Source organism: Phocoena sinus, chromosome 13, assembly GCF_008692025.1.
Source record: "Phocoena sinus isolate mPhoSin1 chromosome 13, mPhoSin1.pri, whole genome shotgun sequence".
Taxonomy (NCBI): Eukaryota; Metazoa; Chordata; class Mammalia; order Artiodactyla; family Phocoenidae; genus Phocoena; species Phocoena sinus.
In genome coordinates, this window is record NC_045775.1 from 63,855,981 (window position 1) to 63,916,928 (window position 60,948).

Below are 60,948 nucleotides of genomic sequence, written 5' to 3' on the forward strand. Positions count from 1 at the left end.
GCTGGGCCCGGGAGCCATGGCCGCTGAGCCTGTGCGTCTGGAGCCTGTGCTCCACAAGGGGAGAGGCCCCAACAGTGAGAGGCCCGCGTACGGCAAAAAAAAAAAAAAAAAAAAAAAATCTCAAACACATATGTGATGAGGAAGCCACTCTTCTGGTCCACTCTGTTTTGTTTTGCTTCTAGGGATGTCTCACTCCGAACCTTTGCTTTTTGTTTTCTCTTTTATGTACGCTAAGAACCCGAGAGTCTAAACCTTTTCTTCCACCTCTCAACCACTAAATAGGACAAAAGAACATTTTTATGTTTTTATGTATTTTCCATTCAAATTTTTAAAAAAGAGGTAAGTAAGCTAGCTCCGTTCATATTTCTCACAAAGATCACTTTCCAAACTAAACTAAATTGTTTGTGACCATAAACAGGAAAAACACCGTACTCTATTAGCACCATCTGACATTTCCACCTTAATGTTACCAAACACAACTTGACACTAATGTCAGAACTATTAAAAATGTTAAAAATCCCCAACCCCACTCAAAATGCATACCAAAGTTCAGGTAAAGGAAAAACAAAAACAAAAGCAACTCACCGTTATCTTTATGTTCTTTCAGAAACCCATTCACAGCACACTGGAATTTCAAACTAGTGTCGTCATCTGACACCTGATGCCCAATTGTACAAATTTTTAAATAAGGAATAGTTTCTGGTTAAGTCCTATAAGGCAAAACCATGAAAATATGTATTATTTCCTTTGTAGGGAAAGAATAAAAAATTAATTAGAGAAGGCAGAATGTAAACCAGGAGAGTACATTAAACTTTGTATGTCAGTCATTCTGATGAGAGCCATTTTTTCCAAAGCTGCTTTAACCAGTAATTATCACTTGATTTTCATTAAAACTGCAGAACGGACAGTTACCAGGCATGCAAAAGGAAAAGCAAATCGATGTGAGTGAATGCACATGTAACTCAAAATGATATAAACAGTTCTACCTACATTTACGTTCTATCTTACATTTCAAGGGCCATAAAGCGGCTGTGATTTAAGGAGAGTCGTAGAATAGAGTCAGAAGAACTTGGATTCCAATTAGGAAACAGAGGCAATTTCAGGCATTGTTGAGACCTGGTATTCTTGAGGTGGGAGAAAGTAGACTATCAATAGAAGACAGAAAAGGATAAGTGAAAATTCTCTAGTTCTGAATTTACATGGAAAGTAGCAGTAGCAACCTATGACATATTTTTAAAATATTAAAAACAAACATACATATTTTTCCTAGCTCTGACCACTGAAAAAGTCTAGAAACAAATGATGTCATGTCAAAAGGACTCAGGAGTCACCGAGAAGCTCCAACTGGCCAAAGATAGGGCCTCAGTTAGAATAATAACTGTAACGGAGTCCACGGTGATAGGAAGAAATAAAGTTTTACAAAACTGGTCAACACTGGAGGATATTTGTGAATCAACTCATTATTTTGAAAACTGTTAAATAAAAGAAGAGAATCATGCCTCTACAACTGAGCAACCAAACAGTTGATGAGGGGAATCTTCTCCTCGTACAAATACACCCAGCTAATAAGTGAAAAAAAAGAACAACAGAATTCACCATTCTTTGAAGCCTCAACTGAATTAATGGATGTAGGTATGAATCATCAGTGACTGCTAATACCACAGAAAGACACAACTATATACGTCTCCATGGAAGAACACATCATCACCCATGAAACTGTCTTGCCAAAACAAAACGTGCAAGCTTCATTCAGATCAACTACCAATTTACAGGAAATAAAAGGACTGAAGAATATGTTACCAACACATGGAATGTAATCATCGACATCTAGATGGGACAAATTACCTGGTTTCTTTAAAAACAAAATTCAAGGAGGAAAAAAAAAGTGAGAGAGACATGGAGGGAGAACCTATAGATTAAACAAGACTTCAGAGACCTAACAATCCACGGCAAAGTGTGGACCTTATTTGGATCTAATTCAAAATTCTTATATAGACAATTTTCTATGACGTTTAGGAGACAACTGCAAATTTGAGCACTCCCTGGGTATTTAATATTAAAAAATGATATTAAGGAATAAAAGTCCTATATTTTAAATGCACGTACCAAAAACGTACAGGTGTAATTACATGTTGTCTCGGAGCTGCTTCAAGATAATATGGAATGGGGTGAAACAGGTGGGGGTATAGATAAAACATGACAGCCATCAGTTGGTAAATAAGAAAGCTGGATGAGTTCATGGGTATACAAGGAACACTCACAGTATCTTTATACTTTTGTACATGCTTAAAATCTGTGATCATTGTTTAAAAACAAGACGACACTGTAGAAAACAGTTTGGCACTTTCTCAAAGGTTAAGCACAGAGCTACCGTACGATCCAACAACTCTGCTACTACCTACGCTGCACATCTAACAGAACTGAAAGCAGGGATTTGAACAAATATCTGTACACCAATGATCACAGCAGCGTGATTCACAATACCTACAAGGTGGAAAACAACCAAGTGTCAATCAACCGTCGAATAACAAACTACGGTCTATGTACACACAATGAGATTTTCTAAGCCAAAAAAGAAATGGCATTTCGTTACGTGCTATATAACATGGATGAACCTTGAAAACACGATGTTTAGGGCAATAAGCCAGACACAGAAGGACAAATACTGCAGATTCCACTTACACGAGGTACCTAGAATAGGCCAATCCACAGAGACAGAAAACAGAATAGAGGTTACCAAGGGTTGGTGGGAGGGAAAAGGGGTTGTTACTGTTTGATGGTTACAGAGTTTTTGTTGAGGATGATGAAAAAGTTTTGGTTATAGACAGCGGTGATGGTTACACAACACTGTGACTGTACTTAATGCCACTGAACTGCATATTTATAAATGGTTAAAATAAATATGATTTCTCTATATTTTACCACAATAAGAAAAAAGGAATAACAGAGCTGAAATTTCAATTCTTCCTTTTCCGAGAGTCAGTTTCATCGTCTGTAAAATTAGTAATTGTAGTTGTCTATCCTCTGAGCTTAGTGCAGGGTAAGCACTCAGTAGGAGATATCAGTACTACTTCCACTTCAAGAGCAAAGGATTGCTGTGAAGATTAACTAAGTCAATGGATATGAAAGAACTTTCTAAATGGCAAACTGCTCTACAAATATTAAAAGACATTAGGTGTTACTGTCTCCCAAGGCCATGGAACAGGTCAGAAGAAGGAGAATTCTTTTGCACTGGAATGTCCTACATGGGCCAAGAGAATAGATGGGTTTCTGTACTATATCAGAAGGCATTAGGAAAAGGAAGCATAAAACTTAGAGAACAATTGTCTTTTACAGTGATGCTTAAACATGCTCAGGCAACTGCTTAAAATAAGTGCTAAAGACATAATGGACATACCTTTCTCTCTTTTTAGGATACTACTGTAACTACTAAAAGTTTACTTCATTTTCAAAATATACAACATGGAAGCTTATAGAATTTCTTGAGCATATCTAGAGCCTACTGCCAAATACTATAGTTCAATTCATATCTTTAATCTCATTCCGAAACAGCAATTACAAATGTGTATTTAAGGAAACCACTAGCTTCCCTTTTTGAACCCACGAGAGAAGGCCAGGATTCACCTTAGCGTAAGATGATAACTACTGAACTACTATGAATTATTACAGTATCAGAAAGAAGGTCATTTTCAATTACGGTTTCCATCTACCTCTGGCTTGTAATAGCGGCGAGTATTTGGTCAAAGTCAATCATCAGGCCCAAGTTCTTCATTCTGTCCTTGGATTTTGTTAAAAGATCCAAGGGGGAGAAACGTTCTTCTGGAGCAAGATTCTTTTCAAAACTCTGTCAGAAAGAATAAAATAAGGAAGAACATATGTTTAAAATCCTTTACTATACTATCCATTTATTCAAACCCTGTGATGCTAACATATGAGATTCAAAGTAAAGTTTCCTCCTCTGCAGTTTACAAGCGATATTACAATCCTTTCTTCCAGAGAGATTAGACGGAAGAAAATAAGCTCACTTCTATATAGTTATTTCTATGTTTGTTTATTTCATGTTGGTCTCCTAACCTGACTCTAAACTCCCAGAAGGCAGGGACCACATCAATTTTGCCTACCACGGTACTGCCAGCTCCAAGCAGAGTGCCTGAAAATAGACACAGAAATAAATACTTCTGGAATATCTACATATAGGAAGGATGGCTTTCACTGCTAAATATTCTTTCATGTATTTGGCTTATACCTGTACCCTGTTCCATTGATCTCTTTGGTTATTCAAGTGTCAGCAACACACACTTTTTTTCTTAATTAGTAGACTAGTTTTAGAGCAGTTTGAGATCCACAGCAAAACTGAGCAAAATGTACACAGTTCCCACTTATACCCTCTCTCCTTCATCCCACACAGCCTTCCCCATTACCAACATGCCATACCAGTGTGCTTCATTCGTTAGAATTCATGAACCAACACTGACACATCGTTATCAATCAAAGTCCATAGTTTATTGCATTCATGGTACAAGTAACCGCCTATTTCTTTATTTCTAGTAGAGTCATCCCCAAACATTTACATACTGAGATACATATTACTTTCTTATAAATTACTTCATTCTTTATTTATAGTTAGGGCATTGCATTGGGTTTTATTGTGTTTTAATTAAGTACAAAAGTTGGTTGTATTTGTCTATGAATCCCATTTCTGGATAGTAAAAGAGGTATTAAAAAGTATTTGCTATCAAAAGGGAAAATGGAGTACGACGGGGTTGAGAGCCAGGGCTCTATATGGTGAATTCAGATTTCTGGAAGAATACGGTATTAACTTTTGCTCACTTTTTTTTTTTTAAAACATCTTTATTGGGGTACAACTGCTTTACAATGGTGTGTTCGTTTCTGCTTTATAACAAAGTGAATCAGCTATACATATACATATGTTCCCATATGTCTTCCCTCTTGCGTCTCCCTCCCTCCCACTCTCCCAATCCCACCCCTCCAGGCTGTCACAAAGCACCGAGCTAATATCCCTGTGCCTTGCGGCTGCTTCCCCCTAGCTATCTACCTTACTACGTTTGTTAGTGTGTATATGTCCGTGACTCTCTCTCGCCCTGTCAAAACTCACCCTTCCCCCTTGCTCACCTTTTTTAAAGGAACTTTGAAAGCAATGAAACGAGTCCCAGGCATCCGCTGTTCAACTGGGAGATAGTCTTTCCACCTGTTAATATATTTTTTGTTAGGCAAATTTTATGTTAGGCTGTCTCCCTGCATAGGATGAATGCGCCTTGAAAATGGAAATCATATCCCTCTACATCGGCTCCCAGGTGGTCCCAGCGTCCCGACCCCGACCCCGGCCGCGACACACTTTCCACAAACTGACACACACGGAGCCCGCGCGAGGGCCGGCTAACACGGGCTTCCCCGCCGGGTCGCCTGGAGGCCGGTGCCCCGCAAGCCGAGCGCACGAAAGGGCGCCCCAAAGGCGCCGGCCCAAGGCGCCCGCTGCGCTTTCCCTCCAGAAGGTGGGCTGCGGGGCCCAAGCGTAAACCCTGAGACTTCAAGGAACACGCGCACCACGCCGCCACGGGGGACGAGAGGCCGGGCGCCCACCTAGCCGGACACCCTGCATTTCTGGAATCACCGGACGCCTGTGTCAATTTCCGTCTGGCCTGTCATTTTCCAAAGGCCACTCAAGATCAGGGGACAGAACGCCTCCTCTCCAAGTGTCCTGCCAGCCCACCCACTCAAGATCAGAGGGACAAAGTGCCTAACTAAAACAAAACAAAACAGAAACACAAAAAAACTGGAGAGACGGAGGAAAGGGTGCCCTGAAAAATTAAAAAAAAATTTTAAAAACTAAGCACGTGGACAGCGCTAAGAATAAACTACCAGGAAAAAGAAACCCTACAGGTCAAATCCTAAAGTACAGAAGGGCAAGCCCGCCGACATTCCAGGCCCGGGGGGACCGGGGTCCCCAGCCCTGCAGAGCCAACCGCAGACCGGCTCGGGCGCCCCTCGGAAGCGCGGGGTCCCCGCGGCCGAGTCTGTGACCGCCGGCCGGCGCCGGCTCCCCTCTGCCCACCCTGCGCGCGGGGGCTGGAAACTGCCGCGGGGAACCACGGCGGGGCGGGAAGGGGGGCTCCAAAGAGGGTCTGGCGACTCGAGTCGCTCCGTTTCTCAGTGGGCTCAGCGCGCGCCGTGGGGGAACTGGAGCGGGGGTCCGGAAGGAGGGGACGGACGGCACTTACGTAGACCGGCAGCGGCCACGGGTAGACGGCGGGCTCGGTCCCCAAGAGCGACTCCAGCCTCAGCGGCAGCTTCTCCCCCAGGTCTTCGCGCGCGCGCGCGGCCCACGCGCCGCGCTCGTCTGGCGGTTGGGGGAGGGGCGCGGCGCCGCCGGCGGGGGCGGGGCAGACGGGCAGGCGGGAGGCTGCGGGGAGGGGGCCTGGCCTGGGCCTCAGCTGCCGCCGCCGCGCTCCCGTCCGGCCCCCGGCTCCCTCTTTGTGGTCACAGGCCCGGGGCCTCCAGCGCTGCTGCGGACTCGGGCCGGCCTGAGGCGACCACAATGAGCCGGGGGCCGGGCTGAAACACGCCCGGCACGCGTGATCCGCCCAGTGGACACGCACGCTCCCACGCACGCACGTACGCACGCACGTACGCACGCCATCGGCTGCCCCTGGCCACACCCACCGGCCCGAAGTGGGGACCCGGCAAAACCTCTCAGGGCCAGTGGTGGCGGGTTCGACTCCCGACCTTGACGTAGCGTGACACACCCCCCTCCCCCCCCAACAAAGGAAAAGGAGCTTAGGAGGCAATCTCATACATTATTGATAAACACATACAAAGACACTATTGGTACAAAACTATTTCTCCATAGAGCAACTTTGAATTTTAATAATAAATACATATATGTATCAAACATTAATAAAAGAATAAAATTATCCAATATGAGTACATTTGCTCTTGTTTTGCAATTAGTTCCAGGATTCTATTTTAGATGACTACTTCATATCTGCGAGAGTTGGGTGTGTGTTTGTGTGTTTGGTTTTGTGGAAGCTGCATTGTGCTAAATTTTACATTTCTTTCTTGAATTAAATGGCTTTTGTTATCCCTTGGGAATACTGAAGACAGCAACAGCAGATTACTACCTACCAGTGGAAAAGCATAACTAGCAATTTTAGCCGCTAGTGATTCTGAAATCGCCCTTAACTTTGTCCTTATAAAAATGCTCCAAGAATTACGTTTTGCAAATCAACAGATTTACGATCCATATTCAAGTCATTTATGTGGAGAAAGAATGTAGCCAGCCTTAACAGTAACACAGGATGTTACAGCCATCAAGCCATCAGCCACTGAAGCCACACCCAAAGCCGCACCCTGAGGGGATTCGGGATGGAGAAAACAGGATACTGGCCCTAGATAATTAAAGTGCAAATCAAGGGAATGATTTCCAGGAGACCAGATTCTTGCATCTCACCAGATATAGAAAAGTGCTACATTTATTAACTTAAGATGTCTAGTTTCTTTAATTAACAGTAATCTTTTGATGTTCCAACTACCTCTTTGTTTGTTTTTTTGCAAGAACCTCTAAATACCCTGTGCCCTCCCTTAGCTCTTCAGAACAGTCCCTCAGAGCTATCTGAGGGGCTGTCTCCTGATTTCAGTATGTCCCTCAGTATGTCCTCCACGTAAAACATAATTCTCAACTTCTAGGTTGTGCGTTGTTTTTCAGTCAACATTTAATTGTATGGCTCATGTAGGTACTATGCCTAAATGTAATGGGATGAGCTGTAAATTATTCAAACTAGATCAATTCTGTCAGCTCTACCACTAGCTGAGATCCAGGCTTTCACCTCTGGATACCTCTGGCAGATATGGGGTCTGTGCTGGTCTTAAAATTATTCTTAGAATAGTGGGGACTCATTCATTCTTTCAACAAATTTTATTGCTTATATTCTATGTGTCAGTCACAGTGCTGGGTCTTGAAATACAGAAGTCAACACACGAAAATACAAGGATAAAACACATTTTCTACCATATTCACTTTTTTCATTCATTAATTCATCCCTAAGTCATTCAACACGCATCTTCTTATTGAATACTGATGAAGGGTCAAATGCTATGCTAAACACTCAGTATATAACTGCAAACGAGATGGATAGGCCCTGATTTTGATGTCACTACTATCTTTTGTCCTGCCATATAATGGGACAGCTTCATTATTCCCTTTACCCTAAGTTTTTATCACAAATTGCTAATGAAAATAAAGCTGTTAGTGGAGTTTCAACATGCATAGGTAAATGAGAACACAGAACTCCCCTTTCGCATGCCCCATTCTCCTCCTTCTAAGTCCCTATGTGAACTCACTTTGTGCCAAGGCCAAGAAGCTGTGCCCCAATAAGAACCAAGCTGATTTCCTCACACTGACTGGGGCTATTGCTCACTTAGAAGACTTGATGCTTAATTTTGATAAGCAACTAGAAGACCATGGAGACAACCTATAAAAATGATTTGTCTTGGGAGAAAATACTAAAGAGGGTTAATGTGCTGTTCCACATGTCTAACCTCCTGGGATTAAACCACAGGCACCAAGGTCACCAAGTGTACTTGGCAACAATGAGCTAAAAATTAAAAAAAAAAAAAAAAAAAAAAACATCATACTGTTATTGTATTCATTTTCCCCCAAGGCACTCTCTGATAAACACCACAACCTCTAAGAGAATTGAGAACAGCTTCCTTGTGGGGTAGGTTATATAATATACATGCATCTTTTTCCAAGCAGTTAAATCATATCCAGCTATCAGCACAGCTTACTTAAGGTGATCGTAATGTATGAGATTAAATGTTCCTACCTGATCGGAAACCTTCTTGTCCTCAATTCATTGGCTGTACTGGATTTTTTTTCTTGCGTCAGACCTTCAGACTTCTACCAGAAATCGTTCCTTTGGGGAAACCAGGCCTTCCCAGAAACTCAGGAAACTGAAATGGAGACAGCAAGAGAGAAGGAAATTATTTGGACATATAGACCTCAATTGTTTGGTTTTAAGTAAACGTCCAAGCAAACATCTTCTAAATGGCATAATAACTTTAGGGAAATTCACGGTTTATAAGTTTGTGTACTCATAAACTGAACATATTAGGATAAGAGTACACGTTGCATTTTGTGTCTTCAACTCAAGCAAAGGCTTCAAAAAAGGCCCAGTTATCCTTTGTTCATCAAGACACAAAGAGAGGGCAAAAAGGGCAAGTTTCGAAGTCTTTTTCTTTACAATTCACTTCCTTTCTTCAGTCTTCAACAAGATCTTCAGGAAATTAACTTTACTAAAGTTAATTATTCATAAAATAAACATAGGAACCTGCAGAAGACTATTTCACAGAGACCTGTAATGTACAATATCCATTGCATACATGCACCATGAGCTTATCTTTTCTAGCACTGGCATACACAAAACTCTGTGTGTGTGTGTGTGTGTGTGTGTGTGTGTGTGTGTGTGTGTATGTGCACATGTGTGTCTCTTTCTGTGATGGAGCCATAGGGAGAAAATAAATCTATTGGCTGCAACTCAGTGATGTAGAAAGATTTAAAGGTAAAGAGAAGGTTACATCAAGTGAAACAATAAAGTCATGAGGTTGTGGTTCCATAATAAGAACAATAGCAGTCTTCTGTAACCAAGGGAGCAGGCTCCTCAAATTATTGTCACACCTGTTAGACCACCTGCCCATACATTTCACACTATCATTAATGGAAAACAAATGGCACTGTCTCTCCTTCCCTTTATCCATTGGCCATCCTCATATAAACTCTTTTTCTCTTCAAGGTCATGCTCTTTCCTATCTGTTTAAAAATATTAGGATTTAGGAGGAGTGATACGTAATGTGCCGTGCCTTGGTACTTGTACCAGTGACGGCTCTGTAAGGAGAACTGGGTTGTTAGGAGGCTATCAATTGGGTTCCCCTAGAAGCAGAACCTGAGGCAATAATTTGAATGCCAACTGCTCATCTGGGAGGTGCTTCCAGAAAACTCAGAAGTGGAGTGGGAATTGAGAATGGAGGCATGGAAGGAAGCCAACAGAGGTGCATTACCGAATAAAAATTACTCCTGCAGGGAACTGCTGCCAGTACTTCAGGCGAGTTCTGTGAAACTCTACAGAACATGTCTCAGAGTTATCCCAAGAATCGGTGAGAAACTTGAAGTACTTATCTTCCGGTCCCCTCTGTCCTTGGTTGAAAGCTACACCCAGATACATTAACTCCTGTACACTTCTGGCCTGCCCTAAGGTGGATAATTGCAGGTGGCAGCATGATTCCATCAGCATATACTGGATGATGAGTGCTGGGGAGATATGAGTGGAGCATCGAAACCATCTAATACAGTCGGGGCAGGAGACCTTAATTATTGGCTTGAAAGTCCAAATGGACAACCTTAAATTCCTGGGTTTATGGTTTTACTTTGAGGTATTTAAGCATGATGTATGAGTAAAAATTTCCTCTGTTAAATCAAGTTTAAGGTCCTAACTCCCTAATCTTCTGGAAAACCGTGGTATCTTTTAACAGATTTTTGAAAAGTTAACATGATTAAGATTTCAAATTGACCATTCATTCATTCACTCATTCAACACACATTTATTGAACACCTAAAGTATGTCATGGGTGAAACTAGGCACCAGTGTTACTGTTACTAAAATCATTATAGTGCCACCTAGAATTCAATGTATTGTGACACTCAAATAAGAAAATCCATAGTTACCGTAACAGATATTACAGAGTGCTATAGGAAGACACGGTAAGACCTTAATTCATGCTGTGGACAGTAGTATATGGGCGATATCAGTAGGGCTTCCTGTAGAAGGCAACTGAAATGGATATGTAACATGAAGGAAGGGTGAAGTTTTGAGGAAAAGAGAAGATAAATTCACAGTTGCCAGAAAACGTATGGTGAAGGATCAGTCCAGAAAGGAGTTCCATTCATAATCAGTATAAGAAATGCTCACTGGGGCTTCCCTGGTGGCGCAGTGGTTGAGAGTCCGCCTGCCGATGCAGGGGACACGGGTTCGTGTCCCGGTCCGGGAAGATCCCACATGCCGCGGAGCGGCTAGGACCCGTGAGCCATGGACACTGAGCCTGCGCGTCCGGAGCCTGTGCTCCGCAACGGGAGAGGCCACAACAGTGAGAGACCCGCGTACCGCAAAAAAAAACAAAAAACAAACAAAAAAAAAACCCAGAAATGCTCACTGGCGTGTAGGAAAAGAAGACAATGGAGAACGTGGTAGAAACCAGATCATGCATGGTCCATGTATGTATAGTAGGTGCTATGGTCTAGTCTTTGTGTTCCCCTCCAAATTCATACGTCGAAATCTGAATTTCCGTAGCTGATAGTATTAGTAGGTGGGGCCTTCGGGAAATGATTATGTTATTAGTGCTCTTATAAAAGAGACCCCACAGAGCTCCCTAAGCTCTCCTGCCATGTGAGGATACAATGAGATGTCTGTCATTCAGAAGAGGGTGCTCATCTGACCATACTGGCACCCTATTCTTGAACTTGCAGCCTCTGGAACCGTGAGGAAAAAAAATTCCTGTTGTTTATGAGCTACCCAACCCGCAGTATAATCTTACAGCAGCCCAAAAGGACAAAGAGAGTTTGGATGTGAGATTTTACTCCAAGGAAGATGGGAATCCGTTGAAGGATTTTACCTGGTAACTTAGAAGAGAGAAAAGTTTCATAACACAATCAGGTATTTTTATAAGAAAAATTTGTTTCTTTTTCAGAAAGATCACTCTGGAAATACTGTGACTAGATTTTTGGAGAAGTGTGATGGCAGGCCCGGATATAGAAAGATGAGTTAGTAGTCCATTAATATAAGCCAAACAAGAAAGTGGATATAAAAAGTGTGAATTTGTGGCTGAGAGTTCTTTTCTCTTCCTACTTGAAAAATGTTATGTCAATGCTTCTGACTCCATAATTTTAGACAAGAAATATGCTGTCATTGGAATTGGTTTCTCAATAAGTGACGCATCGTTTCTGCCTGTCCACATGCGAGATTTGTTTTGTCTCTACTTTTCAGAAGTTTAATTATGACGCGTCTTGACAAGGATACCTTTGTGCTTTTCCTCTTTGGATTTGCTCAGATTCTTGAATGTGTGCTTATGTCTTCTAAAAAATTGGGAACGTTTTAGTCATTATTTCTCTGAATACTTTGTCAGTCCTACGTGCTCTCTGTTTTCATTCTGGAACTTTGATGATATGAATGTTAGTGCTTGTGTTACTGTTTACAGGTTCTTGAGATCCTGTTCTTTCTCCCATCTCTACCCCTCAGCCTATTTTTCTCTGTACATTTGGTACACTGTATTGATCTCTTCTAAGTTCATGATTCTGTGCTTTGTAATCTCCACTCTACTCTTGAGCAAAGTTTTTTGATTGTTGTATTTTTCAGTTCTACTGTTCTCATTTGTTTTTATTTGTATAACTTCTAGTTCTTTGTTCACATGTTCTATTTTTCCCCTTTCCGTCAAGGAACACATAATTGCTAATTGAAGCATTTATGTGACAGCTTATTTAAAACCCCTGTCTGATAATTTCATTTGATGTTTTATCTCAGTGCTGGTGTAGGTTTATTGTCTTTTCTCATTTATTCTGTGATTTCCTGGTTCTTGTGTTGGGTCTTCACTGCTGCACACGGGCTTTCTCTAGTTGCGGCGAGCAGGGGCTCTAGATGTGCGGGCTTCTGTAGTTGTGGTATGGGGGCTCAGTAGTTGTGGCTCCCAGGATCTAGAGCGCAGGCTCAATAGTTGTGGCCCACGGGCTTAGTGGATCTGCGGCACATGGGATCTTCCCGGACCAGGGCTCAAACCCGTGTCCCCTGCATTGGCAGGTGGATCCTTTTTCTTTTGCTTTGTTCCTTTTGGAACCAGAACTTTAATCCCAAGGAGTCTCACAAAACATTACAAATGACAGCATGAAAAAAAGAATTGCACAGTACCTCAAAGCTCAGCTCCACAATACACTCTTAATCTGGCAGGACACTGGTATCTTGATAATCTCAACTTCCAAAAAACATTACAAAGAGCTATGTATTCAGGTACAGCAATCACAGAGGGGACTTATGACCTAACTCAAAGGTAAACTAACTTCCTTGAAACTTCTTAGATTCTAAACTCACTGGACAACCTCTTGTCCAGTGTGAAGACTAGTGGAATTCTTAAACCTCTAATCTAGGGTAAGGGTGCGGCTTTCATTTCTACCTGCTGGCTTGTGTTCACAGCACCTTTTAAAGACTGCTTGCTTAACTACAGCTGCATACCATATCCCAGCTACAGAAAGTCTTTTCAATGTTTGCCAGTGTTGTTTCCATGATAATAAACATCACACTTTAGGTGGGCAGGAGTTAGAGTTTTATTATCAGTCTAGGCAAGACCAAAAATTCAAAGCAAATTCAATTCTGCTTAAGAGAACATTGTAAAGAAACAATTCTTCATATTACATGCCTCGTATGACCCATTTCAAACCACAGAGAAGGACACCTTTATGTGTCACTGTCCCAAGAAACAGACAAACGGGAACAGCTAAAACATTTAAAAAGTGCATCAAGCTTCGGAAGTCTCAAACGAAACTTGACTTTTCTGTACATACTCCTGTCAAATGAAGGTATTTCCTGTGCACCACTCCTCTTGCAAAGTGGTCTGCTATTTCCTTTCATTTGACCTGGATCGTCTAGGAGACCTAGAGAAAGATCGGGACGGCTTGCGGTTTCTCTCCTGGGACAGTGATCTCTCTCTTCTCCTATATCTACTAAAGGGACCTGCTCCGGCTGCGGGAGAAGCTTCTCCGTCTTGGAGATCTGTGGCGAGGGGGAGGACTCCTCCTCCGATAATCATCTCGAGGGCGACGACCCCAAGAAGAAGGCAGCCACGATTTCGACTTCTCCTTTCCCCATTCGACAGGTCCACTCTTACTCGGCAGCCACAGAGTGTTCGCCCGTCTACTTCTCAGACAGCAACCGCTGCATCTCGGGGAATCTTCATTTTCAACAAGAGCGAAGCCGGGAGGGTTTTTAGCAACCCACACACTTCGGAGTGGTCCATAATATCCTAAAGCTCGTTCGAATTCAGTCTTGTTACCACTGTTTCCAAGATTCCTTACATAAACGTTACAGTCCAACAGACAGGAATCTCGATGCAAGACCCTCCTGGCTCCTGGGTTTCATGGGCCACAGGGTGATCCCGGGCCTCTAGAAGCTGGCAGCTCAATCGGCTCGCACAAGCTGGCCTGCGGGGATGCTTTTCCCGCTATGTGTCCAGCCCGGGGCCATGCTGTCTAGGCCCGACCTCCAGGGTGACAGGGTGAACCCCAGGTCCCTGGAGCAAACACTCAGAGCCCTGGTGACCAGACTCAGGGGGCTGGGGCGGCAGCTGGACATGTGTGGCCACCCTGGTGGTGTTTGGCCCCATCTGCAGTTCCAGTTCCAGCTGGACGTCTGGACGTCTCTCCCTCTCTCCCTCTCCACCCTCTCTCTCCCTCCCCCCCCTTCCTCTTCATCTCTCTCTCTCCCTCTCCCTCCACCTCCTTCCCTCTCCAGAGAGGGAAGGAGGTGGAGGGAGAGGGAGAGGGAAAGAGGTAGAGCCAGAGCATGCGGAACAGGGAAACAGGGACAGGGAGAGAGGAAGGGAGAGAGGGAGAAGGGGAGAGGGAGAGGGAAAGGGGGAGAGGGAGAGGGGGAGGGAAAGAGGGAGAGAGAGAGAGGGACAAGGAAAGAGGGACAGGGAGAGAGGGAGCGAGAGAGGCAGAGGGAGAGATAGAGGGAGAGATGGAGGGAGAGGGAGAGGGAGAGGCAGCGAGGTAGAGGGAGAGAGGGAGAAAGGGAGAGAGAGAGGGAGAGCGGTAGAAGTGCTGAGGAGGGGGGCTCCCTCCCCCTCCCACTCCCACTCCCATCCTCTCCCTACTGCTTTCTCTTTTTTCTGCTTCAACAAACACCAGGCGCCTTTTAGATCAGCCCTGAAGTCAACGTCGATGCTTGGACAGCCTGACCTCCCCGCTGCCTTCCAGCCCAGGACCACCGCTGGGAGATGAAGTCTGCGGGGCCCTGGGCGCAGGCTGCACAGGCACCTCCTCTGATGCCCAATCTCTCCTCGTTTACGAGGCAGCCGACACTCCTCTCCCTGACTCCCCAAGATTTGGGGCCTTTTTAGTATGTGTCGATAATGCCATGAGCGACTATTTAACTCTTCCACGAGGACCCATCTCCCAAAATGCAGTGGTTTTCAGCCTTGGCTGCACTAGAGAACCCCCAGGGAAGGGAGAGACGTCTCTCCCTCCCTCTCTCTTTCTCTCCCTCTGTACTTCTGTCTACCTCTCTCCCTCTCCCTCTCCCTCTCCCTCTGGGGTGATGCCCGAGGAGCTCAGAATCGCAGATGGCCCCCCCATCCCCTCTCTGTGGCTTGCATGGGGGATGCACCTTCTCACTGTGGCCCGGGCATGGCCTTGACATTCAGACATCGGGTCCTGCACGGACACTTGTGTTTGTTCCACAGCGCACGTGGCTGCAGTCTGTGCTTCTGTAGATGGGGGCTGTGCGTGAGCCCTTCATCTTCCCCGCAGACACCACTGGTGCTCGCTCGGCCTCGCGGGTGATGCGGGGGGCCCGGGGGACGGTCGTGTGTCCCCACCTTCTTGGGCTACAGACAGGCCACGCTGGTCCTGTGGTGACTGGGGGCTCCCAGGAGAACCCCACTGCAGACCGGAGAGGTGGCCCCCGAGAAGGTGGCATACGCCTGGGGCCGGGCCTCATCCGTGAGCCACGGGCCACCTGCAGCAACAGGTGTCTCACCGTCCAGGGGCTGGGTGTTCGGGCGCCGTGGGGTTGAGCTACTGTCTGCACGGCAGCCGTGTTGGTCTTGTTGAGCCCGGGGAGGCCCCTTGGTGGCTCCTGGAGAGCCTGGCCGCATTTCTTCCTGCCCTTGGCCTTAGAGCCCATCACGTTCATGCCGTTTCTGCTTCCAAAAGGACCTGTGTTAAGAAAGACCACGTGTTAGGACAGCACCAAAGTGTCTAGAAATCCGGGCCAGGAGGAGGAGGGAGGGGGGGGATTGGCTGTGCCCGCCAGTGGCCTGGGAGCCCTGCCCGCCTGCAGAGACCTGGCCCGGGGCCCGTGGGGAGGGCGTGGCCCTCGGTCCCCAGCGCCTTCCGTCTCTGGGTTCCAGGAGAACTGCGTGATCCTCAGGGAGCTGGTGAGGCTGCAGGCCCTGAAGTCCCGCCTGCTGGGGTTCCGCACGCATGCCGACTCCGTGCTGGAGCTGAACACGGACAAGACCAGCCAGGTGGTGGCCGCTGTCCTAGGTAACACCGCCTCCCCCTGAGTCCCAGTGGGGACGGGGTCGGGCGGACCTTGACCGGACGTGGTGCTGCCTGAGACCCCACTGTGTCAGCCCTTGGGGGTCCCCTTCGCAGACCCTTCATTCTGCCTCGAGGGGCGCGGGGTCGGGGGTGGCTGGGGGGCCGCCCCAGGGACGTAGCCGAGCCTCTCCCCTCCGCCCGCAGGTGAGCTGGCCCAGAAGCTGAAGCCCCTCGGGGAGCAGGAGCGGCCGTGATCCTGGAGCTAAAGCAGGCCGAGTGCCAGAGGCGGGGCCTGCACTTTGACGGCCCCATCAACGCCTGGGACCTGCGCTACTACATGAACCAGGGGGAGGAGACGCGCTACCACGTGGACCAGTACCTGCTCAATGAGTCTTTCCCCACGCAGGCGGTCACACACACGCGGGCTGCTGGGCATCTCCCAGGAGCTGCTGGGGCTGACCTTCGACCTGGAGGAGGGCACCAGCACGTGTCACGAAGAAGACGTGAGGCTCTGAACGGTCTGGGACGCGGCCTCGGGCAAGGTCATCCATCGGCAAGTTCTACCTGACCTCTATCCTCGGTGCGTGCGTGGGGGAACCTGTCGGCCGTGGGCCGGGGCTCCTCTGTGGAAGCGGGGCCCCATCCACGTCCCTCCGCAGGGTGGGGAAGTCCGGGCACGCGGCCTGCTTCGGCCTGCAGCCGGGCTGCCTACAGCACGATGGGAGCTGCCAGATCGCCATCGCGGCCATGGTGGCCAACTTCACCAAGCCTACGCCCAACCTGCCCGCACTGCTGTGGCACGATGAGCGGGAGACCAACTTCCACGACGTCGGGCACGCGATGCACCAGCTCCGCTCCCAGGCGCAGGGCTGCAGGCAGGGGGCGGGGAGGGCCCGGGCATGCGTGGTCCTCAGGCAGGCCCTCGCCACGGGATTCTTTCACTGACATCACCCCGCACGTGGTGACGCCCTCGGTGTCAGCTTCCATCATCAAACCCCAGGCACTGGGCGCGTAAATAACGGAAATGGATGTCCTCGAGGCTCTAGAGGCTGGAAGACCCAGATCAAGGAGTCAGGGCTGGTTCCCTGCATGTTCAATACACGTACTCAAGAGTTGCCTTTAAAAAAAGACAAAAGAAAAGAAAGGAACGTTGCCTGCAAGTCTGCCGACAGCCGGTGATGAGAACCAGAGGGAAGGCTCTGGGGCCGGGGGCGCAGTGCCCTGTGAGCTCGGGGGCTGCTGCCAGTCTCCGTGGAGGCTCAGCGAGTCCCAGTGACTTCCCCACGTGGGGGGCGCCAGCTGAGCGTCTGGGCCCAGGACCCACCGCTCGTTCAGTCTTCCTGTGGTCAGCCCTTCATCCTGAGAGCGATCCTCTCACAGGCTGCACCGGGGCGTGTGGGGACAGTTTACTGAGCTGTACAGACGTCACTACTGCTTCGGACCATTTCCATCAGCCCGAAAATGTCCCTCACGCCCTTAGCTATCACTCCGTCCCCTCGCCAGCCCCTGACAACCAGGAACCCACTCGCTGACTCTGTGGATCTACCTGCTTGGACGTTTCTCCTCAGTGGGGTCACGCCCTGTGTGTCCTTCTGTGTATGACTTCTCTCGCTGAGCATCGTGTTCTCAGGGTGTATCGACGTGGCAGCGAGCGTCAGGGCTTCACCGCATTGCGTGGCTGAGGGACGTAAAGAAGACGAGAGAAGAGAAAAGAACGTTGCGTGCAAGTCTGGTGACAGCCGGTGATGAGAACCAGAGGGAAGGCTCTGGGGCCGGGGGCGCCGTGCCCTGTGAGGCCCTGGCGCTGCTGCCAGTCTTGGTGGGGCACGGGCAGCACCGTCCCTCAGGAGCTGCTGGACAATCTCATCAAGTCCCGGGAGGCCAACCCAGATGCGGCCGGACCGAGGGAAGGGAAGGGGGCTTCCGGTCTGCCCGGCTGGAAAGCGCGGCCTGGACACGGTGCCAGCCCCCCGTCTCCTTCCTCCCGCCCCCCAGGCCTCTTCAACCTGTGCCAGATCGTCCTGGCCAAGGTGGTTCAGGCCCTGCACACGCAGACGCCCGCGGACCCGGCCCAGGAGAATGCCCGCCTCTGCCGGGAGATCCTGGGGTTCCCAGCCATGCCAGGTAGCCAAGCGCGCGCCGGGCTCACCTTAGCGGTCGGTCGGCGGCTACTGCCCAGGTCAAGAGGATCGTCTGGTGGTGGTTGAATGGGGACCGACTGACGGGCTCCGGCCGAGGCCCGCTGCCCTCTGGCCTCTTCCTGCCACGGTTCCTTGGCTGGTCCCTCCAGCTGTGGCCCACGGAGTCCGAGGGTGGAGTGGGAGGCTCTGCACATGCTTTCTAGAGAGCCTGGAAGAGGCAGGAGAGGGCTTCATACCCCGGACAGAAGGCATCGACGAGGTCTGCCCACGCGTGTCGGTGCGGACACGCGGTCCACTCCCTCGTGAGCGCTTTAACCAGCGATCTCCCCGTGGTGGAGGGAGAGCCCTGACTCATCTCTCGCAGCCTCGGCAGCTGACCTTGTAAGAGGCTTAGGAGTGAACCCTCGTGAGCTTCAGCAGAAAGTCGGCAAAGATTTATTTGTGTCCCTCCACTGAACTGCCAGCAAGGTCCCCGTTTTCTACAAGTGTTGGGCCAATACTCTCTCTAGTGGCAGGGGACTCAGACAAGGCTGCTTTGAGGCCCCCACCCCCGCTCTGGGGCAGGGGCACTGAGCGGCCAGGGGGGCGGGCAGGAGCCCCTCCGCCTGTGTCCCAGTGACCCACCTGCCTGCGACCTTCGGCCGCCTGGCAGGAAGCTACGACGCCCAGTCCTATGGCCAGTCATTCCTGCAAGAAACACTGGAACCAGTTTCTGCCAACCCACAAAAAAAAAAAACGACTTCAAAGGCAACGTGGTGTCACAGGAAGGGCTTGTTTCTGTGTCTGTTTGTTTTTAGTTCATTAGGCCTCACTTAAAATTCTGATTCCACAATGCACTTGCTTTGGGATCTTGAACAACACTCATAACCTCTGCAAGTTTCAGTATAGTAAGTTTATGTGATTACCTTCATCTGTAATATCCCTGTGTTGCAATCTTAATTAATTCAGATTAATTCATCTTAATCTTAATCTCAAGTTCAGATCAAATGACTAGTTCCTCTGTGACTTCTCCTCTGAACTGATTCAAAAGCCGCCTCTCCCCGTCCTCATTTGGCTTCTCTTCTCTTCTGGAATCTCATAAGAACTTCTATGACCTCTTTGGTTTTTTGTTGTTGCTGTTGTCTGTTTGTTAATTGAAATAGAGTTGATTTACAATGTCGTGTCCGTTTCAGGTGTACGGCACAGTGATTCCGTTTTCAGATTCTTTTCCCTTGTAAGTTACTACAAAATATTGAGTACAGTTCCCTGTGCCATAGAGGAGATCCTTGTTGTATCAATTCTATGCCTTCTTTGAATGACCGTAGCACTTGTTGTCTGTATCATTTTTATGTCTGTTGTGGCTCTGTGACTGAAAATGAAAATTTTCTATTTGTTCATGTCCTGGCCCTTCCTTAAAAATGTGTTCATTTACCTATTTCATATTGATTGACTACATCTTAGACACCGTGTTAGCTGCTTGTTCTAGATGTTAGTGAAACATAGACCTTCCTGCTCAAAGGGTCACAGTATTTGTGGGAAAACAAAAAAAAGAACAACTTACGTCTCAAACAGCTTTGTACTTCCCAAAGAGAGCACACCTCGTAGGTACAATAAATATATGTATTATACATAAATGTATAAATAGTTAATGGCATTAAAAACTTGAGATAACTGCTTTTCTATTCTGAGGAAAGGAGGATTATATTTCACCAGGAGCTCAATACCACTCTGAGAATGAGGGCTTAACCCCCGACCTGGCTCACTGCATCGCTTTCTTATATGAAAATAGACAAGTCTGTACACGCCCTCTACAAAAAGGCTTATCTGGCATGAATTTCAGATAGCAAGAAGAAAAATTCAAGAGGTTCAGAGAAGCATCCAGAAGCTCAGATGATTGCCTGGCACTGATACAACTTGCTCGACAGGAAAATAGAGCTGTAAATCTCACAAAATGCGATGATCTTCTAAGAATTTCAAAACCGCCTGCTATTCATTAGAAATCCTAGAAGAACCGCTTCTTTTAAAGCATACTGATAATATGCTTTACAGCTTAGTATTCAGAAGCCTATGTTTCGGCTAAGTGAGCTTCAGGAATGAAGGAAACTTGTGGTTCAGTTCCATCTACTCTGGAACCTCTGGTCAAAACACCTACTTCTGTGCTCAGCCATCTCATCATCTGAAAAATGGAGGCACCTCTAAGAAAACACAGTTACAGAGATGTTGCACAGTTTCCTGTGTCACTGTCTTCATTTGTTTCAGAAAACCAATAACGTCTAAGCTACTACTGCAAAGAGCGCAGTGTTACTTGGGGTCATCTAGTGCAGCTCTGTCAAAGTAAAGAAAAGGAAAGGGGCCTAGAATAACTATAATTTTCCCAAGAGGACACTATTATTTTACGGTAAACCTGAGTCAAGAACCCTGATCTCTTTGATGCCATTCCACTGTTCTTTCGTTGGGTTCTCCACAACCCGGAGAAAGAAAGAGAAATAAAACTCCTATGTGCTGTGTCACTGGTACAGGACGTGGCAAGATTGGAATTGGAGAACTACATATTAACAGGTTATTTGGGAAATTCTTCAAACTAATTAAGATATATACCAGGTACATAGAAAACAGTACGTTTTCCCAAGATGATTCTGTGGAATGAACAGAACTGGTAACTGAAGGTGCGTGTGTGCTGCAGTTCCAAACAGGATGGGTGAATGCTTGTTTTCTGGCACCTTTAAGACTCCACCCCAATATACACATTAAAATAAAATTAACATTTCAACTGGGTCATATTTAATTCTGCATGCTCTTGTAAGTCAGCAAAATATTCCATATATCATTTAAGTTGTCACTCACTTTCTTTTCTTTTCTTTTCTTTTCTTTTCTTTTCTTTCTTTTTTTTTTTTTTTGCGGTACACGGGCCTCTCACTGCTGTGGCCTCTCCCGTCGTGGAGCGCAGGCTCAGCGGCCATGGCTCACGGGCCTAGCCGCTCCGCGGCATGTGGGATCTTCCCGGACCGGAGCACGAACCCGTGTCCCCTGCATCGCCAGGCGGACTCTCAACCACTGAGCCACCAGGGAAGCCCGTCACTCACTTTTTAACTTGAGTTTGAATTTCTAAAAGTCTTTCCAAACACAAAACAGAGGTGGGAAAATGGTATATGGGAAGCTGCAGAGATGAAATAAGCTTACTTCATTCGGCATAAAGATGAATACCCAAACAACTTCTGCAGAGCTGCAAGTGTCCAAATCTACTATCTTCGTTTTGTAGTCAAGGCTTCCGGAAAAATATGCTAACGGATTCCTAATTACCCAAATGCCCCACATCCGTTTCAGTAAGCATCATTATATATTATGGAAAGTTTTCTCAGTCACACGGAAAGACATCCTGGCCGAGCATCCCCCTTCCCATCACACAGAGATGATGGCTCTCAAGCTACCTTGAAGGCGTTGGAGCCCACTTTATCCATTACTAATATTAATGGAGGACAAAACTTCATTCTGTTTGTTTGCTCTGTGTTTGTTAAATCACTTCTTCCCTTCATTAAAATGGATGACACATAATTGAGTCTGTAGTGTGTGTATCACTGGAAGCTGAACACATTTCTGTTGGTTTCATTAACGTCATAGGTTTCTAGGGAGGGTCTACTAAATAACTACGTCTAGTTTCACAGTTACAAATAAATTAGGATGTAATTTTGAATAAACTAAGCTCATCATAAAGGAAGGATACTGATAGTTGCTACTACCCCTTCCTTGAGGGGCTCTTGTAAAGCACTAAATAAAGTAACAGAGGTTTATATGCATGCATATATTTTCAATGATATTTGAACACACTTGAAAAGAACTCTACAGAATGCATTATAAAACCTCGATGCTGTGTGTCCCTAGTTCCCAGCTCTCTCGTTAAAACTACTTAAATGAACAAAATGTTATCTATTAGGACAGCTATCAGAGTACTCCAAATACTACTTCTTGCAGTACCCTGTCCCAACCATTTGCCTTCCTCTTCCCATTCATTAGTCCTTAATTCAGAAACCCCAGAGATGTGTTCATTAATTTATGAACGTATTTCTTCATTCAGCCAAGAAAATTGATGGCTCCCTTACCAAATTTCAGGCACCCTTCTTCAGTATGTTTTCTAGGCATGTTCAGGAAACACAGCAGTGATTAACACAGATGAATATAGCCTCTCTCGAGCTGAGGGGAGAGACAAAAGTAAAGAAGCAAATATAAAATCGTAAGTGTAAGTACGTAAATAAAAATTGAATAAATGGGTAGAATAACTAGTATATCAGGTAAGTGCTGGAGAAAAACAGCAAGCAGGGAAGGGGGATGGAGATTGTTAGCTGGTAGGAGGGGGCTGCGATCTGAAACTAAGTGATCACTGAGGGCTTTCTGGGGAAGATAAAATTTAAGAGGGAACCTAAGGTTGTGAGAGGGAGCAAGGTGCATATCTGGGAAGTGAATAGTACAAGCAGAGGGAACAGTCAGATGGAAAGGCAATGAGGCAAGAGTGGGCTTGGAGTATCCAAGGAGCAGAAAGGATGTCAGTGTGTGGAAAACAGAGGGAGCAAAGTGGAGAGGAGAAGGAAACAGTCAGAGAGGAAGCAGAGGCCCAGATCTCTAGGGCTGTGGAGGCACTTTGAGGACTTTGCTTTTCCTGTGAAGAAGCCATTGAAGAGACTGGAGTGACATGATCTGACTTATGTTTTAACAGGATCTCTCTGGATGCCATGTTGATTAGAGACTGCAGGAGAATAAGGACAAGCCCCAGAAGACCAACAGTTGATTCAAATGTCAAGAAACATTTATGCCTTCACCCTTCAACTTCACAAATGATGCCATTTCCATTGAGCTATTGAAAAATATAATCTGGCTTACAAAACAATAAACCAGAAGGCATTTTCTCACATAAGCAAGGTCACAAACAACTGTCAACTAAAGCTGAAATAGCAACAAATCAAATAATAACAAAAAACATTTTTTATAGATTTTAAAACCTTACAAAGCATTTTCTTGTCCATTATCTAAGTTAATCCTCAAATCAACGCCATGAGATAGTTACTATTTTCCCATTAGAAGTGACCGCATATTAAACCCTTAGTGATTGCTCGAGAAAAGCTGAAATCGTGTGTGTACATCTATTAATGCCAAGGTTGGGTTTTTTACCCAAGGGAACATTGGATGCTAAAATCCACAGGGATTTTCAGCTCAAGATGGCAGACTAGGAAATATATTTACTTTCTGGTCCCCCTGAAACCATGTTTAAATAAAACTGTAGAAATACCAAAATCAATCAACCAATAAAAGCCAAGACATTGTGGAAGTCAGCAACCACAGAAAGATTTCAACACATTTCGAGAAGGCAAACAATGAAATGGAGGGGCCATGAATAAAATAATGAAGAAAAGACTACCCTAAGTAGGGTCTGCACAAAGCCAGTCAGCTTTTGCTGAGCCCTGCTTATAGTAAAGGACAGAGGAAAGAAGAGGGGCTGAAAACAAGGAGACAAAAGTCATTTTAGGAAAAAACGTTCATTTAATGAGCTCCAGGGAACACTCAGCCTGCTGCCATACTCACTCATGTATTACAGTGGATTGTTGGTACGCAAGACAAGAACACAGGGAACCAACAAACAAAAATCAAGACACTGTTTCTTACTGAACTCTTCTCAAATGAGATCAAGAAATTATGGTTCAATGCCATAGCTGTAAATCATTTCTGCTCCTGGAGAGGTTAGAAAGGGCTTATTAATAGTTACCCTTTTTTTTCAGACAGAATTTAGGTCTGAGCAAAAGCTTTTGTGTCCTCCAACCTCAAAGTTTATTGGGGATGGAAGTCCAAATTTGCTTCGACATACCGTAAAAAGAATCTCATGAGCAGAGGGTCAAACTACTTTTGGAATATATGAATTATGCCCAGTGTGATTTTAAATAGATTTTAAACAAAAATATATAAATTTTTACTGATCTATATGATCCTGGGTTCTGAAACTTCTACATGTTACATGCCTGATATATAACACACAATGTCAGTCCCAGGAGAGAGAAAATGCTCCAATGAAGCAAGCCAAAGAAACAAGATTCGAACAAGGTAAAGTGACGTGTAGACCAAGACCAGGATTTTTCAATTCTTTCCTGTCATGCTGTAGCTTCCAGCTCCTGAATAACAACACACGTTTCCCTTGTCCTAGACACACAAGAGTATGTCTCCTCTATGGGGCATAAGAAGCTCTAGAGTTACATATGTGTAGTAAAGAGTGGACCCAGCCGGCATACTCACAATGACCAAACTGTGTTGCTCGTACTTTATTTTAAACCAATACATCGCTCCATGCTGAAGTTGCAATAAACGATATATTTGCTTTCTAGACATGAATGAGATGCCTTACTGGATATACTCCAGGAAGGCCAGAGAAACTGGCTTCTAATCCATACAGAATAATTCACTGATGAACTCCTTTCAGGATAGCCCCTGATTTATCTAGAATATAAGCTTTACATACCTGGATCCTTCAAACTAGACCAAAGGGAAAAATCTAGGCTGCAAGCCTCAATTAGAAATGTGGGATGGTGCTATGCTGACGACTGGTGGTCCCTGACCTATCTTCTGAGATTAGAACCCAGTGTGGTGGATGACCAATTCACGCGTTGAACAAAAGAACACCTCCTACAGGGCAGTGTACGTGTTCATTACAGGTATGGCACTTAGGGCTAAGTATCATAAGGACTTCAAGAAACAAAAGAAAAAGTAACACACGAAGCATATATGATAAGGAGGCACCAGAGTCCACAGCACGAGCTCTGGAATCACACAGGCTTGCTTCGAATCCCGGCTAAGCCACTACCATCTGCACACCCTGAAGAACAGTCGAAGGTTTAAATGTTCTTTTACCAAATTTCGAAAAACAAGTGAAGACAGAACCTACCTGCCAGGAAGGGACATCGTGGGGTGCAGCATCCAGTCGGGTCAGGGCTCTGCATCCCCTGCTCAGAAACCCTTCACCGCCTGGCTCATGGTGATGCTGGCAGCTCAGCAGCCCTGGAGAAGGCGCTCCTGCTCCTGTCTCCAGGGCTCGCGGACGAGCTGGGGAGGTCCACGGAGGAGGCGGGCCACAGCCTGGCAAGCTCTGGGTGCCTCCTGCCCTCAGCTCTGGGCAGGCTCTGGCCTCTGGGCCCCGTTGCGGGGAAGGGCTGGCCGATACATACCCAGGGCTGAGGGGTCTGCAGAGCCGGTGCCCAGGCAGGGTGAGCTCTGGAGGAGAAGGCTTCCACAGTCCCCAACAGTCTCCGCATGGTGGCCCATCCGGTGCCAAACACCTGCCACCCACAGCGACAAGTCCCAGCCGCTAGAAAGTCCAGAAGGGCTCGGGCTCTTTGCCCTCGGGCCGGGTTTCTCCAGGGGCTGGGCCTGGGTGGGGCCCCCAGCCCACCCCCTGACCCGCCCGCCCTTGCTCTGTGACACGTACAATGCAATGGCAAGACCCAGGCTGAGCCGGCCAGTGTTCAGTGCGTGCTAGACCTTGAGAAGAGTTAGCAGCTAGGGAGAAGCTCTCCCACTTTCGCTCGCTTTTCTCAGATCAGCCAGGCAGCCCATCTCACCCCAAAGCGATGGACACCACACCTTCTTCCCGGTCTTTCGTTTTCCGTTCTGCCCCTGTTTTCCCTTTCCATTCTGCCCCTCTTTCCCCCAGCACCCCGTCTACGGCTTCGGGTGTCACTGGTGCTGCAGCAGGCAGCACCTCTGACCCCGAACCCATGGACACCACACCTCCTTCCAGGGCTTTCGTTTTCCGTTCTGCCCCCGTTTTCCCTTTCCATTCTGCCCCTCTTTTCCCCAGCACCCCGTCTACGGCTTCGGGTGTCACTGGTGCTGCAGCAGGCAGCACCTCTGACCCCGAACCCATGGACACCACACCTCCTTCCCGGGCTTTCGTTTTCCGCTCTGCCCCCGTTTTCCCTTTCCATTCTGCCCCTCTTTTCCCCAGCCCCCCGTCTATGGCTTCGGGTGGCATCGGTGCTGCAGCAGGCAGCACCTCTGACCCCGAAGCTATGGACACCACACCTCCTCCCTAGGCTATCTTTTTCCGTTCTTCCCCTGTTTTCCCTTTCCATTCTGCCCCTGTTTTCCCCCCCCCCCCCCCCCCCCCCATTTACGGCTTAGGCCGGCATCAGTGCTTCAGCAGGCAGCAGCTCTGACAGCAAACCTATGGACACACCTCCAGGGCTGTCATTTTCCAGTCTGCCCCGTCTCCAAGTAGAACCACTACCTATTTCACACGGCTGTTCCTAGTTCTGGGAACACACCACGCACTGGTAGCAATGCCTCAGCCCATGCCTCGACTCATTTACCTGCAACGCTGGCCAACAGAGAGACCAACACTTCAAAGTTATGACAGAAAGTTGAGTAAGTTATACGCTTGGAATTGCATTTATTATTATTAACAAGCACAACTGTAGTGCTTAGACTGTAACAAGTAATATTCTAAGTGCTTAGCAAATATTAACTCACTTAATCCTCATAATGGCAACCCTATAGGTAGGTAATGTTCATAATATTCACCTTTTTGGGGGGAAACTGAGGCCCAGAGGGGTTGAATAGCTTGTCTAATGCCGCACAGTAAGTAGCGGGCAGAAACCCAGGATGAAAACCAGACCGTCTAGACTTTCATCACTTTGCTGTGTCACCTTAATAGATGTTGTGGTTAGGGAAGGGACTAAACTGACAAGACTCTGAACTTGAGAAGGGAGAAATTAGAAAGTGACTGATCCTAGAAACTAGAGAGGATTTCAGCTCAGAAATTTCTGGTGATGAGACCCGGAAGAACAAGAACATGGTTGGAATATTAACTTGGGGTAGCATCTGAATCCATTGAGAAATGGTTTTGTTTCGTTTTGTTTTCTTAACTTAGAAAGGCCAGCTGGATGAAGATTAATGGGAAAAAAAGTAGAAAGGAAAAGAGGAAGGTGCCTGAAGTGAGACATAACCTCTTCCCTGTAAGCACTAGGGGTGGGCGTCCCGTGGGAAAGGATGGAGCTCTCTCTACAGGTTTGTCACCAGGATGAACAAGGAGAAACATGGCAACCATTGTACTGGTTTGGATGATTCCTCAAAAACCAAGGCTTTCGTTTCCAAGAACTACCCACAGTAGCTAGCATACCTACCGTGTGTCAGACATGCCACCAAGTGTGTTTCCAGTCACACATTTTAATTGGAGAAATAGTTCCTATGAGGTACGCATTAGTTCCCTATGGCTGCTGTAACAAATGACTACCAATGAGCTCGCGTAAAACCAAACACACTCATTCTCTTACGGTTCTGGAAGACAGAGGTCCAAAACCAGTTTCCCTGGGCTGGAACCAGGAGGTGACAAGGCCGTCCATCCACCTTCTAGAGGCTCTAAGGGAGAATCTGTTTCCTTGACAGCATTCCTTGACTTCTGGCCACATCAATCCAACCCCAACTTCATCATCACGTTCTCTTTGGAGTAAACACTCCCTCTGCCTCTCTCTTACGAGAACACCAGTGGTTACATCTGGGTCCATCCAGGTAGTCCAGAAGAATCTCCCCATCTCAAAACCCTTACTTTCATCCCATTGGCAAAGTCCCTTCTGCCATTTAAGCTGACATTCATAGGTTCTGGGGATTAGAAGGTGGACATTTGCGGGCAATGGTACTATTCAGTCTACTACAAGGTAGATACTATTATCTTTCTCAGATGTAGGAAATGAAGTTTAGGGAAGTAATTTGTCTCAGGTCTACAATTTCCAGAGTAGAGATTTAAATTCTGCCAGTGAGACTTTAGGACACACTCTAAACAACTTTAACCTGTGTCCTTACTTACTGCATAATCCTTGGTTAAGAGTCACACTTAGGTATCAAGACCCAACTGAATATAACACAAGTACTGTCTCCTCTTTCACTATGTTTGCCTGGTGTATTTATGAATCTTGCCCAGAGCAGAAGAGTTCAGAAAATTATTATACACGTTTACTAGGAGAAAGCATTTACTGTTTGATGTGCACGGAGTAATGGAAGGCTATTTAAAATAAAATAAAGTAAAATATGCCACCAAATCGTCAAGTGTCACAACAGAGGGTAACCCCGTGGGAGTCTTGAGGAGACTAAAATTATCTCCAATTGTGCAGGCGAGAAAAGTGTCACTAAAGGCAGCTGTAGTTCAGCCAAGCCCTACGGCACAGAAGTAGGAATCTGGATATGTACGAATGGGGAAAAAGACATTTTAGGCATGGGAAACAGTTTAATGCTGAATGGATGAGGATAAAATATGCATTAGACCTTTCTAAATCAACTGGCTTATTAACTCAGTAAATCAGATTTGGTCAGTCAAACTAGCTTTAGCTGATTACTTATCCAGGGCATAGCTGTTGAGAGTAATTTTTGTCATAGAACAGTAAATAAAATTGTTGAACTATAGCTTTAGGCTCGCTAAGTGAAATAGATTGCTCTAGCTGATGTTCAAGTGACTGACTTGGTACTATTCACGAAATTGGGGGTTAACAGCTGCTTAAGACAACATAGAGAATTGATCTTAAATAGTACTTGAAGTAGTTACTGTGTAAAGTATCTGTTCAGTAGCTCATGGTAAATGGATGTTTAGAATCCCCATTGGACAACCAACTGCTTTTTTGCAAATGGTAATGTGAATTGCTGTTGCATAAACTATAGTAATGACCGCCTATCTAATTTGTTGTCCAAACCAGAAATCTTCTAACAATACTGGTCTCCTAATAAAAGTAAGCATGAAGTTAACACACACTGGGTGTCTCCCGTGTGCCTGTGCATGCATCTATAGCTCACTGAACCCCCATAACAGCCCCCAAGAGAGGGACCCTGAGTGTCCCCATGCTGCTGGTGGAGAAACAGGCACAGGAAGGTTCAATAGTCTATCTGCCTAAGATAACACAGAGGGCGGGAGAGCCTGTTTTTAAACCATCTGCCTCCAATTCCAGGTGCCAGGAGCCAGATTCAGCCTACAGGCCTCTTCTGCTCATCTGGAGGTGAAACCGTGTGTAAGGATTAGTCAAATCCTGTCTTCACTCCTCAAGGTAGCTTGAACACTTGCACGTCCTCCAAATAGCATGTAGCATAAGCAATAAGATGTTTGCCCCGGGTACTGTCCAGGAACTTGGAATCAGCTGTGTCTAGTTAGGCTGAGCTGGTTAAGACTGGAGAGGACCACCGATCTTCCACCTGGGCCAGTGCCTTTTGACCTCCTGCCATCAGAGGGCCGAAAACCACAGCCTGAGAATGTGCTGAGCCCCGTAGCCTAGTTACGCCAGCTCAGAACAACGATGAGCACAGCTTTTTCCAATCACCTTTCCTCATGCTCCCCATGCCTCATACTGCCCTGCTTCTTTATCCTTTATCCCATAGATACCCCAAGCCCCTTCCCTTTGGGGAGGCGGATTTGAGACCTATTGTCACGTCACTTCCTCGCTTGGCTGCCTTGTGAATAAACCTCCTCTTTGCTGCAAACCTCAGCATGTCAGTGTTTTGGCTTGCTGCGCCTCAGACAAAATGGTAGGGAGCAGTGGTAAAGGTCCCTTGCCTGTGAGGGAAGCTGGTTACTAGTAGTCACGTTGCGGATGTTTTCTCCTCCCGGGGCGGGGGGGCGGGGCAGACGTCCTGCTCTTCCAGAAAGAAGGGAGAAAGGCAGGAGCTGGACCCTTGCTCTCAGGGTCACCGTCACCTAGGAGCTCGTGAGAATCACAGAATCCAGGCCCCACCCAGAACTACTGAATTACAGCCTGCATTTAACAAGATCCACAAGAGAGGCATACCCATATTAAAGTTGGAGAGGCACCAAGCTGGAGTCCACGTAGCAGAGGAGCAGACAGGATTCTAGACCACGCAGAGTGTTAAAGGCCAACAGTTTGTTTTCTATTCTCAAAACAATGTTTCTGAGCCATGTTTATTATGAGCAATGTCCCAACTTGCTTTTAAGGTTTCTTGTGTGAAGAATGGATTGGAAGGAAACAAGATATATGGACACTAGTTAGGACCTCACTGCAACAGACAGGCAAGTTCAGTATTAGGATGCTGAGGAAGAGTTGACAGATTCAGAAGAAATGCAGGAGATAAACTGAAGCGGGCTTAATGGGGTATGAGATGGAGGAAAGGAAGGTCTTAGGGAATTAAAGGGTTTACACTACACGTATGAGCAAAGCCTCAAAATTCATCATTCGAACGTACAGAGGTAGAGCTCTCAAAGGACACTGGTTAGGAAGCAACAGTACGCCCTTTATAATTCCAAGAGACAACACAGATCAACTGTCTCGATGGAAACTTCGGCGGTACCGGTGCGTTTTTTCACTCAAACTTAGTTTCAGTGACTATTACTCACATTTTCTGTGCCTAAACAACACAGCTTGAGGAACTGACGGGGATTCCATCCTGGTAATTAAGGAGGGTCCCCAACACTGACAGTCCCATCTTAAAAAGCAGTCCCGCTGCATTTTACCCAAGGAGCAATGGCCAGAGCCTCCCTTTTAAAACGATGGGGAGAAATCAGAACATCACACACTGTCCCTTTCAGCTACTGTGAACTGAGCCGCGAGACGACCAGTACCCCCTAGCACAGCGCGGACGGGCCAGCGCACGGGGGCCACTGTGACAGGCGACAGCACAAGAGACGGAAGCCCAGGCCCAGGGGCTCTGAGCTCCACCGGCAACGCCCAGGGGCCAAGGCGTATTACCTTTCCGGGATGTGCTTTCCGCCCTTCCTCGTGGCCGACGAACTGGCTCATGTCACCCCCAAGATACCGCCCACCCAACGCCAGGAGGGCCAAAGTCGCCAACCCGGCATCCCCGGTGCCAGCACAAGGCCACGAACCACAGGCGCCTAGGCACAAGCCCACGCAGCTCGCGGCCCTCCTTCTACCGCGCATGCGCCACCGCGTGGCGTGTCGAGATGACTGTCACCACGCAGGCGGATTCACGCGCTTGACTGGTAAAGAGGATTCTGATGCCTGCATTTTCCCTCCTTAGCCGGAGGCTGGTAGCACACGTCCATTAGTTCGTGTGTGTACCCTTCAGAATTCCAATCGTACGGGACATGGAAAGTTGTCCGACTCTCCCAGTTTCTTGCGTGGTTCTTTCAGATATTTCCCAAGTGCTTACATTCACACTTGTATCTTGTATGTAAGTATCTGTACGTAACAGGTATCCTGTAGTTTATAGAAGAGCGGCACACTATACACATACTACATACATAGTCTACCATGTGTCTTGGAGAGTGACGCTGTTATCTTTCTAAAATATAAACTTGGCTGGATTGCTCTGTTGCTTGAACATCTTCACTTAGCACAGAATACAGCCCAGGTTGTTAGCACAGCATTGAGAACTCTTTATAAACAAATATCAGTCTGTCTCTCCAACTGAATTATAAGTTCAAACTATGACTTACAAGGACCTACACCATCCACCTCCCTCCTTTGCCCTGACAGCCTCCCCTGATCTCATTCTCTACTGCCCTGCCCGCACTCACTTTCCCCTGTCCAGCCACACTGGCTTCCTTACTATTCCTCAAACATGCCAAGCACAGTCGTGCCTCAGGGACTTTGCACCTACTATTCCTTCTGCTTCAGAACACACCCTCCCACCCCATCTCCACTCTCCCAGAACACACCCTCCCACCCCATCTCCACTCTCCCAGATATCCAATGGCTTGTTTCTCACTTCAAGGTTCTGCTCCATCGACATCTTGATAGAGGGGACTTCCCTGATCACCTACCACATTCCCTCACCTCTTCATCTTCTTTTGTTATTCTCCAAAGCATTTACCACCGCTTGACACTCCACATATTGACTTATTTATTCATCTCTCTCCCCCACTACAATGGAAAGTACGTAAGGGCAAGAACTTTGTTCTCTTCCTACTTCCTAGAGCAGTGCCTTCAACTTAGAAGGTGTTATACAAGTACTTGCTGAAAATGAATGTATGACCTCTTTGCCCTTTCACACTACCCTCTAGTCACACCAGAGGCTGCCCCTCCAGAGCACAAGTTCAAGCCCTGTGCCTTTTGTACCTGTCCCCAATACCTGGGCTGTCCTTTCCTCATTCTGGCAAAATCCTCTTCCCCCAAGCCCAGCTCAAACGCTGTCTCCTCAGTCAGGCCTTCCTCAATTTCTCCTCTATATTCCTGCTGCACTTGATTCTTTTATCATAATTAACCCACTTATACTCACTACATGTTTCTCTTCCTAGATAACTGTAAGTTGCTACTGAACAAAGACTTCGACTCACCTCTGTATCCCCGTGCCCTAACAACAAACCTATAAGGCTCTCGGTGTTTACTGAAACAATGTATTTTCTGAGTCTCTACCAATTCTAGGGAGTGCATAGTATAGCCTCCTCCTCATTACCAGTGAGCCTGGCATCTGTGGGAGGGCCTTACAGCAGAGGAAGTCACCAATGGATCATAACTAAGGTCCTGAGACTGCAATGGCAGACAGCATGGTGAAGTTAGCCCACTGCATGCAGAAGACCCACAGAGGAGTCAGCATATGCAATGGACTACACTTGGTATAACATGTGAACAATCAAGGTTTACAAACGTGTTCTCATGCACTTGTAAGGATCTTCTAGCCCACGCGGAACAGACAGAACACACACAAAGGAGCCTGGAGGAAGTGAGTAGGCCGGCAGCTGCGCCCTAACATCTTAAGAGGTAACATTTCTGTGACTACAGTTTAAACAAATCAGATAATCTGCCTCCTTTCTAGACACCCTGGTTATCACAGGACAGGCCAAGCCTCTCAAGTTTTAAAGCTAAAGTACACGGAAGATCTGTGAATAGGGCTTAAGATATTTAAGAGCTAGTACCTGCATTAAGCAACCAGGTTACAGAATGAAAATTTATCTTGAAATTCCAGTCTCTCCCTCTCTCTCTCTCTCTCGCCTCCCATCCCCTATCTTCCCACCTCCATCTCTATTCCCTCTCCCCTACTCCCTGTTTTATGTATATACGTGCATCATTTTATATATACACGGAATATTTACTGTCTGTTACGTTTATTTAATAAAGTGCACACTCCTCAGGCTCAATTTAGAAAGAGGACAAAATGAACACTTTCACATGGGCGTCAGTGGCGTTCCAAAGACGACAAGATTCCTCAGCCTTAAAACACGGCAAACACCATGTTCCTTCTGATAGTTAGATGCTAGAAAAAGGCAAGTGGATCCTTAAAATTCACACGCTATTAAGACCTACTATCAACAGAGTAGATCTTAAAGTGGAAACAAGAAAACACCAGCCTTTTAAGTTCTTCCTGTCTGAAGATAAGAGTAAGAGGTGGTAGTGTTCTTCCTCACTTGCACCCAAAGTGTAAAAGCAGCAAAAATATCTCAAACAGGGCTTCCCTGGTGGCGCAGTGGTTGAGAGTCCGCCTGCCGATGCAGGGGACACGGGTTCGTGCCCCGGTCCGGGAAGATCCCGCATGCCGCGGAGCGGCTGGGCCCGGGAGCCATGGCCGCTGAGCCTGTGCGTCTGGAGCCTGTGCTCCACAAGGGGAGAGGCCCCAACAGTGAGAGGCCCGCGTACGGCAAAAAAAAAAAAAAAAAAAAAAAAAAATCTCAAACACATATGTGATGAGGAAGCCACTCTTCTGGTCCACTCTGTTTTGTTTTGCTTCTAGGGATGTCTCACTCCGAACCTTTGCTTTTTGTTTTCTCTTTTATGTACGCTAAGAACCCGAGAGTCTAAACCTTTTCTTCCACCTCTCAACCACTAAATAGGACAAAAGAACATTTTTATGTTTTTATGTATTTTCCATTCAAATTTTTAAAAAAGAGGTAAGTAAGCTAGCTCCGTTCATATTTCTCACAAAGATCACTTTCCAAACTAAACTAAATTGTTTGTGACCATAAACAGGAAAAACACCGTACTCTATTAGCACCATCTGACATTTCCACCTTAATGTTACCAAACACAACTTGACACTAATGTCAGAACTATTAAAAATGTTAAAAATCCCCAACCCCACTCAAAATGCATACCAAAGTTCAGGTAAAGGAAAAACAAAAACAAAAGCAACTCACCGTTATCTTTATGTTCTTTCAGAAACCCATTCACAGCACACTGGAATTTCAAACTAGTGTCGTCATCTGACACCTGATGCCCAATTGTACAAATTTTTAAATAAGGAATAGTTTCTGGTTAAGTCCTATAAGGCAAAACCATGAAAATATGTATTATTTCCTTTGTAGGGAAAGAATAAAAAATTAATTAGAGAAGGCAGAATGTAAACCAGGAGAGTACATTAAACTTTGTATGTCAGTCATTCTGATGAGAGCCATTTTTTCCAAAGCTGCTTTAACCAGTAATTATCACTTGATTTTCATTAAAACTGCAGAACGGACAGTTACCAGGCATGCAAAAGGAAAAGCAAATCGATGTGAGTGAATGCACATGTAACTCAAAATGATATAAACAGTTCTACCTACATTTACGTTCTATCTTACATTTCAAGGGCCATAAAGCGGCTGTGATTTAAGGAGAGTCGTAGAATAGAGTCAGAAGAACTTGGATTCCAATTAGGAAACAGAGGCAATTTCAGGCATTGTTGAGACCTGGTATTCTTGAGGTGGGAGAAAGTAGACTATCAATAGAAGACAGAAAAGGATAAGTGAAAATTCTCTAGTTCTGAATTTACATGGAAAGTAGCAGTAGCAACCTATGACATATTTTTAAAATATTAAAAACAAACATACATATTTTTCCTAGCTCTGACCACTGAAAAAGTCTAGAAACAAATGATGTCATGTCAAAAGGACTCAGGAGTCACCGAGAAGCTCCAACTGGCCAAAGATAGGGCCTCAGTTAGAATAATAACTGTAACGGAGTCCACGGTGATAGGAAGAAATAAAGTTTTACAAAACTGGTCAACACTGGAGGATATTTGTGAATCAACTCATTATTTTGAAAACTGTTAAATAAAAGAAGAGAATCATGCCTCTACAACTGAGCAACCAAACAGTTGATGAGGGGAATCTTCTCCTCGTACAAATACACCCAGCTAATAAGTGAAAAAAAAGAACAACAGAATTCACCATTCTTTGAAGCCTCAACTGAATTAATGGATGTAGGTATGAATCATCAGTGACTGCTAATACCACAGAAAGACACAACTATATACGTCTCCATGGAAGAACACATCATCACCCATGAAACTGTCTTGCCAAAACAAAACGTGCAAGCTTCATTCAGATCAACTACCAATTTACAGGAAATAAAAGGACTGAAGAATATGTTACCAACACATGGAATGTAATCATCGACATCTAGATGGGACAAATTACCTGGTTTCTTTAAAAACAAAATTCAAGGAGGAAAAAAAAAGTGAGAGAGACATGGAGGGAGAACCTATAGATTAAACAAGACTTCAGAGACCTAACAATCCACGGCAAAGTGTGGACCTTATTTGGATCTAATTCAAAATTCTTATATAGACAATTTTCTATGACGTTTAGGAGACAACTGCAAATTTGAGCACTCCCTGGGTATTTAATATTAAAAAATGATATTAAGGAATAAAAGTCCTATATTTTAAATGCACGTACCAAAAACGTACAGGTGTAATTACATGTTGTCTCGGAGCTGCTTCAAGATAATATGGAATGGGGTGAAACAGGTGGGGGTATAGATAAAACATGACAGCCATCAGTTGGTAAATAAGAAAGCTGGATGAGTTCATGGGTATACAAGGAACACTCACAGTATCTTTATACTTTTGTACATGCTTAAAATCTGTGATCATTGTTTAAAAACAAGACGACACTGTAGAAAACAGTTTGGCACTTTCTCAAAGGTTAAGCACAGAGCTACCGTACGATCCAACAACTCTGCTACTACCTACGCTGCACATCTAACAGAACTGAAAGCAGGGATTTGAACAAATATCTGTACACCAATGATCACAGCAGCGTGATTCACAATACCTACAAGGTGGAAAACAACCAAGTGTCAATCAACCGTCGAATAACAAACTACGGTCTATGTACACACAATGAGATTTTCTAAGCCAAAAAAGAAATGGCATTTCGTTACGTGCTATATAACATGGATGAACCTTGAAAACACGATGTTTAGGGCAATAAGCCAGACACAGAAGGACAAATACTGCAGATTCCACTTACACGAGGTACCTAGAATAGGCCAATCCACAGAGACAGAAAACAGAATAGAGGTTACCAAGGGTTGGTGGGAGGGAAAAGGGGTTGTTACTGTTTGATGGTTACAGAGTTTTTGTTGAGGATGATGAAAAAGTTTTGGTTATAGACAGCGGTGATGGTTACACAACACTGTGACTGTACTTAATGCCACTGAACTGCATATTTATAAATGGTTAAAATAAATATGATTTCTCTATATTTTACCACAATAAGAAAAAAGGAATAACAGAGCTGAAATTTCAATTCTTCCTTTTCCGAGAGTCAGTTTCATCGTCTGTAAAATTAGTAATTGTAGTTGTCTATCCTCTGAGCTTAGTGCAGGGTAAGCACTCAGTAGGAGATATCAGTACTACTTCCACTTCAAGAGCAAAGGATTGCTGTGAAGATTAACTAAGTCAATGGATATGAAAGAACTTTCTAAATGGCAAACTGCTCTACAAATATTAAAAGACATTAGGTGTTACTGTCTCCCAAGGCCATGGAACAGGTCAGAAGAAGGAGAATTCTTTTGCACTGGAATGTCCTACATGGGCCAAGAGAATAGATGGGTTTCTGTACTATATCAGAAGGCATTAGGAAAAGGAAGCATAAAACTTAGAGAACAATTGTCTTTTACAGTGATGCTTAAACATGCTCAGGCAACTGCTTAAAATAAGTGCTAAAGACATAATGGACATACCTTTCTCTCTTTTTAGGATACTACTGTAACTACTAAAAGTTTACTTCATTTTCAAAATATACAACATGGAAGCTTATAGAATTTCTTGAGCATATCTAGAGCCTACTGCCAAATACTATAGTTCAATTCATATCTTTAATCTCATTCCGAAACAGCAATTACAAATGTGTATTTAAGGAAACCACTAGCTTCCCTTTTTGAACCCACGAGAGAAGGCCAGGATTCACCTTAGCGTAAGATGATAACTACTGAACTACTATGAATTATTACAGTATCAGAAAGAAGGTCATTTTCAATTACGGTTTCCATCTACCTCTGGCTTGTAATAGCGGCGAGTATTTGGTCAAAGTCAATCATCAGGCCCAAGTTCTTCATTCTGTCCTTGGATTTTGTTAAAAGATCCAAGGGGGAGAAACGTTCTTCTGGAGCAAGATTCTTTTCAAAACTCTGTCAGAAAGAATAAAATAAGGAAGAACATATGTTTAAAATCCTTTACTATACTATCCATTTATTCAAACCCTGTGATGCTAACATATGAGATTCAAAGTAAAGTTTCCTCCTCTGCAGTTTACAAGCGATATTACAATCCTTTCTTCCAGAGAGATTAGACGGAAGAAAATAAGCTCACTTCTATATAGTTATTTCTATGTTTGTTTATTTCATGTTGGTCTCCTAACCTGACTCTAAACTCCCAGAAGGCAGGGACCACATCAATTTTGCCTACCACGGTACTGCCAGCTCCAAGCAGAGTGCCTGAAAATAGACACAGAAATAAATACTTCTGGAATATCTACATATAGGAAGGATGGCTTTCACTGCTAAATATTCTTTCATGTATTTGGCTTATACCTGTACCCTGTTCCATTGATCTCTTTGGTTATTCAAGTGTCAGCAACACACACTTTTTTTCTTAATTAGTAGACTAGTTTTAGAGCAGTTTGAGATCCACAGCAAAACTGAGCAAAATGTACACAGTTCCCACTTATACCCTCTCTCCTTCATCCCACACAGCCTTCCCCATTACCAACATGCCATACCAGTGTGCTTCATTCGTTAGAATTCATGAACCAACACTGACACATCGTTATCAATCAAAGTCCATAGTTTATTGCATTCATGGTACAAGTAACCGCCTATTTCTTTATTTCTAGTAGAGTCATCCCCAAACATTTACATACTGAGATACATATTACTTTCTTATAAATTACTTCATTCTTTATTTATAGTTAGGGCATTGCATTGGGTTTTATTGTGTTTTAATTAAGTACAAAAGTTGGTTGTATTTGTCTATGAATCCCATTTCTGGATAGTAAAAGAGGTATTAAAAAGTATTTGCTATCAAAAGGGAAAATGGAGTACGACGGGGTTGAGAGCCAGGGCTCTATATGGTGAATTCAGATTTCTGGAAGAATACGGTATTAACTTTTGCTCACTTTTTTTTTTTTAAAACATCTTTATTGGGGTACAACTGCTTTACAATGGTGTGTTCGTTTCTGCTTTATAACAAAGTGAATCAGCTATACATATACATATGTTCCCATATGTCTTCCCTCTTGCGTCTCCCTCCCTCCCACTCTCCCAATCCCACCCCTCCAGGCTGTCACAAAGCACCGAGCTAATATCCCTGTGCCTTGCGGCTGCTTCCCCCTAGCTATCTACCTTACTACGTTTGTTAGTGTGTATATGTCCATGACTCTCTCTCGCCCTGTCAAAACTCACCCTTCCCCCTTGCTCACCTTTTTTAAAGGAACTTTGAAAGCAATGAAACGAGTCCCAGGCATCCGCTGTTCAACTGGGAGATAGTCTTTCCACCTGTTAATATATTTTTTGTTAGGCAAATTTTATGTTAGGCTGTCTCCCTGCATAGGATGAATGCGCCTTGAAAATGGAAATCATATCCCTCTACATCGGCTCCCAGGTGGTCCCAGCGTCCCGACCCCGACCCCGGCCGCGACACACTTTCCACAAACTGACACACACGGAGCCCGCGCGAGGGCCGGCTAACACGGGCTTCCCCGCCGGGTCGCCTGGAGGCCGGTGCCCCGCAAGCCGAGCGCACGAAAGGGCGCCCCAAAGGCGCCGGCCCAAGGCGCCCGCTGCGCTTTCCCTCCAGAAGGTGGGCTGCGGGGCCCAAGCGTAAACCCTGAGACTTCAAGGAACACGCGCACCACGCCGCCACGGGGGACGAGAGGCCGGGCGCCCACCTAGCCGGACACCCTGCATTTCTGGAATCACCGGACGCCTGTGTCAATTTCCGTCTGGCCTGTCATTTTCCAAAGGCCACTCAAGATCAGGGGACAGAACGCCTCCTCTCCAAGTGTCCTGCCAGCCCACCCACTCAAGATCAGAGGGACAAAGTGCCTAACTAAAACAAAACAGAAACACAAAAAAACTGGAGAGACGGAGGAAAGGGTGCCCTGAAAAATTAAAAAAAAAATTTAAAAACTAAGCACGTGGACAGCGCTAAGAATAAACTACCAGGAAAAAGAAACCCTACAGGTCAAATCCTAAAGTACAGAAGGGCAAGCCCGCCGACATTCCAGGCCCGGGGGGACCGGGGTCCCCAGCCCTGCAGAGCCAACCGCAGACCGGCTCGGGCGCCCCTCGGAAGCGCGGGGTCCCCGCGGCCGAGTCTGTGACCGCCGGCCGGCGCCGGCTCCCCTCTGCCCACCCTGCGCGCGGGGGCTGGAAACTGCCGCGGAGAACCACGGCGGGGCGGGAAGGGGGGCTCCAAAGAGGGTCTGGCGACTCGAGTCGCTCCGTTTCTCAGTGGGCTCAGCGCGCGCCGTGGGGGAACAGGAGCGGGGGTCCGGAAGGAGGGGACGGACGGCACTTACGTAGACCGGCAGCGGCCACGGGTAGACGGCGGGCTCGGTCCCCAAGAGCGACTCCAGCCTCAGTGGCAGCTTCTCCCCCAGGTCTTCGCGCGCGCGCGGCCCACGCGCCGCGCTCGTCTGGCGGTTGGGGGAGGGGCGCGGCGCCGCCGGCGGGGGCGGGGCAGACGGGCAGGCGGGAGGCTGCGGGGAGGGGGCCTGGCCTGGGCCTCAGCTGCCGCCGCCGCGCTCCCGTCCGGCCCCCGGCTCCCTCTTTGTGGTCACAGGCCCGGGGCCTCCAGCGCTGCTGCGAACTCGGGCCGGCCTGAGGCGACCACAATGAGCCGGGGGCCGGGCTGAAACACGCCCGGCACGCGTGATCCGCCCAGTGGACTCGCACGCTCCCACGCACGCACGCTCCCACGCACGCACGTACGCACGTCATCGGCTGCCCCTGGCCACACCCACCGGCCCGAAGTGGGGACCCGGCAAAACCTCTCAGGGCCAGTGGTGGTGGGTTCGACTCCCGACCTTGACGTAGCGTGACACACCCCCTCCCCCCCCAACAAAGGAAAAGGAGCTTAGGAGGCAATCTCATACATTATTGATAAACACATACAAAGACACTATTGGTACAAAACTATTTCTCCATAGAGCAACTTTGAATTTTAATAATAAATACATATATGTATCAAACATTAATAAAAGAATAAAATTATCCAATATGAGTACATTTGCTCTTGTTTTGCAATTAGTTCCAGGATTCTATTTTAGATGACTACTTCATATCTGCGAGAGTTGGGTGTGTGTTTGTGTGTTTGGTTTTGTGGAAGCTGCATTGTGCTAAATTTTACATTTCTTTCTTGAATTAAATGGCTTTTGTTATCCCTTGGGAATACTGAAGACAGCAACAGCAGATTACTACCTACCAGTGGAAAAGTATAACTAGCAATTTTAGCCGCTAGTGATTCTGAAATCGCCCTTAACTTTGTCCTTATAAAAATGCTCCAAGAATTACGTTTTGCAAATCAACAGATTTACGATCCATATTCAAGTCATTTATGTGGAGAAAGAATGTAGCCAGCCTTAACAGTAACACAGGATGTTACAGCCATCAAGCCATCAGCCACTGAAGCCACACCCAAAGCCGCACCCTGAGGGGATTCAGGATGGAGAAAACAGGATACTGGCCCTAGATAATTAAAGTGCAAATCAAGGGAATGATTTCCAGGAGACCAGATTCTTGCATCTCACCAGATATAGAAAAGTGCTACATTTATTAACTTAAGATGTCTAGTTTCTTTAATTAACAGTAATCTTTTGATGTTCCAACTACCTCTTTGTTTGTTTTTTTGCAAGAACCTCTAAATACCCTGTGCCCTCCCTTAGCTCTTCAGAACAGTCCCTCAGAGCTATCTGAGGGGCTGTCTCCTGATTTCAGTATGTCCCTCAGTATGTCCTCCACGTAAAACATAATTCTCAACTTCTAGGTTGTGCGTTGTTTTTCAGTCAACATTTAATTGTATGGCTCATGTAGGTACTATGCCTAAATGTAATGGGATGAGCTGTAAATTATTCAAACTAGATCAATTCTGTCAGCTCTACCACTAGCTGAGATCCAGGCTTTCACCTCTGGATACCTCTGGCAGATATGGGGTCTGTGCTGGTCTTAAAATTATTCTTAGAATAGTGGGGACTCATTCATTCTTTCAACAAATTTTATTGCTTATATTCTATGTGTCAGTCACAGTGCTGGGTCTTGAAATACAGAAGTCAACACACGAAAATACAAGGATAAAACACATTTTCTACCATATTCACTTTTTTCATTCATTAATTCATCCCTAAGTCATTCAACACGCATCTTCTTATTGAATACTGATGAAGGGTCAAATGCTATGCTAAACACTCAGTATATAACTGCAAACGAGATGGATAGGCCCTGATTTTGATGTCACTACTATCTTTTGTCCTGCCATATAATGGGACAGCTTCATTATTCCCTTTACCCTAAGTTTTTATCACAAATTGCTAATGAAAATAAAGCTGTTAGTGGAGTTTCAACATGCATAGGTAAATGAGAACACAGAACTCCCCTTTCGCATGCCCCATTCTCCTCCTTCTAAGTCCCTATGTGAACTCACTTTGTGCCAAGGCCAAGAAGCTGTGCCCCAATAAGAACCAAGCTGATTTCCTCACACTGACTGGGGCTATTGCTCACTTAGAAGACTTGATGCTTAATTTTGATAAGCAACTAGAAGACCATGGAGACAACCTATAAAAATGATTTGTCTTGGGAGAAAATACTAAAGAGGGTTAATGTGCTGTTCTACATGTCTAACCTCCTGGGATTAAACCACAGGCACCAAGGTCACCAAGTGTACTTGGCAACAATGAGCTAAAAATTAAAAAAAAAAAAAAAATCATACTGTTATTGTATTCATTTTCCCCCAAGGCACTCTCTGATAAACACCACAACCTCTAAGAGAATTGAGAACAGCTTCCTTGTGGGGTAGGTTATATAATATACATGCATCTTTTTCCAAGCAGTTAAATCATATCCAGCTATCAGCACAGCTTACTTAAGGTGATCGTAATGTATGAGATTAAATGTTCCTACCTGATCGGAAACCTTCTTGTCCTCAATTCATTGGCTGTACTGGATTTTTTTTCTTGCGTCAGACCTTCAGACTTCTACCAGAAATCGTTCCTTTGGGGAAACCAGGCCTTCCCAGAAACTCAGGAAACTGAAATGGAGACAGCAAGAGAGAAGGAAATTATTTGGACATATAGACCTCAATTGTTTGGTTTTAAGTAAACGTCCAAGCAAACATCTTCTAAATGGCATAATAACTTTAAGGAAATTCATGGTTTATAAGTTTGTGTACTCATAAACTGAACATATTAGGATAAGAGTACACGTTGCATTTTGTGTCTTCAACTCAAGCAAAGGCTTCAAAAAAGGCCCAGTTACCCTTTGTTCATTAAGACACAAAGAGAGGGCAAAAAGGGCAAGTTTCGAAGTCTTTTTCTTTACAATTTACTTCCTTTCTTCAGTCTTCAACAAGATCTTCAGGAAATTAACTTTACTAAAGTTAATTATTCATAAAATAAACATAGGAACCTGCAGAAGACTATTTCACAGAGACCTGTAATGTACAATATCCATTGCATACATGCACCATGAGCTTGTCTTTTCTAGCACTGGCATACACAAAACTCTGTGTGTGTGTGTGTGTGTGTGTGTGTGTGCACATGTGTGTCTTTTTCTGTGATGGAGCCATAGGGAGAAAATAAATCTATTGGCTGCAATTCAGTGATGTAGAAAGATTTAAAGGTAAAGAGAAGGTTACATCAAGTGAAACAATAAAGTCATGAGGTTGTGGTTCCATAATAAGAAAAATAAGCAGTCTTCTGTAACCAAGGGAGCAGGCTCCTCAAATTATTGTCACACCTGTTAGACCACCTGCCCATACATTTCACACTATCATTAATGGAAAACAAATGGCACTGTCTCTCCTTCCCTTTATCCATTGGCCATCCTCATATAAACTCTTTTTCTCTTCAAGGTCATGCTCTTTCCTATCTGTTTAAAAATATTAGGATTTAGGAGGAGTGATACGTAATGTGCCGTGCCTTGGTACTTGTACCAGTGACGGCTCTGTAAGGAGAACTGGGTTGTTAGGAGGCTATCAATTGAGTTCCCCTAGAAGCAGAACCTGAGGCAATAATTTGAATGCCAACTGCTCATCTGGGAGGTGCTTCCAGAAAACTCAGAAGTGGAGTGGGAATTGAGAATGGAGGCATGGAAGGAAGCCAACAGAGGTGCATTACCGAATAAAAATTACTCCTGCAGGGAACTGCTGCCAGTACTTCAGGCGAGTTCTGTGAAACTCTACAGAACATGTCTCAGAGTTATCCCAAGAATCGGTGAGAAACTTGAAGTACTTATCTTCCGGTCCCCTCTGTCCTTGGTTGAAAGCTACACTCAGATACGTTAACTCCTGTACACTTCTGGCCTGCCCTAAGGTGGATAATTGCAGGTGGCAGCATGATTCCATCAGCATATACTGGATGATGAGTGCTGGGGAGATATGAGTGGAGCATCGAAACCATCTAATACAGTCGGGGCAGGAGACCTTAATTATTGGCTTGAAAGTCCAAATGGATGACCTTAAATTCTGGGTTTATGGTTTTACTTTTACATTTATTGAACACCTAAAGTATGTCATGGGTGAAACTAGGCACCAGTGTTACTGTTACTAAAATCATTATAGTGCCACCTAGAATTCAATGTATTGTGACACTCAAATAAGAAAATCCATAGTTACCGTAACAGATATTACAGAGTGCTATAGGAAGACACGGTAAGACCTTAATTCATGCTGTGGACAGTAGTATATGGGCGATATCAGTAGGGCTTCCTGTAGAAGGCAATTGAAATGGATATGTAACATGAAGGAAGGGTGAAGTTTTGAGGAAAAGAGAAGATAAATTCGCGGTTGCCAGAAAATGAATGGTTAAGGATCAGTCCAGAAAGGAGTTCCATTCATAATCAGTATAAGAAATGCTCACTGGGGCTTCCCTGGTGGCGCAGTGGTTGAGAGTCCGCCTGCCGATGCAGGGGACATGGGTTCGTGTCCCGGTCCAGGAAGATCCCACATGCCGCGGAGCAGCTATGACCCGTGAGCCATGGACACTGAGCCTGCGCGTCCGGAGCCTGTGCTCCACAACGGAAGAGGCCACAACAGTGAGAGGCCCGCATACCGCAAAAAAAAAAAACAAAAAAAAAAAGAGAAATGCTCACTGGAGTGTAGGAAAAGAAGACAATGGAGAGGGTGGTAGAAACCAGATCATGCATGGTCCATGTATGTATAGTAAGTGCTATGGTCTAGTCTTTGTGTTCCCCTCCAAATTCATACGTTGAAATCTTAATTTCCATAGCTGATAGTATTAGTAGGTGGGGCATTCGGGAAATGATTATGGTATTATAAAGGAGACCCCACAGAGCTCCCTAAGCTCTTCTGCCATGTGTGGATACAATGAGATGTCTGTCATTCAGAAGAGGGTGCTCATCTGACCATATTGGCACCCTATTCTTGAACTTGCAGCCTCCGGAACCGTGAGGAAAAAAAATTCCTGTTGTTTATGAGCTACCCAACCTGCAGTATAATCTTACAGCAGCCCAAAAGGACAAAGAGAGTTTGGATGTGAGATTTTACTGCGAAAAAGATGGGAATCCGTTGAAGGATTTTACCTGGTAACTTAGAAGAGAGAAAAGTTTCATAACACAATCAGGTATTTTTATAAGAAAAATTTGTTTCTTTTTCAGAAAGATCACTCTGGAAATACTGTGACTAGATTTTTGGAGAAGTGTGATGGCAGGCCCGGATATAGAAAGATGAGTTAGTAGTCCATTAATATAAGTCAAACAAGAAAGTGGATATAAAAATGTGAATTTGTGGCTGAGAGTTCTTTTCTCTTCCTACTTGAAAAATGTTATGTCAATGCTTCTGACTCCATAATTTTAGACAAGAAATATGCTGTCATTGGAATTGGTTTCTCAATAAGTGATGCATCGTTTCTGCCTGTCCACATTCGAGATTTGTTTTGTCTCTACTTTACAGAAGTTTAATTATGATGCGTCTTGACAAGGATACCTTTGTGTTTTTCCTCTCTGGATTTGCTCGGATTCTTGAATGTGTACTTATGTCTTCTAAAAAATTGGGAACATTTTAGTCATTATTTCTCTGAATACTTTGTCAGTCGTACATGCTCTCTTTTTTCATTCTGGAACTTTGATGATATGAATGTTAGTGCTTGTGTTACTGTTTACAGGTTCTTGAGATCCTGTTCTTTCTCCCATCTCTACCCCTCAGCCTATTTTTCTCTGTACATTTGGTACACTGTATTGATCTCTTCTAAGTTCATGATTCTGTGCTTTGTAATCTCCACTCTACTCTTGAGCAAAGATTTTTGATTGTTGTATTTTTCAGTTCTACTGTTCTAATTTTTTTTATTCTTATAAGTTCTAGTTCTTTGTTTACATTTTCTATTTTTCCCATTTCCGTCAAGGAACACATAATTGCTAATTGAAGCATTTATGTGACAGCTTATTTAAAACCCCTGTCTGATCATTTCAATAGATGTTTTATCTCAGTGCTGGTGTAGATTTATTGTCTTTTCTCATTTATTCTGACATCTCCTGGTTCTTCGTGCCATGAGTATTTTTCAGTCGGATTCTAAACATTGTGAGTTATTATATGACTCTGTATCCCATTTAATTTTATTATTAAGTTGTAGAAGGAAGTCATCCTATTGGAGGTGTAGCATGAGGACTGGGGGGTTACGTCCAGATTTCCATTGGGCCCTACTGTCAATACCCCAGCAAAAGTGGGCACTTACGTTCTCTCACTGCAGACAGATCAAGTAGAAGTTCAGCTATCCTATTGGCCCTTCTGACACCTTCCCCCCCCAAAGTGGGAACACTAATATCATTGTGTTGCCTTTTAGTAGGAGTGGAAGTTCATCTCCCCAGTAGATTTCTTGACACCAGGGGAGGGGAGAAGTGAAGTGTTTGCTGCCCTTCCTCCCACTTCATTCCTTCTTGTTGATGCCGGGTGTGGCTAGAGGGTCAGCTACCTGCTGGCCCCACTGACACCAGGGTAAGAGGAAGAGAACTGCCAACTAGCCCTGCTTGTGCCATCTCATTCTGTCTTACTGCCTCAGGACGGTTATGGGGATTCAGCACCCCATTGGGTCTCACTGACACCATGTGTTGGGGGTTAGTGGGGTGCCTACTCCCTCCAACCTGTAACATCCTATTCTTATCGATGTCAGGGAGAGACGGAGGCTAGGTCCCACCACTGGACCCCACGACTGTGTGAGGGCAGTCCAGTGTTAACTAGCCTGTCAGGCACCACCTTTGAAAGTCTCTTTGCTAATGCAAAGGGGTGGAGGCTCAGCTCACCACTGCACCACACTGAAACAGCCCTGGTGGCGAATCAGAGCGCTGCCTCTTCTGGAGGGCAGTAGTTGGGTGGTGTGGAAGATCAAATCTTAGCTTGGCCCAACTGAAACCACAGGACATAGGGGATGGGTGCAATATTGCACTGGCACTTGGCTCGAGTAGTGTGTATATTATTGCCCAAATGGTTTTCTGTCTTTGGCAACCCCTTTCCTCATACCTTGGCTAGGGGGAACGGGGGTTTTGTGTTTTCTTTTTTGAAGCTTTTTTGTCTGTTGTTCTGTTGGTGGTTATTGATTGGGGGTTCCTGTAATACCCTCTCCAGGATGTATAGGAAGCAACAGGAAACACAGGGGACTCATCACCATGTTATTCCTCAAGTCCCAAAGTCCCTAGTTAAGTCTGCCTTCTCGTTTCCACCTTTCAGTGTCTTCCTATGTTTGTCTGTTGTTATGTTCAGGGTTTTAGTTTTAAGTGGAAGAACCTGGGAGAAATGGGCTACTTCATCTTCTTGGAAGCAGAGGTCTGGAGGCCTATGGATGTTACAAATTACTGCTGACTGTAAATTAAAATTTGATGATATACACCTTGCCCTTTAAGAATTATTCTGCTAGATGATGTGGCTTCCCAAAGTAGCTACAATTTGATTTTCATACTTCTAAAAGTCAAGTGTTTTGCCGGAGTTGAAATTTAAAGATAAGCAAGAGATGAGGCTAAGATGATCTATGCGGTAACAGATTAAAGTTGGAAACATCAATATACATTCACGTTTAGCTGAATATTGCTTCATATTACCTTAATACACATCGTTATGTAGAGAGATACTTATAGATATGTGCATATACATGGGGAAGGTACACACATGTTATCTCTTTGCTCTGTCAGCTGAGAAGATCTAGAAGCAATGACATCCGGGCAGCAATTAGCACACCCCACACCCAGATCCTGCTGTCTACTACTGTTCTCCACTACAAAGACCTAGTTATCCTTGAAGAAATAGCTGATTCTAGGACTGGGGCAGTAAATATACAAGATTTATATACAAGACCATCTTATAGTGTCAGAAAGTAAGGAAGTTCCAAAAAAATATATAGGATGGGGATACCTCCGAGTGGCACACGAGCCACTGAACTGAAAAGAGTTCACAAGGGTCAGGACTAGAGCAATTTGAGGAACAAAGTAACTAACATAGAATTAGATTATAACCCAAAGTATAAACTAAAAATCCATGAGTTCTTCTGATATAAATAAATAACTGGATACATAACTAAATGCGAGAGAATAGATAAATCTCCAGTGCAAAAGAATTCCAAATAGTGTATGTAGTTACTTCATCTTAAGCATAACTCTCTATTCCTTAGTTGTGGGCTGAGCATATTGACTTCCTTCCAAAAACTACAATATGGAGAAGGGAAAACTGTAATTTTACAATAGAGAAACCTGAAAAACACTACCTCAGCCTGGTGATCAAGGTCGACCTCAGCATTCATAATGCATATTGATACTTTGTACACTTGATGTGATCTGACAAAATAACCCTTCTACTCTTGTGGTCTTCCTCCCCAAAACACATAATCCCAATATTATCATGAAACATGCATCAAACAAATTCTAGTAGTGGGCATCCTACACAAACCTAACGACTCAAAATTGCCAAGGTCATGCAAGGAAAATCTGAGAAGCTATCAAACCCAAGAGGAGCCTAAGGAAACATGGCAACTAAATGTGATGTTTTGGATGAAATCCTGTAATAGAAAAAGGACATTAGGTAAAAACTAAGGAACTGGACTAATGTATGGACTATAGTAAACAATAATGTATCAATATTTGTTCACTGATTGTAACAATGTAACATAGAAATATAAGTTGATCGTCACAGAGTGAAATGGGTATAGTGTATATGGAAACACTTTACACTATCTTCTCAATTTTTCTGTAAAATTAAAACACTTCTAAAAAATAAAGTCTATAAAAACGTTGTATTTTCTTGTTTTATGATTATGTGCCTGTATTTCCTAATAAATATGTAAATTTGCTTTGCCTTCCTTGATACTGATATTAAAGAAAATGCTAAGTAACTCTGAAAGAATTTGTAACTCCAATTTAACAAGCAATAATTCTTGGTATAAACTTTTTAGGAGAACCCACTGAATAAATCAAAGCAAATTGTCTTTAAAGGCTGAATGTCCTTTCAATGTTTAATCTTTTATATGATTAATGCATACCACAAGCATGGTTCTGTTTCAAAGGGCAGAAAACATTGATTGTAGGCAAGGTCTAAAATACAGTGAAATATTAATGTATGATGCTATAACAACTTTAATGTATTTTATGTTTTCAAAATGATGAATTGTTATTTCAGTCAATAAAGTATTCACTTTTATACATTTCCTACCCACCTTTTCCCAGAACACCCACAAGAAAATGAGACTATCATCTGATATTAGGTTCATCAATTTAAATTGGAGTTTTCGGTAGCTGTGGTTGCCAACGGTACTGGAATGTGTGATACTTTTACAAATCCTCTCCATGGCAAAATCTGATCTTCACAAGGTAAGACACAGTAGGTGCCTAAAGCCAAATGACATAGAGCTTTGTAGCTAGATTACCAAGCATTTTACTTAGAGGCACAATAGAATGTAGAAAAGGCCATTTCTCCTTCTGTCTTTTTCTGCTCAAAGGTCACTCACCATCTCAGAAGTTTTCCATGAATTCAGACTATATAATGTCACTTAATGTGAATGTAGCTCAACATTCTGTTTTAATACAGCTAATCTCACGTTATTTTATTGGTCCTAAATATGTAAATCATCAGCAAATTTTTGTACTTAACTTTTTTTTTTTTGGATGTGGACCACTTTTTAAAGTCTTTATTGAATTTGTTACAATACTGCTTCTGTTTTATGTTCTGGTTTTTTGGCTGCGAGGCATGTGGGGCCATAGCTCCCCGACTAGGGATTGAACCCACACCCCCCTGCATTGGAAGGCGAAGTCTTAACCACTGGACCGCCACGGAAGTCCCTGTACTTAACTTTTAAAAATAATTAAAATAAGCTATTCAACACATTTTTCCTAAAAAAAAAAAAAAAAAAGCAATTCTTCTTAGGCTGGCCCTGGGCACATACATGACTTTGCCATTTTTTCCATGGATTATTTTCTTATCTCTTCTACTGTGTCACATTTGTTCTACCTTCTCAAAAAGAAGCATTTAAAAATTCATCTACACGTTCATGCATTCATACATTTATTAAATAAATCTACTGAACACCTACATACGGCACAGAAAAGGAGGCAGAAAACTAATCTGGGTTGCACAGAAAGTAATGAACTCAGTTAAAATTTTTGGTGAAAACAGGTGTTACTCAATCTACTGGAAATTACATTTAATTATGGGGACTCACACACTCAAGGAAAATCAAGACCTAAATAATAATAAAGTGATAAAAGCACTAGCCATTTACAGAGTGCCTGCTTTTACCTGACTCTGAAACTCTAAAATCACTACGGATGTTTTGAGGATTGTCTGATATAATTGTAATTTCTATTTTACAGATGAAAATAACAAGGTTCAGAGACATTAGGTTACTTGCCTAAAGTGAAGTGGCCCAGAAACTACAGAACTGGAAATTGAACCTTAGATTTCATAATGCCAAAATCTGTGCTTTTAATCACAATGTGTGTGTGTGTGTGTGTGTGAGAGAGAGAGAGAGAGAGACAGACAGACAGACAGAGAGAGACAGAGAGAGAGAGAGAGAGAGAGACAGAGAGATAGAGAGAGAGAAAGAGAGAGAATGTGTTTAATAGAGAACTTCTGAGAAATGGCAAGAAAACTGCCAGGTACCCATAAAGCAATAATTTAGGAGCTTCTTACCATACAAGTAATTGTTAATCATATGGCTGAACTAAGGATCTCTCACTTTTGAACTAAGAAATCAAAAGCTTCCAGAAGTTGAGTCTAAATTTTACACTTACATAAGGTACTTCATACAGAATGCTAAAGTATACTAACTAAAGAGCTCTGAAAATACTGGAAGCATTCATACTAGTATGATTTCATAATGTCGATAATAGAGGATTTAAGAAATTGGCAGATGCAACTGCAGACTCATTTCTTATCATTTCTGTGAAGGGCAAGATAAATCAATAAAATGAGAAAAATGAAAAAAAGAATGGCTAGCAATTTTAGGTAGTTTGCTTCATCTCCATACTAGGAAAGACTAAGCAAAAAAAAAAATTCTCGAAATTTTGATAGCACCTACAAGTGTATATGGTCTTTTTATACCAAATAACTTGGAATTATGAACTGTCAAATAAGTCTAATCTTCTCTGATGATAAAATTGCTGACTTTATTTGAAACTATGAAATGAAAAATGAGGTAATAATCAGAAATTCTTAAGAAAAGGAGTAGACAAAACAAAATGATAAGAGTTATGTTAAAAAATATTTTGAAACAAACATAAAATCCCCATTACTGGTACAGAGCTTTTAAAACTTTATCTTGGTTTTAAGTTTTAATAAATATTGATATGTTTACATAATTACTGTCATAAGGAAGACCCAATTTTAGGTCAGCTTTCTTCATTCTTTCTTTATTAAGCATTATTTTATTTTGCTCCATCATCTTGTAATTATAATATAGTAACTGTGTCACTTTCTACTAAGTGGATATAATTTCCTAAACTGTTTTCCTATTGTTAACAATTAAAGGTGTTTCCAATGTTTTGTTATTACAAATGACATGACAATGAGCATCTTTATATAATAATTTTCTGGATTATAAATTATTTATCGGCATAAGCTTCCAGAATGAGAATTAATGTGTAAAAAGCTATTAACATTTTTATCTTGCTAGACATTGCCAAATTACTTGTCAAAAGATGGAACCAAATTATATTGCAAAAATCTTTGCCAACAGAAAACATTATATACAATTTTTGATTTTGCTAAATTAATAAGCTGGAAACCTATGTTCCATTTCTTTGAATTCTTTGATAACAGGGTGCTGCTGGAGGCTGCGAGGGCAGCCATGTCCATGAAGGCTCCCCAGAGTTGGAGCGGGGAAGTGGAAAAAGGTAAAAAAAGAATACTAATTGTATTTTCCCTCGATTGTTATCTCTCATTCTTTTCTGCCTCTGTGTAACTTATATCCAGGTAGCTGAAGAAAAATCATGTGGCAGGGAAAATTGGTATTCCAATAAATTAATAATCACCAACTTCAAATGGATTTTCAAGACTGGAAATATTGCTCTGGCTTACAGTAAGTTCTTTCTAATTCTCCTTAAGGACTATATTCTTAGAAGCTTTCCCTACCCTCCTCAAATTTTCCTCCATCCTCTCTACTTCCTTCACTCTGAGCTGGTGAGGCGCTTCCTAACTCATTAGGAACACACAAGTCAGTAAATAGTCCACTGCCAAATCCGTTAATTCAGTAGCATTTGCATTGATCTTTGGATTCCCTTTCACTACAGGAGTTCAAGTTCAAAGGCCACGTGCACTACACATAGCATTTCATTTTCTCTCATCTTCTCAAGGACTTCACAGCACTGCATTTTCTACAACCCATCTACTCCTTATGAATGATCCTTGCCAAAATTCAACCTCATTCTAGACTAGTAACTCCAACTTAAAATGTTAAAAACTATACGTGTAACACGAAAGCCTCCCTCCTCCTCTAATCCCTGCATATCTTCTTTAGCCAATTCATGTCTGAACTTTTCAAAATTGTTATCATCATATATTGTTTCCATTTCCTCACATCCCATTTACTCTATAATTTACATCCATCTGACTTCTCTCACCGTAATCTCTCTGCCCACTGTCCTGAAATTTTACTTATGAAGGTCACCAGCAATCTCCATGTCAGTATAGCCAATGAATAGTTTTTGTCCTATTTCTGGGCTCTTTCCTTCTTTAAAAAAGAAAAAGAGAAACAAAAACCATTTTTTCCCTCTATCCTTTCACACTCTCATCTTCTGTCCTGGTATATTTTACTGGCTTCCTGTGTTTAATCTGATTTCTAATATTCTATGAGTTTCCTTTATCTTCAGTGGAATAAACCACTACATGAAGGATTATTCTCAACAGTTAGTTCTCATAATAACAGTACTAGTAGAAGCAGTCAATACTTCTGTAATGCTTATCATGTGCCAGACACTATTCTAAGACACTGTTTAAATACATATATATAGACAGACAGACAGACACAGACACACACACACATATATGAAGTTTTCCTCCTCACAGGCGTATGAAATAAGCCGATTATTATACCCATGTTACAAATGAGAAAACTGAGGCAATGAGAGGCCAAGGTCACATGATCAGTACTTGGTGAAGCCCCGCCTGAGTTAATGCTGGAACTTTAGAGGAGACAAGTTAAATAATGTCTCACAGATTGGCCTTAAAAGTGAGCAACATTTAATTAATGACTTGTGAAAGTATCTGAAAAAAAGGGGACATTTTCAATTGAATGGGATCTACTAAGTCATGTATCAGTAACTAAGAATGACTCTTATTGAAGGAAATTATTTTTCATTATTCTTTTGAAAGAAGAATATTCTTGTGTTAGTGTTTCACAGTTTTTTTTTCATTCACATATTTATTCTTTATTAGACACACATTTCCTACACACCTATGTGCCAGTGCCTGCTGCAAGCCTTGGAAGCAAAAACTTACAAAGTCCCTGCTCTTAAGCAAATGTCCAGTGGTGGAGGAAGACAGAGTAAACATGTAAATAAACGTTGTACAGTGACAGAAATACGACTGGACAAAGGGATGGAGAGGCACTGAGGAGGCAGGTCTCTTTGGTCAAGATAGTAGTGGTGGCATTTGAACCGAGACCTTAACGATAAGAGGGAAATTGGTCTGGGTAGATGGATTAGCCAATCTAAAGCTGGGAGAGCAAGAAGTAGAGCTTGTTGCATCTGAGGGACTGAAAAGGACAACTGTGCCTCAAACCCCATGAAGGTCAGGGAAAGATGTAGTAAGCGACCAGAGCACATGGTCTCTGTGAGCCTGGCTAAGTAGTTGAAAATTTAATCTCTTTACAATAGATAGCCTTTAGAGGTTAGAAGCAGTGCAATAATAGCGTCTGATTTGTGCTTTTTAAAAGACTACTTTGACTGTTGAATGTCCTACAAAAGCAAAATACTTGTGTCTCTATGAAGCGCAGATAGTAAATTTTAAAAAGCCCAATGAGCTCATAAGCAGTTGGTTTACCAACTGTAATCATTTATCTTAACTAGACTTCATTAATAGAAGCTTGGTGACCTTGGGGTCCTGGGACATAGTAGATTAGGGCAACCCAGCTATTTTCAAATAGTGTGATTTGAAAAATTCTTGAAATTGTTGGGGTTCAGGAAGATTATTTTATTGCTGGGGCTGGATGGGAAGTTTAGAATAAGAAAAGAAAGTATGATGGCTGGCTTCCATCTATTCTCCCTTTCTCTGGGAGAAGTGATGGTGGGGTGACTACTTTGTTGTTGACCCAATGCTTAAATTTCAGAGCTGGTTCAATCCAGTAACTATTTGCTGAACAACTATTATGTGTTAGGCACCCAGCTGGAACTGGGAATATAAAGAGAATAATTAATAATAAAAGCAGGTATTACTAACAAGAGACGGCCCGGGCACTGTGCTAATGCTTAACATGCACCATCTCAAGTTACATTAATTTACACACTAACCATATGAGGTAGATGCATTTATTATACCATTTTCTGGGTGAGAAATCTAATCCCTTTAAGGGGCTTCAGTTACTTCTCCAAGGTTACACAGCTAGTTAGGGGCATAGGCAGTATTTGGACTCAGGTCTGGTATCAGCACCAATTCTCTTAGCCATTATGCTCTCTAAGGACCTTACTTGAGAAGTTCAGATTATACATGTATGCGTACAACCAACCCTAAGACCATCTGGCAAAACTGGCTGCTTGAGAAGTCCTGGATTTATGTAAGATGCTCTTGGAATGGAGAAGATCGTGAAGGAGGGTCCCCAAAACACACTCTCTATATACTAAGGGGCAACAGAAGAGAGAAAGAATTAGCCTACAGCAGTATGATATTGAGGACCAAGAAACAGTGTTTCTCTCTTTTGTGAACAGTTATTAAATTATTTCTACTTCAGAATATCAGAAAGAAATCACAGGACTATGGACAGTTTCCTGAGCCACCATATCTATCTTAGCATGAATCCTGGCAGATGTAGAGCTCATAGTATGACCCTGGCACCTAAGTGTAATTAAGTAAGCTTTCATTTTTCTTCAGCCTTAAAGCAAAGCAGCTTTCTGATAGGTATAATTTAGGAAAGTCTTCCAAGAAAATTGTTAAAGTCCACTTTAACTATCTCAGAGAAAAGCAATTTTGCAAAAGATCTATCAGCAAAAGCAAGGCCAAACACACCAATTATTTAGTGAGACTTGTATTGTTATATCATTGCTCGTGTTGTTCCTTTATGCATTTACCTGCAAGAAGGCTTTTCATGTTCAACAATTCTCAAAGAGATAAAGACCCACACTGATGTGCCAGAAAGAGCTTTGCCCTGGAATTAGATCAGTTTAGGTTTGGCTACTTACTAGAACTAGGTAACATTCTTCATCTTTCTGAGCCTGTCTCCTATCTGCAAATAAGGATAACACTATCTATTACAGAGGGATGTGGTTAAATTAAATGACACATGTAAGTGAAATATATCCTTCCAGACTGAGAACATACCTAGTAAATGTTAAGTGATCTGCAAATATTCAGCTTTCTTGAAATGGATGAAACCTGTTATCATGCTTTTAACCAATGGTCTAAATATCAAGACAATATTTAGTTCAAAGTTATATCTGTTCTTTCACTGTCCATCTGCATTTTAACATATTCTAACATATTCTCCTTGATAAACTGTGTCAATATTAGTAACATTTGGCATTTCAGCTATTACTGTTCATATGCTTAAAATATTTCAATGTGATATAAGTCGTTACTCAAAGGGATGCCTAGCTGGCTTTGTCAAAGATTTATTTTAAGTAAAAATACAAGACTCATTTTCACCAAGTTTTATTGAACAGTGTATTCATTAACTGTATGAACTTTCTGGCCAGCCCAATACAGTAGCCAAGACATGGAAACAACCTCAGTGTTTTTTTGTGGATGAATGGATGAAGAAAATGGGGGTGCATACAACCTACTATTATTCAGCCATGATAAAGAAGGAAATCTGGCTATTTGTGACCACATGGGTGGGTTTGGGGGGCATTCTGCTAAATGAAATGTCAGAGAGAGAAAGATAAATACTTTATGATCTCATATGTGAAATCTAAAATACTGAACTCACGATAGAAAGAATGGAATGACAGTTGCCAGAGCTGGGGGTTGGAGGTGAGGAAAATGAGGGAAGACGATCAAAAGGTAAAAACTTCTAGTTATAAGACAAGTGAGTAATGGTGATGCAATGTACAGCTCGGTCACTACAGTTAACAATACCGTATTTTATGTTTGAAAGTTGCTAAGAGAGTAGATCTTGAAAGTTCTCATCACAAAGATAACATTTGTAATTATGTGAATTAAGGTTAACTAAACTTAGTGTGGTGATCATTTCACACACTATATATATATATCAATCATCACATTGTACACCTTGGACAGATACAATATTATATATCAATTAAATTAAATTTCCGTCTGGCCTGTCATTTTCCAAAGGCCACTCAAGATCAGGGGACAGAACGCCTCCTTTCCAAGTGTCCTGCCAGCCCACCCACTCAAGATCAGAGGGACAAAATGCCTAACTAAAACAAAACAAAACAGAAACACAAAAAAACTGGAGAGAGGGAGGAAAGGGTGCCCTGAAAAATAAAAAAAAAATTTAAAAAACTAAGCACGTGGACAGCGCTAAGAATAAACTACCAGGAAAAAGAAACCCTACGTGTCAGATCCTAAAGTACAGAAGGGCAAGCCCGCCGACATTCCAGGCCCGGGGGGACCGGGGTCCCCAGCCCTGCAGAGCCAACCGCAGACCGGCTCGGGCGCCCCTCGGAAGCGCGGGGTCCCCGCGGCCAAGTCGGCGCCCCCGGCCGGCGCCGGCTCCCCTCTGCCCACCCTGCGCGCGGGGGCTGGAAACTGCCGCGGAGAACCACGGCGGGGCGGGAAGGGGGGCTCCAAAGAGGGTCTGGCGACTCGAGTCGCTCCGTTTCTCGGTGGGCTCAGCGCGCGCCGCGGGGAAGAGGGGCGGGGGTCCGGGAGGAGGGCACGGGCGGCACTTACGTAGACCGGCAGCGGCCACGGGTAGACGGCGGGCTCGGTCCCCAAGAGCGACTCCAGCCTCAGCTCCAGCTTCTCCCCCACGTCTTCGCGCGCACGCGCGCGCGGCCCCCGCAACGCGCTAGTCTGGCGGTTGGGGGAGGGGCGCGGCGCCGCCGGCGGGGGCGGGGCAGACGGGCAGGCGGGAGGCTGAGGGGAGGGGCCCTGACCTGGGCCTCAGCTGCAGCCGCCGCGCTCCCGTCCGGCCCCCGGCTCCCTCTTTGTGGTCACAGGCCCGGGGCCTCCAGCGCTGCCGCCAACTCTGGCCGGGGCGAGGCGAGAACAACCAGCCGGGGACCCGGATGACACACTCGCTGCGCGCGCGGCCCACCCCATGGACTCGCAGGCTCTCACGCGCGCACGCACGTACGCCTGTCTTCGGCTGCTCCCGGCCACCCACACCGGCCCGAAGTGGAGACCCGGGGAGAACATTACTCTGTCTATAGGTGCTTAAAGGGAAACTCTACATTCTTGTCCAAAGCAAGGAAAGTTCTTTTTAAGAGCAAAAGTTTTGGAGTTGGAATGACTTGAGTTCGACTCCTACCTTTACGTTTTGGGTAATTGTTGCAGTTTCCCTGAACCCTAGTCCCTCATCTGACTTTGGAAATAAACATAACATAAACGAATAGCTCATTAAGGAACTGATGTCTTCTCTCTCCCATCCTGAACATATGTATATGTGTAGCTGATTCACTTTGTTATAAAGCAGAAACTAACACACCATTGTAAAGCAATTATACCCCAATAAAGATGTTTAAAAAAAAAAAAAAAGATCAAAAAAAAAAAAAAAAAGAATTGTTTCACTCAACACTGATTCTCCTTTGATTTGCTCTAACACAGAGACAAGAAAGCTAAGTATTCAATTTTCCGAGCTGCAATCCAGCTAGCGGTGGAGATATGACACAGTTCTGACCAATGGTATGTAAATTTAGTCTGATGGGAAGGGCTTCCATTAGGTAGAAGACCTGTGGTCCTCCTACCTTCCTGATTGGGAAGCAGGCATGATGGCTGAAGGTGCAACACATCTCCTGCCATCATGAGGATGAGAGTCATGTAATAAGGATGGTGGGACCAGAGGATAGAAAAAGCCTGGTCCCCAACAATACCGTAGAATGGTTATTAAATGATACCGGACAGGCAGAAAGTTTCATTCAGAAAAAAACTTTTATTATCCTTCAGGAGAGATTAGTTTTCTTCCTATTACCATAACACAGAACCCATGTCATATAAACAAATCATCTGGTTTTGCTATGCTAAGAGAGAATGTGCCTCCTCATTGCCTAGAGTTACATTTCACAGTGACTGAATGCTGGAAATATTGTGTGGCTCAACCTTAAATATCTGACAGAAGGAGGACTCAAACCCAAGTCTTTCTGATTCTGGGGCCCATGTTATTTATCACTGCACTCACATGTTGCCCCGCTCCGGGTACTCAGCAAACTCTTAAAGAAAAGTTGCTGATTGATGATGAATTAAATAATTTCTCTCTGTTTTTACATTAAAGAGTCTCTTCTTTCAGCACAATCTAATACTGACACTGAAACCAAAGGTTTCCATTAGCGGATTCTTCTCTCTGTAGAAGTGAGAGCTGAGCTGGGAGACAGCTGAAATAAATTTCGCGTGGCGTTGGCCTTGAATGTACTGATGAAAGGCACGACCCGGAGTTCTTTGGCTGGGCCCCGCAGGATAGCACACTTGTGGCCTTAGAGGCATGGGACTGGGGAACCACTCAGAGAAAACTGTCAAGTGCACACACAGCAAGAATGAGCCTCCACCTCAGATGGCCTTGCTTGGCTCCGTAATCGTAGCCCTTTTAAGGGATCATAGCAGAGATGGCAAATTTCACATTAATCCACTTTTTAAGAATAGAAGATATGTTGTTCGGTATTAGCCAATAAGCTGTCGTGACTCAAAATGGGTCACAGACATTGCCTTTTGCCCAGATTGAAGGCCAAAAACATACTGGGCATTGTGTTCAAAATGGGAGTAAAGTAGTCTAAGTCCAGACAGCTTACATCCTTGATTCTATGGCTTAGTCAAGCATTGTGTTCATTGGAAATAGAATCTAGATTTCCTCCTACTTATCCAAATCCTGAAGTATTTGTTTCAGACACAAAATGCTTGAGACAGTTATATATTTCCCTCTGAATGCTCTGTTGCTTCTTTCTAATAACATAATGAAAAAGCCTCAGTTAGACACTAATGATAGTAAATTTTTAGTCAGGAAAATAGTATACGCTCATAGTTGAATTTTCAAATAGTATCAAAAGGTCAAGAGGAGCGTCCACTCTGTGCCTGCTGCTGGACCAGGACTTTTATCCGTTTGTGATGTTTTCTCATGGATGAAACAAACTCATCCCATTGTAGGAGACGGGCTGGAGAGTGTGAGATGGAAGGTCTTTCTCTACCTCCAGGGACCTGGGAGACTAAGGAAGTCGTGAGAAAGAATGGTTCTGTCACAGGGTGATGCTGTGTCAGAAATGCTTTCCAACTCAGCCATGCTGGATGGGAAGTCTGTTTTGGGAAAGTGGCTAAGAGTGTGTGTCACTAAACTTACATATCATTGGTCAGAACTGTGTCACATCACCACTGCTAGCTAGATTGCAGCGAGGAAAATTGAATACTTAGTGTTCTTGTCTCTATGCTGGAGTAAAGCAAAGGAGAATCAGTGCTGACTGAACCAATTCTTGGTTAAGGCAGGGATAGGGGAGAGAAGACATCAGTTATAACCTAAACATCGGCCAGGTAGCCTAAACATTAGTAATATGAAAACTGACCCAAGAGATGGGATAGGCAAATGAAGATTCCATAGCAACATATGCCTCCAGGGGAGACAGGTCCCTCCTGTATCATCCACAGAGGTTCTTTCTGCACCCATGCTGCGCGCCTGCTGACCACAGCAGCTGCACTGAGCCGGGCCCCATCTTGGCCTTGTGGGTTTGGTGGTCGGGGCATGTGGCAGTACAGTGGGATGCTTTGGTAATGAATTAGCCAAGGGGGGCAGGCGACTTTTACTCTGAAACAGTGGCAGCTGCAGCCTCACTGAAAGTATGCAGCCACCTGTGGGACTGAGCAGCTTTTCTCTCTGTAAAACGAGGGCTAAATATTTGAACTGGGGAAAGCCCTGGGAGGAGTGGTAACCTGAAAGAGGCCAGAAGAAACTTCTTAAGATGATAAGGTGAGGGGGCTGGGGGTGGTTAGAGAGGTTTAATTTAATTCAAATAGCTGGGTTTGAAGTTATTTTATACCCTACCTGGGTAAAGAAGGAAGACACCCATCACTGCCTTTAATCCTCAAAATATTCACTGAGGTCTGTATTATTATCTACATTTTGTGGATGAAGAAATTGAAGCTGAAAAAGATGAAGGGGGCTCGGCCAAGGTCACGTGGCTGGCCGGTAGGTGGACACCAGTTTGGCCCGTAAGATGCGTTTTTACCACAAGCCATGGCATCTCAAGACTGAGACATGCTACATGCTAGCCTGAACGTGCTAGTTTAGGGGCTAAGTGCCCAATTTTACCAGCATGAATATCCATTCCTCTGGGCCATCTGATAGCCAGGAGGAGCACATAGCTTGGCAAG

At 44.2% G+C, this 60,948-nt stretch overlaps 2 long non-coding RNA genes and 1 pseudogene across 2 annotated transcripts in view; all 3 read right to left on the minus strand.

The window, feature by feature from the left end:
* Nucleotides 1-6,762, minus strand: part of LOC116764089 — a 19,333-nt gene extending 12,571 nt beyond the window's left edge. The window contains exons 1-4 of the long non-coding RNA XR_004352715.1: nt 6,240-6,762; nt 5,134-5,209; nt 3,711-3,844; nt 586-710 (exon numbers count right to left, since the gene is read on the minus strand). This is a non-coding gene — a long non-coding RNA (uncharacterized LOC116764089). The remainder of the gene's footprint in view (nt 1-585; nt 711-3,710; nt 3,845-5,133; nt 5,210-6,239) is intronic.
* A 6,599-nt stretch (nt 6,763-13,361) lies between these two features.
* Nucleotides 13,362-14,188, minus strand: LOC116764037 (annotated as a pseudogene).
* Nucleotides 14,189-21,407: 7,219 nt separating this feature from the next.
* LOC116764087 lies at nt 21,408-57,566 on the minus strand. Its single transcript, XR_004352711.1, has 7 exons — nt 57,331-57,566; nt 40,142-42,864; nt 39,041-39,116; nt 37,618-37,751; nt 34,493-34,617; nt 22,536-22,626; nt 21,408-21,551 (listed from the first exon to the last, which is right to left on the minus strand). It is a non-coding gene; the product is annotated as an uncharacterized LOC116764087 (long non-coding RNA).
* Nucleotides 57,567-60,948: the final 3,382 nt, after the last annotated feature.